The sequence below is a fragment of the Pagrus pagrus genome (genome assembly GCF_965226575.1).
Source record: "Pagrus pagrus genome assembly, chromosome: 9".
Classification (NCBI taxonomy): domain Eukaryota; kingdom Metazoa; phylum Chordata; class Actinopteri; order Spariformes; family Sparidae; genus Pagrus; species Pagrus pagrus.
Window position 1 is genome coordinate 32838705 of NC_140193.1, and position 72089 is coordinate 32910793.

The 72089-nt window shown below is 41.1% G+C and overlaps 2 protein-coding genes and 1 long non-coding RNA gene across 3 annotated transcripts; all 3 read right to left on the reverse strand.

The window, feature by feature from the left end:
* Positions 1–3225: 3225 nt before the first annotated feature.
* Positions 3226–15565, reverse strand: LOC311263171. Its single transcript, XR_014623326.1, has 12 exons — positions 15426–15565; positions 13838–13946; positions 13605–13705; positions 13242–13514; positions 12997–13090; positions 12761–12828; positions 12446–12664; positions 12278–12337; positions 12044–12178; positions 11837–11881; positions 11649–11729; positions 3226–11559 (listed from the first exon to the last, which is right to left on the reverse strand). It is a non-coding gene; the product is annotated as an uncharacterized lncRNA (long non-coding RNA).
* Positions 15566–16807: 1242 nt separating this feature from the next.
* On the reverse strand, positions 16808–18838 carry LOC311262513 (uncharacterized protein; the record flags this gene model as incomplete). Its single annotated transcript, XM_084361947.1, has 4 exons — positions 16808–16876; positions 16986–17024; positions 17108–17333; positions 18752–18838. The coding sequence occupies 4 exons, from the start codon at positions 18836–18838 to the stop codon at positions 16839–16841; spliced, it is 390 nt and encodes a 129-aa protein (XP_084218073.1). The 3' UTR covers positions 16808–16838.
* Positions 18839–23526: 4688 nt separating this feature from the next.
* On the reverse strand, positions 23527–37105 carry LOC311262168 (uncharacterized protein; the record flags this gene model as incomplete). The annotated part of the gene is made up of 16 exons (XM_084361400.1): positions 37037–37105; positions 35462–35570; positions 35223–35323; positions 34857–35129; positions 34612–34705; positions 34376–34443; positions 34063–34281; positions 33895–33954; positions 33661–33795; positions 33453–33497; positions 33264–33344; positions 33067–33175; positions 32639–32910; positions 32327–32488; positions 31925–32200; positions 23527–23664 (listed from the first exon to the last, which is right to left on the reverse strand). The coding sequence occupies exons 2-16, from the start codon at positions 35568–35570 to the stop codon at positions 23527–23529; spliced, it is 2142 nt and encodes a 713-aa protein (XP_084217526.1). The 5' UTR covers positions 37037–37105.
* Between the last annotated feature and the right edge of the window lie 34984 nt (positions 37106–72089).

Sequence of the window (72089 nt, forward strand, 5' to 3'; positions counted from 1 at the left end):
CTAGCTCGCAAAACGTCGCAAACCTACTTTTTCGAACTCCTCCCAGGCAGTTCGACCGATTTGCACGAAACTTTGCACACAGCATCTGTGGACCCTCCTGACAAAAAGTTATTAAAAGAATTTTGATATACCAAAAAATACTCAACTTATTAAATGACAAATTCCTGCAGATTTCGCTCAAAACAGGAAGTTTTGCATATCTCCACATTGGTGTGTCCGAATAACTTCAAACTAAGGATCCTACTTCCCTATGCGCCCCGAAGGCTCTGTGCAAAGTTTTGGCCTATGACCACTAGGTGGCGCTGTTTAAATTCAACTATTTTATATCTCAACATCGGTTGGTCGGATTAACACAAAACTTGGTACACTCATTGCCAATGCCCTCCTGAGGATACCTGACGAATGTGTTACCGATCTGACACTAGGTGGCGCTCTGGTGGCAGGTTCATCTTAGATTTGGCACTGTGCCCACACCATAACACTTATGGATATGAAACTCATTGGGGTGGTATAGACTGGCCCCTGTAACTCACATACCAAAAATGACCAGCAGGTGGCGCTGTTATCAAGAGAAAAGCATTTTTGGTGAATAACTCCCACATAGTATGGTGTACATTGTTGAACCTTATATCTACGTGTTCCTCGAATCGTAGGCCACGCCCACTTTTGCAGTACATTTCAATTAGCACATTCCGGAATGTCGCAAACCTACTTTTTCGAACTCCTCCCACGCTATTTCTCTAATTTGCACCTAACTTTGCACACAGCATCTGTGGACCCTCCTGACAAAAACTTATTAAAAGAATTGTGATAGTTGAAAAAACGGCCAAAATTTAAAACAATTTCCTGAACATTGTCGTCAATACAGACAGTCTTGCATATCATGGCCAAATACAAACAGCTTCATTTTCTTCACTTTTGACTTTACCTTCAGCATGGGGAGCATTGGACATGGTAGACCTCCAAGCCTACATGGCTCAGTTGATTCTGGACGGAGCACACGTGATAGAATCTGGTTGAAGCCAAAAGCAGACACGCGTCTGAAGCAGGATGAAAAGGTTCTTTATTTGAATACAACTGAATTCACAGCTGCTGATGGTTTGAGGTTCATGCTGCTGGAGAGCTGTGTCGGTGTGTTTGTTTGAGCGAAGACATACAACGACGTTCCATTTAACTATTTATTTACAATTGTATCAAGCAAGCATGATCATGGACCTTTCTCTGTTAGACAAATCACAGTCAGTGGATTGCTGTTACTCTGTAACCCATCACCCAGAAAAACATTGACATATTCACTTTACAATAACAGTTAAATTTTTGCTGTTGAGGTGTTTTAACTTCTCATTGGTCAAAAAGGTGAGGAGGCCGTGGTCTAGACTTGGCTTCTCCTGTCGTTGGTGCACAGGCTGGTCCCTGCCTCTTGGCAACACGATTCCTCCAATCCGTGAAGACATCGCTCTGTTGAAAGACCCTCCCTCTTCCTGTTCGCTTCCCGTCTCATCCTGCACTGGTCTGCACTACTTAGAGTTCATCTAAGACACACTTTGCTATCATTTCACAGACGGATACCGTTCACCTTAAGCTCATCATGTGCAGGCAACATTGTTACAGAGACAAAGGCAGCTGTGTTCTCTCTCTTATCCTGGCTTGTTTCTCCAATGTCTTAACCTTTCATAACATGGTGTCAATGCTTGGATCAATCTCATCAATCAACGGGATAAGTACAGCTATATATATAGGGACATCATTAAGTGAACATGTGGAGTAGCATATGACTGGTGCAAAAAAACAACAACTATTGTATCTCAACAGGAGTTGAGGTGCAACGTAGTGGGTAGCCGCTCATAGGAGTGCAGATCAGGTGCTGTGTTGCAGTGGGGCTTAAGAGTTGTGTGGTGTGTAGCTGCTAGAAAGGAGCGTAGCGGAACTGTATTGCTGCAGCCTTGCTGAGGAGATGGCCACTCGGAGGAGCGCAGGGCAGGTTGAGTGCTGCAGAGGTGCTGAGGAATCGGTACGCAGGAGCAGAGTCACATGTTGGTCGGCGCTCAGATGGACACTGTACACAAAGCAAGGTGAAGGTAGTCGTTGTACTGGAAAACACAGGTGCGTGTCGTTCACAAAATCATCTGCCAGCAGCTACAGTGAGGATCAGGGCCTTTAAGCGGCCGCTGATTGTCAACCTACTGCAGGTGCGTGTGATCCCTCCCGAGACAGCAAACTCCACCCAGCCTTCCAGTGCACCTCTGCAAGCAAACACAACACACAAGCACAAAAAACACAACACAGACACTGCAGCCATAGATCGTGACAAGATGATTATTATAATTTTCAGTGTCTATTCTTTGTATTTTCACTAGTTGGAAACACTGTTTACAGTATTAAAAGCTGTTAAATAAAATTTGGTCATGAATATGTTTGAATGATGTTTTTTTGTGGTAATTTAATGTTGATTTTCTGTTATGAACTTTAGTCACACTTGTTATACATTTAATATAGTAAAATATGGCCTTTCATTGTAAATGCAAAAACAATCAGCAGGACACCGCAGGGAATCGAACCCCATCCCAGTAAACCAGGAGTACCATTACCAGTGCCTTTTGCTTTTTGAGGCTACATGAAAGGTAAAGCAAAACCTGCATTAGCAACAGCATATGACATTGATATTATGTGATTAATGCAATGTAAGTGCTATATATGAGCTTAAACGTTTTCAATAAAATGTTTGACTTATAAAACTCCAAATGTGTATCACTGACATTAGTGATTACAATTATTATTACTATTTGTCATAACATGTTGTAGTTTAAAATGCTGTTGTAATGCAGGAAACGAAACCCTTTTTATATCTAAAGTTTTTTTTTGGGGGGGTGTTTTTTTGGTTTTGTTTTGTTTTTTGTTTTTTTTGTTTTTTATATATTGAACACACAATACAGAATAACACAAACCTCCTAAGGAAACATGATGAATGTAATGAAAAACTTTTTTTTGTCTTTTTATATATTAAAACACACAACATAGCACACAAAACTCCTAAAAGGAAAACATCCATATATAAAGAACTACGATATAAACAACAACAATCAACAATTATTTTTTGGTCATCTATCTATCTATCTATCTATCTATCTATCTAGTACGAGGCAACGATATACGAGGCAACAATATATATATATATATATATATATATATATATATATATATATATATATAAAATTATTACTGCTCTTGTCCCTAACAACTCTTCTAGGTCCTAGATGTAAAAGAACACATGATCCCCTCATGGTCACTGAAATAAGTTGGCACCACTAAGGATTCAACAATATAATGTGTTGTTTTCACATACACATGATCAATTAGTGTGCCGTTTTCTGTTGTTGGTTGTTTCACAAATTGAACAAACCCTTTGTTTGTCATGAATTTGGCAATTGACGATGATTTCAAAATGTCGTCATTGAAATCTCCCATGACGGCAACTGTGTCGCTTTGTGGATTCAGCCAATCAAGTAATTTGCTTAAATTTTGTTTAAACAAAGTCATGGGATAAGATGGTGGTCTGTAAATTACTGCTATTAATATGCTGTATGTAGTGCAGTAGTAAACCAAACATTCTAAATTTACATTTGGTACCTGGAGAACATTACATGCCAAATTGTCTGCACTATAAAGGCCAACTCCACCATGTTGTTGACCTTGAATTTCTGTCAATATTGGGTCGCTGCTACTGTAGGACAAATTCCTTGGCTGATTATGAAATACATAACCGTCCATCTTTACAGTTTCAAATGAGGAAACTGCAGGCAGCCATGTTTCTGTAACAGCAATGCAGTTAAGCTGCAAATGCTGTGTACACAATGCCAAATCGGATACATGTTGGGTCAAATTCTGCACATTCATCAAAAACACAGTAAAGGTCTGCGTATTGAATTTGTGCCTTGTAATATTCTCGACCATGAAGGAAGGCATCTGTTCAATTGCATCTTTAATTGCGTCCTTACAATAGATGGCTTTCTCCTTAAAATCCCTGATCACCAACCCTGACAAATCTCTTACCCGACTCAAACCTACATACGCCTGTCCAGCTGCAAAAATCTTTTCAAGGGACACTACCGCTTTATCTACTGTAATGCCTTGTACTTTATGTACTGTACAAGCCCAGGCAAGCTTCAGTGGAAATTGCCTACGCATTCCACCCTTTTTGGTTACCCTATCCTCTTCAGGTCCAATGCCCGTGGAACCCATTTCTACCGCAGAGGCAAATGCACAGCGTTTCCTCTTCTGTACGCCTACCCTATCGTCATCGAATTTGACATACACCGTCTGAGGAAACCTCGTTTCGTCATCCTCCGGATAAACTATGTGTGTGACAGTGCCACACGCCCCATTGACCAGACCGTCCGCTACATCTAAGTTTTTAAACAGCATTACGCGGGCATCTTTCCCTAAAAGCAGCGTCTCATCCAGACATGTGTCGTATGCTCTGGAATGATGTCCGCTTATCAACTCCAGCTTGCCTGTTTTCTTACTGTTCACGTAATCCTGAGCCTGTATCGCAACATAATCCGGACAAGTTATAAACAACCGCTGTAGATTATGTACATTTACTTGCCGATTTGTGGGAAATATGTGCAAAGCTGAGCTGACTTCGCCGGTTTCACAACGTTGTAATATTTCAATGTCGCTATCCAACATCGGGGTACCTTTTGACCGAGTTCTAACTCTATTCAACAACTCTGCGAATACCTGATCTTTCTGACGAACGATTGTTTTCAATTCCGCAATCTTAAACAACCGAGACCACAAATCAACACCTACGTCGTCTAAATACAAAGGTTTCCCTTTCACTGGAGGCAACTGATAAAAATCTCCAACTGCAATTACACTAACATTTCCAAACGGGGAATAGTCACCAGATTGCTTAATTTGTCTTAATCTTCCATGGATGTAAGCCAATAGTTTGTGATCAACCATGGAGATTTCATCTATTATCAAAAGCTGCAAGCTACTATATTTAGCACGTAAAGAATTCAGCTTCTCCTCACCCAACGGAGTGTAAGGTAAGCGTACGTCTTTACCAATGCTAAACGCATTGTGAATAGTAGCTGCATTTAAATTGTGCGCCGCTATCCCCGTAGGAGCTGTTAGTACAACGCAAATGTCGTCCGGATCGCGACACACTCTCGACAACAACCTCATTGCCTCGTACTGTATAGCCCTGATCAAATGGCTCTTACCTGTCCCCGCACCGCCTGTAATAAATACATGTATCGGATTTGGCCTTGCTCCACTTACCCTATCTAAGCACCACTGCCTAATCTGATAAAAAATACACATCTGTGTCTCATTCAGAGACCTAACTAAAGCCAAACCGTCACGTCTGCAGAGGACATTGTTTCTCTTTTGTAAATGTGCAACGTCTTTACCGTTTACCGCTAAATCTGGAATGCCATCTACTGGTTCGTCAACTATCTGCTCCGTCTCTCTACGTTCCTCTATACACTCTAAACGTTCCAACTCCTGCTCTGGGCACAGCTCGCACCAGGCATCTTCTAAAACACCGTCACTATCGATTGAATTTTGGATATCGTCCAACTCATCTGCGTCCCTTTCAAATTTGCATCTATTCTGATCGACAACCGCTTTAACCAAATGTAGCGATTTATCACCCAATCTCACACGACCGTGACTATAAAACTGCTCAAACGTCTCAAACCCCGCCGGTTTGAGCTGCCCATCGTTATGATACGGCAAGAACAACTGCAAAATGCTCTGATGGAACAATTCCGGATTCTTAGTCTCCGAAAAGCGCACGTAACGAACAACGGCGGGCTGCGTACGTGTTCTTTTCACAACAAAACCACAATCGTTGTTTAATTTCACCCTATTGACACACGTTTCATTTTTACTCAAGACGCGATACTCTGATGCAAATGCTGCCAAACACATGTCATTAAATGTACCATCCTTCGGCCTATTCTTGTACCTGTCTACAGTATTCCTCATCCACATATCTTCATCGGTAAGATCATGTGATGATGCCTTTTGTTTTAACACGCTTAAAGGCAAACTCATTCTAACTGTATTCTCCCCTACCGGCACAAACACAACTTTCCTAGAGCACTCCTTAAGATGCATGTTTGTCAACCTATACACTGCCTCCTGAGCACAAACATCCCTATTGTGTAAATACACACTTCCTAAATTTTTCAATGCATCTTTAGCACTACTATTACCCTCTTTAGCCGCTTCCCTCTGCGCATTTCCTAACAACAACCCCATCTCCTTTTCTGCCTTGGAGATGTAAGAAATAATGTACACTACGCAAGCATAGGCATCAACGACATATTGGATGTCAATATTAGCATTCCAGCATTTTAAAAGTGGTTTGCTATACTGATTGATCCAAACCTCGTTCGCCTGCCTCTTCAAAACCACATGCGTCTTCCTGCCAACGCGATTATACGCAGCCTCAAAAACCGTTTGATTTAATCCTAAATGTCTAAACAACTGTTCCACACTATCAAAACTGGCATTCTCATCTGAAAGAGCCGTCTTAATTTTTGTCATAATGGCAACTGCAATCTCTTTTTTCATGATCTCTGGTTTTTTCTGACCCTCATTTTTGCATGCACAGCTGTCCAATTTCTGTGCTTTATCTACCTTACATTTACAAGATTCTTTGCCATCCTCTTCACTGACTGGACGTGAAATAAAAGTTTTTGCGGACGGCGGCTTAGGAAAATTGAAACGACAAACAGTTTTATTCTTTTTACAAGATTTTGAATGTCGTTTTGAATGTTGTTGCACAGATGTTACAATTTCCAATAATGTTTCATCATGTGCTGGTAATTCGCATGTTACATACTGATCAATAAATTGAACTACCTCTTCATCTGTGTTTTTATCAATTATTGGGGCATTCTCTATCCAAAAGAGGCAGTGAACATGTGGTGATCCACGCTGCTGGAATTCCACCCTATAAAAATAATCCTTTATTTTGCCAATAGGATTAGATGGAGACATGAGCACCTCTCTCAAAAAACAATGCCAGCGAAAATCAAACATTGTTGCAGCAGTGACCGGATTGCCACGCAAAAGTTGACACCTATCTGCCCATTCTAACTGTTCGGCTGTCTCTGTTCTGCCTGCCTGCTTCAAAATGCTATTGAGGAGATTTTTCCACCGCATGTCAGCTGAAGAAAACGAACAAAACCACGTGGGAACACCCAGCTGACGAACACAAGCCAACAAATCACGCTGGGCTCCCTGCCAAAAAGATGGGGTACCTCTAATGGGTTTAAGAAAACGAAACCCATCATCAACATGCAACAAGTTTTTCAAGGATTCTTCATCATTCAATAAATGTTTGGTAACTTTTTCAGATCTAGCACCTCCTTTACCCTTTCGCAATGCTATTGATACATTTGACACAACCTGTTCTACCTCAGATAAGTACTGAGCATAAAAGATGTATTCAACATTTTGTGCAAATCTACCATCAGCATGTAAAATCCTGTTATTGAAATAACGCGACAAAGTCAAACGATGCTGTCTATTATCACGATATGTACCAAGTCCCGTAGGAAACAACACTGGGAAGCATTTTGCTTCATTTGTATGATCAGACAACAACCTGACAGGAGAGTTGCCTTCTGCTGGAGCCAAATTCAAGATATCATCAAAAGATTGATCCAGTGTTTCCTGACCAATATCTACAGGCATAAGGCAAGTATCCTGAAACATGCAGTGTTGTTGTCTATCATGCAGAAGCTCATCTTCCCCAACATCTGCAGATGCTTCACCACCACCATTACAATCAGTATCCGGTTCCCTACAAAAGTGGTTTATCCACGCTTCATTAAACTCTACGTCTTTATAATGGACATTTGTCCCTTTTAAATACTGCAAAGCCTGCCTTACGCGCGTACTATCAACAAACTCATACTCATAATGTCCTTTATAAGTTAGCTTCCGCTTCAACTTTACCGGCAACAAAGATCCTTCCATGTCTGTACGTGGCAGCAAATTGCTCGTCTGCACAATATTTGCAGGAACACACGTTACAGGTCCATGTACTCCATTTTGCCCACCTTTAGGCAATGCCAACATCTTCATAAACGGAATATGCATCGCGATCAAATGTCGCTCTAAACTATTCAAACACGCCAATTCTGGTGGAATGGGACAAACCGCCAAATTGTTTAATGCACATTCAGGTGGCACAACACCTTTACTAATCTTAGAGTGACACGTGCTACAAATCCACAGCTCTCCTCTAGCTGTATCCAACCATTGACACGGCAATACGCAGTCTTCATTACATTTATGCAAATACTCTTCACTAATACATTGATCTGCAATTACACTTATTTCTTTACTTTTTGTATAATTATCTCTTTTACACTTTAAAACCTGATTCTTAAACAACATTCTGTGGCATACACAGCACACAAAATCTGGCCCATCTTTAACTTTATCCCAAAACTGTTCTCTAACATAATCAAACTGCTCTGCCTTTTCTTTATTTTGTTCCCTCTTCAATTTGTTTGCAGCTATAACACGCTTCTTATGCTCAAGACTTCCATGATACTTAGTTGCACTCATGGCTTTTACATGCTGCCTGTGCACTTCACTTTCCCTATATTTCATTTTACTCATCTCCTTAAGTTTATGCTTATGCACTTCACTTTCCCTATATTTCATTTTACTCATCTCCTTAAGTTTATGCTTATGCACTTCACTTTCCCTATATTTCATTTTACTCATCTCCTTAAGTTTATGCTTATGCACTTCACTTTCCCTATATTTCATTTTACTCATTTCCTTAAGTTTATGTTTATATACTGCATTTTCCCTATATATCCTTTTAACCGTTTCAATAACTTGATGCTTATGCACTACATTTTGCCTATATTTCATTTTCTTCATTTCAAGAACTTTATGCTTATGTATTACATTTTCCCTATATTTCCTTTTCATCATTTCAATAAGTTTATGTTTATACATTACATTTTCCCTATATCGCCTATTATTGATTTCAATGACTTTCATCCTATGCAAATAATTCTCCTGGTATTTTTTCATTATTTTTAATTTCTTTTTATTTTTCAAATACTTAGAAAAACTAACATTAGTTGGCTTAAATGTAAATGAAGTCTGCTCTTGCCTAGACACAGCACTATCCTTCTGTTCTATAACATTATCTTCAATATGGATGACTTTTTCAGCTACACAACCTGGAGCTACAACTGCACTTGAACTCTCAGCACAAACACTACTCTCTCTACTTTGACATCTAAAATTGTACCCTCTAACACAAGACACGCTCACTTTGCAGTAACCATAACAAGTCTGCATCTGAGGCTTCATAACACAAACAACAGTCTCATAATGGTTACCGTTACAATTCTCTAAATACACTGCCTGATTGGACAACTGCATATTCTTGCAACTGTATTCAAGCCAGCGATCACCATAATACGTGAAAATATTCACTCCTAAACAATCTGCTGCTGCTTGAATCTCTACCTCAGTGGCCCAACTACCCACATAGCGCATTCTCGATCTACCGAGATAATCTGCCATTGAGGAATACTCAGGACGCAAAATATATGCTAGGGGATTTGCCTGTAATTGCTTAAACACAGCTAATCTGATTTTCCTATGATTCTTCTGTGTACCACACACAGCTTGACTAACCGCTCTAAAGAAACAATTACCATCACCAACTATTTGCTCGTTCTTACAAGGAGCCCCTAATGCACCAACCTCTGTCGATACTACATCAAGTTTCTCCGACTCTACGTTCAACTGTTTGCACAAAGCTTGTGCAACGTCACCACGCAGTGGATTAAACTCAAGCCTTTTACTCGTCACATCGCTGACAAATACAACATCTGAATTAACCACATTAACATCCCTGCTTTTCAACTTTTTCGATCCATGACTACCCACTGAAATCTTACGTTTCACGCCTGCCTGACTGCTGCTACTGCCAAGGCTTACCTGTTCAGCCGACACTTTAAGCGGTGGCTGAAGAGGTAAGCTACGACCAAAGTCGACCTCTCTGCTTTCCACAGTTGCACTTTGACTTTTGTGAGTGACACAAACACCTGCAATCTCAAACAGCTTTGGAGTGTTCATTGCGGTGGCAAATTTGCATATGTGATCAAACACACGGTCAACGCAACTAAAATACACAACAACGCTAAACCCATTCACATCTACCATGCCATCTGCACCACGTGCGTGGGAGTCAACTACTGCATACTGCTCATCTCGACCAATGATAGCACACGTGCTGCCACTCACAGTCAGAAAGCATGTGTCATATTTGCTGCACATCTTTCCCAAACCATTCCTGAGAGTGGTGTACACACCTGCATCAACAAGCTGTCCCTCAACCACATCAATGTCACCAGAAACGTAGTCACCGTACTCAAACTCAAATTTCTCTCCATCGATAATGGACTCTTTGGGCAAATCTGGAACGCACAGTAGTTCAGACCGCCCACTGATAGACTTACTTTCCCGCAACGACGTGTAGAGCTCGTCCCCTAACTCTACAACCTTATCCAGATCGCCAGACTGCCACGAAAACACAGTATCAATGCTGTGTTTGGCTATAGCTACCAAACTTACAGCCATACACTGAAGCCCTCCGTGTTGGAACCGAGCGTCCCCTTGGTGAAAAGTTCCCCTGATGGAACTTACATCGGTCTCTGGCCTGACTGAACTACCATCCTCGAGCTTTGCTGCAACTCCGACGTCAACGGTCTCGCCTGCAAACAATGTAGCGCTCTCCCTGTCGTTATCTACTGGATACTCAATGACAGAAATGCCATGCACGGCATACCACTTCGCGCCTAAAGACTCCTGCAAATGACTGATGTGAAGCATCAAGTCATTAAGGCATGTGTTGAACACAGCCACAGATGTGCCAATACCAGATGCCATCCCACATGCATCACGCGTGCCACAATCAACAACCACAAAATACCCGTTATGGAGAATAACGGCACTGACCGCACCCCCGAGGTTCAACAAACACGCGCCGTGGATAAACAACTGCTCTTGCAGCTTCTCGTACATCGCGGTGTCTCCCTCCAGCCAATTAAAATCGCTACGTACTGGAGGAGGAATAGCTACCTGCCACTGCCTGCCAAACACATTGTGCTGTTCAATCAACTTGCACAAGTCCTGTTTATCCTCGCTCTTCTGCCTAGCTTCGATGTAACTGGCCAGTTTGCCACCTTCTACGCCTATGCTATCAACATCGGTCCCTTTCCACGTACACACTGGAGAAATGACATGTTTCATGACTGCTGCAACGCCACATGCCATGGGTGTATTTATATCGTAAGTGACTGGTGCACTTTTGACACGAATGCCAGGAACAACAGACTGCAGGACCTCTTCACACCTGCAAGGAACGGGGTTAGCGTCACACTTACCTTTGTTGGATCTCGGTGCCGGCGAGACACCGAGATCGACGACAGGCTGAAGGTCCCCGCCCGGCGCAGCGACGACAGGGGTGTCGGCGGCGGAGGTGGCGACGGCGACCTAGGAGACAAGAAAAACATTAAATGATTTATAAATAAACTATACTACTATTTTTATAAAAAGGTACTAGACGCACAAACTGTACTAACCTCCCTCCTGGCGTCCGCTTTCAGATGAGCAGTTGCAGGCGGTGGCACGGGTTTCACCACGGGCAAAGCTCTCGCCGGGACCTAGAGAACATTTTTTTCCAATGATTATCCAATTATTGCCATAATACTGCAGACGTGCACAAAAAAAAATCCCAATAAGTCAAATATCGAATAAAATCGAGACAAACCTTCTGGCTTGCAGAAGTCCGACGACGATGTTCCACTTTTGGACGCTAAAGGAAGAAAAAAAAAAAACACTTTCTGAAGCCATATTTGGGCAAATGCCCTTGTGGACAATATTGTGCAGTTTTGCATGTTGTTGTGAGTGTATCAGGAAAAAGGAGATGCTACACAGCCTTCAACAAACCAAGAGATACAACTTGCACGCAGTTTACCTTTGAGCTTCGTGGAACAGCGGCAGAATCAGGGGTAGGAAGATGGGATGGCACAGCAGCATCCATCGCAGCCAACACCGAACTGCTGAACCAAACAGGGTTTGGCTGGATGAGTTGGAGTGCGCTTGCGTCAACCTGTGAAATGCATATAGAGAACGACTCCTCTGTCAAAACGCCATCATCAAATCAACAATCGTATCCAAAACAGGCTAGGTTAAATCAAGTGTAACATACCTGCTGCTGAACCACCCTCTCTGCACCAGAGGACTGCTCACGTTCCTCAGGTGCTCTCCTCTGTAATGACAAAATAAGATACTTTGTATTAAACCACCAGTCGAACATTGCAGAGGTCAGCTGATCAAAAATACATCAACCGCAGCATTACAATGCGTAAACAATTACCTTCCCGCCCTTGCCGACGACTGTCCACTCAAAGGGGTTTGAGGGACGAGGTACGGCGACCTGTCCCCTGACAACCACCTTTGGGACGACGTGCCTACGAGGCGGCGACGCTCTGGGAGCAGGCTGTACCGTTGGTGTCGGAGGCTGCAGTTGTTCAAATGCAGCGTTCCACAGCAGCCCGGCTAGAACGGGCATGCCGTCACTATCGCTGAGGTGAACCTGCAAAAGTAACAAAAATGAAACGGATTACGCGGTGCAATAAACTTGTCATTCGACTACAGACAAAGTGTAGATGACACTATGTATTCTACTTACACCATCTCTGCACCACAGCTCACGGCGGTTCATGGGGAAATGCTCAGCTGTAGGGAAGTACCTGACACCTAAAAAAGAAAAATAACATACATTATTTTAACATCTCTATGGGCTATATTTAAAGTTTTACCTGAATGATTATGGAAATTGTAATATTCGTTCAAACGGTCTGCCAAACAACATATGATGCATTATACGTGGAAATGTACTTAAACTCTAGTCTTTTTAAAGCTTACCCATACGTGCTGCCACGCGGCGGAACTCTTGACGCATGAAGTCTTGCTGAAGGACTTCAACGGTCAAACGAGGTACGAAGTCTGCGACACACACCTGGAGAGCAAAGTGGTTGTTAATGACAAAGTAATTTCTTTCTGAAAATGCAATAACTAATATCATATAAATATACATTATTTTGCAACAGTTCATACAACTAAATTAACTGTGGTAATAAATCAATGAAAACAATAGAAAATAAACCTACGTTAGACCATCGACTGCAAGCGGCTTGCAGGAACTTAGCGAAGTCCGCCCCTGCCTCGTCGATGGTCTTGCTGGTTGTCAGGTTGTTGCTTGGCGCCATGACCAGGACTGCGTCAGGAGTCCGAGGAACAGCAGCGTGCAGCAACTCGGTCCTCAGCTCCCTCGCGCAGGCCCCGGGCGTGGACATGATGCCAAAGGAGAGCGAGCCCTCTGGCATCGGAACAATGCCATCTGCGAAAGCGCGCAGATGGGAAGCGCCTATGAGAAGAACAAACTGGAAAAAAAGATTACATTGTTATAGAATGAAAAGCGCTAATTATTATAAGTCTTGTTATTAATATTATCATTATTGTTATTATTTTACCTTCTCGTCAGGGACTTCCGGCGGAATGACCAGCTTGTGCTGTTTTCCCGTCAGAGACGAGACTGGCCATTGTCGCACAGCGTGGCGCTGACCAGTGCCAACTAATACACAGAAGAAAAAGACACCGAGATACACGCAGTTCATAAAATATTACAAATCACAAATCATGTAAACGCAACACACCTTGCCACTAGCAAAATATACATACACATACAAGGAAAAGATTTACATACGTGCGACAGAGACATTGGCGGGCCGCTGCGGTTCCACGTCAACCGTTCGCCGTTCTGCCATACGCCGTTTGGCTGCCTCCGAACGACGGTAAGACTTGCCCCGTGGCATCTAATAACAAGTAGACAATTGATTAATATTGACATTACAACTCATCTTTAGCCTGCAATAATTGGAAAAATACATCTTATACACACGTTTAAAAAGCAACCAGTGATGGAAGCAGAAGAATTAAAGTTGTTACTTAAATCAAAGTATTCATACAACACTGACAAATACTAGACTAAAATGCTGATAGTTTACTTTAACCCTTGTATTATGTTTGTTTGTCACCTTTACTTTGGTGTTCCCAGTCAAATTTGACCAGTCTGGTTTAACTGCTCTTACATTAACACAAAAAACATCATTTAAACATAATTGGCACCAAGTTCTATTTAAGACCTTTTAATACTGTACATAATGTATCCAAGTACCAGTGAACATCAATAACTGCAGTGAATATGCAAACAATAGACACTGAAAATTATAATAATAATGATGACAACACAGACCAAATTCACAGAACATCAGAAAATCAACATGAATAATCAAAACAACCACATTTTTATGATATTATGATGTTATAAACCAGTCAGATTTTATGCGAACACCACAGGAGGGTTGAAAACACATTTCATTTCCATGTAGCCATGTTACAATGACCTTCTCCCCAATACATAGCTACATTAATGAAAACAATAATTACTGAAAAGCTCTGCACAGGTAGTGGATTGCCGTTTTACAGTTTGATGATATTGCTAAATTAGGAGTATAGTAGAGGGTACAGTCAGTAAGTTGCGTGTTTCTTTTTCACTATACATTTCTCTTTTACTCTGTCTGTCTGCAGTGAAGCGCTACAACGCCCGCGAAGTTCAAAAATGTACTCCAGCCAATCATGGCGCAAAACGCCTCCAAGTTGAAATTGTACTCCCGACAACCACCGCGCGACAACCCCAGCGACATTTCAAATATACTCGCGCCAATCGCAGCGTAATAACGGAGTCGTTTACCAGTGAGCCGATGTGACAGATGAAATGACTTGATATTAAATTAAATGAATATTGTCTAAAGACTGGCATTGCTAGTAGCTTGTAGCTGCTTTAGCAAACACACCAAGGGCACTCATATGCTACCAAACATGTGGTTATAACCTGTGCTAACAGCCAACCACCTCTCCTATGACTACAGGGAAGCTAGTTACAGTAGCTACTGCAGGAGAAGACTCGGTAACTTTTAGCTCGTTTAGAAAAAAACACCCAAAGGTTTCTGCTGCCGAGCGATGCTAATAATGCTTGCTAACTAGCTGTCTCGTGACAGCAGAGTAGCTAACAGAGTTAATAACAGCATTGATAATACTCATTTACAAACCATACACACGCAATGTACCTTACTGAAGATAGCAGTATTTTACATACATTCAGAATTATACATTCAAAATGACGGTTCGACGAGGCAGCTAGCATGGCTGTTAGCTCGTTGTCCGCTACACTGGCAGAGCAGCCTTCTCTGTGCCGCGATGGGAAACAGCGGCTTTAATCAAGATGAACTTACCGTGTTGAGCAAGGTGAAGGTCCTTGAAGAGAATGCTGCTGTCGTAATCCGAGAGTGGTGTAAATATCTGCGAGTATCTGTATATATTTGTGTGTATTTGTTGAAAAATCCGAAGAGCCAAGGTGAAGCAGTCTGCACAGGACGAAGCCAAGTAACAGACAACCGTTCAAACGTTGCAGCGCTGACGTCAACTTTTTTTCTCACGACGTGATTGGTTGATGCGTTCAAGTCCATGACAAAAGCCAAGTAAAATCAATCTCCGCTGCTTTTTCGCAGCGTTTTCCATAATCACCAGATATGATATATTGTTGGCTGCCAGGTGGACATATTAGCACGAAAAAGACACAGATGACCATAAATGCCAAGTAATTCTTCAGTTTGAAATGTTAAACATTTCACACTGTGCCGATCCCTGAACACTTATGTCAACAAAAGTCATCAGTCATATAAACTGGTGACTGTAACTCACACACCAAAAATGACTAGCAGTTGGCTGATGACAGATTTGAGATTACATAATATTGACACACAGCCTCACTGCATGCAGACAAGATAACATGCCAACCCCGTTTTGTTACTGGTAGCAAAACACAAAGTCTTGACAGTAATAAATCACACTGTTTCCTACTGACATTGTATTATTTTGCATGATGTTAGGTTAGATATATTAATACAATGTCAAAATGAAATTATGACTGGAAAACTATTGTAACACCATAAGCACCTTTCTTATCTTGCACTACTTATCATTTCTACCTCTGCCATCCTGTGCAAATACCCAGTACAATACCATTTTCTTTTTCTACATATTTATATTTTCTGTATCTTATTTAAATCTTTTTCCTATATTTGTCAAATCTACTTCTGTTATCACCTGTACATATTGGACATCTGTATACCTACTCTTGTATGTATTGTATGTATGTCTACCTGCAAAACTACATTTCCCCAATGTGAGATAAACAAAACTCTCAAATCTGAAATCTAAAGTGAGATTGTGCTTAAAACAATGACACTTAACAAGTCAACATAAACAGCTTTTAAGGAAAAATATAAACTTAGCTTTATACTTCAAATAATGCTTACTTGTCTCCATCAATAATCTTAACTTTTTGATTACAAAACAAACCGACTCTCACATGCTACAGTCAAACATCACAAAAATTGACTTCCATCTTTTACACACACAAAGATAACTAATAGCTAACAGTAACACATCTGGAAGACTTCAAATACTGTGAAAATATGATTGTTTCCTGTCTCAAAAGTGAAGACAATTTCAAAGACCCTCAACAGCATACAAAATGTGTACAAAAGAAAACAGACACAAATTTAATTATGAACAATAACTTTATTTATAAACCAAAACACAACCATGAACAAAAGAACAAAACTTAAATGTCATCCCCATTTCTACTCCACAACATCTCCACCTTCTGCACCTTCTGCTCCTACAGCAAACAACATAAACAACACAGTTCAATAAGTTATTACACTTCAATTACACACTGATATAAAAGCAGGGACCAAATGTAACTGACTAACACATTTAAAACTTACCATCTTGGCAGGCCTCCATTATCTGAGCATCACTGATCTCTGCAGTGTAATAATAACCACAATCACCATTCTGTTACATTCCATATACATATATTGCTGGCTTACACAATGACTGTACTTACCAGTTGGAAGAGGCGGACCTTGTTGCCTCAGCTGCTGCAGCTCCTTCTGCAGCTGAAGCAGTCTGCAATCCCTCTTAGCCACTTCATTTCTAAGTGCAGCAACTTGTTTATCCACAGCCTGTGCCTTTCGTTTGTGCCGCAGGGCAAGCTCCATGCTATCGTTGGCCAGACCGATAGCCTCTCTGTAACGCTCATCCGGCGGGATGGCGACATCTCGGCAACGATACTAAAACATACAGAAGATACACAAATTTATCTAACATTACTCACAAGTAAAACAACTTGCACAGTAACACACATTACATGCAATGTTGACCAAGTTACTTTAAAAACATAATGCATTATGAATTTATTACTTGTTACTGTCATTTCGAAGTAATTCATTACATTATAATATTACTGTGTTTAAATTGTAACGCATTACACTACTATTGCATTACTTTTAAGTTACTTTCACCAAAAAAAAAACCAGAAATATGGATTTGTCGTTCTAAATATAATATATATAAAACGCCAAATCCATATTATCTTATTGCACTCAATAGAGTAGCGTTCAAATACAGGTCTTTGCTCAATACCAAATATTCATATCAATAAAAGTGTGTGTCATTAAAGAAAACTCCTGACACCATAATTTATGAAGACAATAGTCAAATGTCTTCATCTTGTTTTCATTAGGCCACTTTCCTAGTGTTTTCCAATGCAAAAAAGCCAGATCTTTGTGACCTGAAAATGCTCAAGACAACACTACACACAGCCAATTGAAAACTACAGTAAAAGTAATGCATTTACAGACAAATTAAAGTTACACACAAATTATACTTCTTAAATAGCTATCACTTCAGTAAGCAATACATACATAGAAAAATTACAATGAATTCAATGGTAAATATTGCTAAATAAACCTATTCTTTCCTATAGGTTTACTTGTATTTTGTGCTAAAATTCAAAGTATCTGAGCTTGATTCTCCATCTCAATTTACAGCTCATCAGTCAACGTGAATGTTTACTGTTGCTGTGGCAACAAGAGACCGCTGACGTTTGCATCTGTTAGCCAGCTTAGCTAAATCATCTGAACAATAATAACCCATAATATCACAATTCGGCGTATTTGAAGAATATCTACCGCAACTACCAACAGTCACAGCCCTCCGACTCTGAGCTAATATGTTGTCACATGTTAGATTTTCAAAGTTACAAAAATAACGGCTTCAATCCCTGAGGAGCTACGTTAGCATTAGCAGAAGCTGCATTCATCAGTAGGCCTACGCAGTTAGTTAGCTCACAACACATTCAGTGAGACGGTCCTGCAAGCTAGACCGTGCAATTTTACAACGGTTGACGCGACCGACGAAGGAATGTCGGAAGGACAGATTTTTTCTCCTCTGCTAATCTCGCGGTGTTGGCGAATTTGTATGATTACAACTCAGAAGTTAATGGCGGCGTTAAAATGCATTGTAACGCGCGTTACTGGATTTTTTACCGAGTAAAATATTAACCTGGTTTTTGTAATGCCTTACATTACCGCGTTACAGCAAAAAGTAATGCATTACAGTAATTGCAACACGTTTGTAACGCGTTACTCCCAACACTGATTACATGACACCACTCTCACCAAGTGCAACATTAAATAGGTACACTTACACAAAAGAGAGTGAACCTTGCACGAAGTCCTGCAAACTCCGTGTCCTTACTGTCGGGAAACTTTGTTGGGGAGGGTAAAGCAGCCATTTTCTGTAGAAACATACAATCCATCCACAACTATTACATATCACTCAATCACAGCACTAACGACAACAATATGAATATTACTTCTAAAATGCACGTTTTCATTTGTGTATTCACCCAACGCTAACGTTGCCACTTTGTAACTGACGTTAGTCAGATAGCTAGCTAACCCGAAATTACTTGCAACATCATTACACACTTTCAACACAATGTCTGAATGGTAAAACTGCCTAGCTTGACTATTATCAGTGTTGCTAATATCTATATTCCGTTATTAACGTTTAATATCGTCATATTAGCTGTCGTCTTATACGTGAATGAGACGTGAGGTAGTTACCTTTCATTCCGCGGAGAAAAAGAAAGGTGAAACTTAACTACCGCTGACTTTATAGCCTGCTGATTTATGGGAGGGACAACCTATGAGAAATCTCTAGAAACCATGGAGACAACGTTGATTGACAATCACGTCACACTTGACGTAACAGCAACATCCAGCCTCACGCAGCCGAATTGTTTTCATTTCAAAACGTGTGTCGAAACGGACTACTTCTGACTATGTAGGCTAGCACTTTTCCGATTTGCTGATAGGCAAACTAAAACCACACTTATGTAAAACACGCACGTCATCATCATGACGTGTACCGTGACGCATCATTTGGAGGAGAAGCACGAACTTTATTGCTTAGTTATACCGGAAATGCTTGAGTACTTGTGTAGAAACAACGGTGGAGAGTCGCGTAACACGCAACTGCGGCGAATATATATTATAAATATATATATATATATATATATATATATATATATATTATATATTATTATTATATATATAGTTAGGGCCCGAGCAGGGAACCTGCAAGGACCCTATTGTTTCTGTAGTGATTATTAGGGCCCGAGCAGGGAACCTGCAAGGTCCCTATTGTAATTGTAATGATTATTATTAGGGCCCGAGCAGGGAACCTGCGAGGACCCTATTGTAATTGTAATGATTATTATTTTTTGTTATTTTTCTTCTGCCAAAATGATCGCATTTTTCACTGCCTGAACATACCCCAAAACTCGCCAAACTTGGAATATAGATCAGACCTGGCGAAAAATTTTATAATCTGTTGTCTTTGCCTAATAACTCCCACATACTTTGTCGCACATTCAAAAACCTTACATCCACGCGTTCAGTGAATCCTCCTGAATCTCTGGGTATAGGCCACGCCCATATCCGCCTACCGTTTTTTTTCGCTAGCTCGCAAAATGTCGCAAACCTACTTTTTCGAACTCCTCCCAGGGAATTACACCAATTTGCACAAAACTTTGCACACAGCATCTGTGGACCCTCCTGACAAAAAGTTATTAAAAGAATTTTGATATACCAAAAAGTACTCAAGTTATTAAATTACTAATTCCTGCAGATTTCGCTCAAAACAGGAAGTTTTGCATGTCTCCACATTGGTGTGTCCGAATGACTTCAAACTCAGGATCCTCCTTCCCTATGAGGCCCAAAGGCTCTGTTCAAAATTTGGGATGATGACCACCAGGTGGCGCTCTTTAAATTAAAGTAATTTATATCTCAACATCAGTTTGTCGGATTAACACAAAATCTGGTACACTCATTGCCACTGCCCTCCTGAGGATAGCTGACAAATGTTTTCCAGATCCGACACTAGGTGGCGCTCTGGTGGCCGTCTCATTTTGTATTTGGCACTGTGCCCACACCATAACACTTATGGATATGAAAGTCATTGGGGTGGTATAGACTGGCCCCTGTAACTCACACACCAAAAATGACCAGCAGGTGGCGCTGTTATGAAGACAAAAGCGTTTTTGCCTTGACTGCCTTCACTTTTGATTCCTCAACGGAAGTTGTTGCGTGAACAAGCCACAACGGCAGCATGCCCCGACAGCAGCACGCCCCGACACGCGTGGACTGCGAGGGCCCGTAACATCACTGCTCGCAGTTTTAATTAGGGCCCGAGCAGGGAACCTGCAAGGACCCTATTGTTTTTGTAGTGATTATTATTATTTTTTTTTTTATTATTTTTAGGCCAAAATGATCGCATTTTTCACTGCCTGAACATACCCCAAAACTCACCAAACTTGGAATATACGTCACACCTGGCGAAAAATTTTATAATCTGTTTTCGTTGTGAATTTTCACCACTAGGTGGCGCTATTATCAAGGAAAGTGCGTTTCGCCTTATAACTCCCACATACTTTGTCGCACATTCAAAAACCTTATATCCACACGTTCAGTGAATCCTCCTGAATCTCTGGGTATAGGCCACGCCCATATCCGCCTACCGTTTTTTTTCGCTAGCTCGCAAAATGTCGCAAACCTACTTTTTCGAACTCCTCCCAGGCAGTTCGACCGATTTGCACGAAACTTTGCACACAGCATCTGTGGACCCTCCTGACAAAAAGTTATTAAAAGAATTTTGATATTCCAAAGAATACTCAAGTTATTAAATAACAATTTCCTGCAGATTTCGGTCAAAACAGGAAGTGTTGCATATCTCCACATTGGTGTGTCCGAATGACATGAAACTCAGGATAATACTTCCCCATGAGCCCCTAAGGCTCTGTGCCAAATTTTGGACGACCACCACTAGGTGGCGCTCTTTAAATTGAAGTAATTTATATCTCCACATCCGTTTGTCTGATTGACATGAAACTTGGTACACTTATTGCAAATGCCCTCCTGAGGATGGCTGACCAAGGTCTTACCGCTCCGACACTAGGTGGCGCTCTGGCGGCAGATTCATTTTGTTTTTGGCACTGTGCCCACACCACAATACTTATGGATATGAAATTCATTGGGGTGGTACACACTGGCCCCTGTACCTCACACACCAAAAATTACCACTAGGTGGCGCTGTTATCAAGACAAAACCGTTTTTCCCTTGACTGCCTTCACTTTTCATTACTCAACGGAAGTTGTTGCATGAACAAGCCCCGACGGCAGCATGCCCCGACACGCGTGGACTGCGAGGGCCCGTACATCACTGCTCGCAGTTTTAATTATTTTAGTTATTTTTATTTTTCCCAAATGATCGCATTTTTCACTGCCTGAACATACCCCAAAACTCACCAAACTTGGAATATATGTCACACCTGGCGAAAAATTTTATAATCTGTTGTCATTGTGAAGTTTCACCACTAGGTGGAGCTATTATCAAGGAAAGTGCGTTTTGGCTAATAACTCCCACATACTTTGTCACACATTCAAAAACCTCATATCCACGCGTTCAGTGAATCCTCCTGAATCTCTGGGTATAGGCCACGCCCATATCCGCCTACCGTTTTTTTTCGCTAGCTCGCAAAATGTAGCAAACCTACTTTTTCGAACTCCTCCCAGGCAATTTCACCAATTTGCACGAAACTTTGCACACAGCATCTGTGGACGCTCCTGACAAAAAGTTATTAAAAGAATTTTGATATTCCAAATAATACTCAAGTTATTAAATTACAACTTCCTGCAGATTTCGCTCCAAACAGGAAGTGTTGCATTTCTCCACATTGGTGTGTCCGAATGACTTCAAACTCAGGATACTACTTTCCCATGAGCCCCTAAGGCTCTGTACTAAATTCTATCTCATGACCACTAGGTGGCGCTCTTTAAATTGAAATAATTTATATCTCCACATCCGTTTGTCGGATTAACATGAAACTTGGTACACTCATTGCCAATGTCGTCCTGAGGACAGCTGCCTAAGGTCTTACCGATCTGACACTAGGTGGCGCTCTGGTGGCAGTTTCATTTTAGATTTGGCACTGTGCCCACACCATAACACTTATGGATATGAAACTCATTGGGGTGGTATAGACTGGCCCCTGTAACTCACACACCAAAAATTACCAGCAGGTGGCGCTGTTATCAAGAGAAAAGCATTTTCGGTGAATAACTCCCACATAATATGTCGCACAGTTCAAAGCCTTATATCTTCGTGTTCCCTCAATCCAGCTGAATTGTGTGATATAGGCCAGGCCCACTTTCGCGCTACATTTCCATTCACAAATTCGCCTAATGTCGCAAACCTACGTTTTCAAACTCCTCCCAGGTAATTTCACCGATTTGCACCAAACTTTTCTCCACATTGTTTTCTCTCAATAACATAAAACTCTGGTTAGTACTTCCACATGAGCCCCTAAGACTCTGTGCAAAATTTCCCATAATGACCACTAGGTGGCGCTGTTTAAATTCAACTATTTTATATCTCCACATCGGTTGATGGGATTAACACGAAAGTTGGTACAATTATTGTCAATGCCCTCCTGACGATAGTTGACGAAGGTGTTACCGATCCGACAGTAGGTGGTGCTCTGGTGAACGCTTTATTTTCTTATGTTTGGAACTCTCACGCATCATTTGTTGCACACTTTTCAACCTTATATGTACGTGTTCCCTGAATTCAGTTCAATTATGTGATCTAGGCCATGCCCACTTTCACAACAAATTCACAAACTCCTCCCAGGCAATTTCACCAATTTGCACAAAACTTTGCACACAGCATCTGTGGACCCTCCTGGCATAGTTATCAAAACAATTGTGATAGTCCAAAATATAATACAACAGTTTCAACAACATTGTCATCAAAACACACAGTGTTGCATTACCAAGGATACAAGGACACGGCTGGAGCAGGATGAAAAGGTTCTTTATTTCAACACAAATTAATTCATAGCTGATAATGGTTTGAGGTTCAGGCTGCTGGAGAGGTGCGTGGTGTCTGGCTGCTTGGAGGAGCGCAGATCAGGTTGTCTGTTGCAGTGGGGCTTAAGAGCTGTGTGGTGTTTGCCCTCTCGGAGGAGCGCAGGGCAGGTTGAGTGCTGCAGAGTTGCTGAGGAATCAACAAGCTGGAGCAGAGTCACATGTTTGTCGGCGCTCAGGACGACACTACACAAAGGCAAAGTTAGTCATTGTACTGCAAAATACTGGTGCACTACAGTAAGACTACAAAAGAATGTTGTTCACATAATCATCCGGCAGCAGCTACAGTCAGGATAAAGGCTTTTAAGTGGGCGGTGATTGTCAACCTGCTGCAGGTGCGTTTCAGTCTCATCCTTCACGAGCCCGCAAACTTTGCCAAGCCTCCCAGTGCACCTCTACACGCAAACATAAAACATAAGCACAAAAAAATCTACACAGACACTGCAGCCACAGATCGTGACAAGATAATTATCATCATTTTCAGTGTATTTTCACTACTTTTTTGTGGAAATGTAATTTGGTGTTGATTTTCTCTTATGGAGTCTAGTCACACTTGTTATACATGTAATTGAGTAAAATATGGCCTTTCATGTAAATGCCAACACAATCAGCAAGACACCGCAGGGAATCGAACCCCATCCCAGTAAACCAGGAGTACCATTACCAGTGCCTTTTGCTTTTTGTGGCTACATGAAAGGTAAAGCAAAACCTGCATTAGCAACAGCATAAGACTGGCAGCAATTCATATTATGCGATTACTGCAGTATAGTAAGTGCTATATATGAGCTTAATCGTTTTCAATAAAATGTCTGAGTTATAAAACTCCAAATGTGTGTTATTGGCCTTAGTGATTACAGTTATTACTTTTTGTCATTACATGTTTTAGTTTAAAATGCTGTTGTAATGCAGGAAACGAAACCCTTTTTATATCCAAGTTTTTTTTTTTGTTTTTTTTTTAAACTTTGAACACAAAATATAGAATTACAACATACTCATACGAAAACATGCAAATAACTAAACGTTATGAAAAACTTTTTTTTTTAAATAAATTAAAAACACACAACATAGCACACAAAACTCCTAAAAGGCAACATGCATATATAAATACTACAATATAAACACTATCAACAATTATTTTTTGGTCTTTTTTTTTTTTTTTTTTTTTTTTTTGAACACACAAAACATACATATATAAACAACTCCACAGCAAAAGAAGGTTAATTACAAAACTGCTACTACAATTACTACTGCTATTTGTGCTCTTGTCCCTAACGATTCTTCTATGTCCTAGATGTAAAAGAACACATGATCCCCTCATGGTCACTGAAATAAGTTGGCACCACTAATGATTCAACAATATAATGTGTTGTTTTCACATACACATGATCAATTAGTGTGCCGTTTTCTGTTGTTGGTTGTTTCACTAATTGAACAAACCCTTTGTTTGTCATGAATTTGGCAATTGACGATGATTTCAAAATGTCGTCATTGAAATCTCCCATGACAGCAATTGTGTCACTTTGTGGATTCAGCCAATCAAGTAATTTGCTTAAATTTTGTTTAAACAAAGTCATGGGATAAGATGGTGGTCTGTAAATTACTGCTATCAATATGCTGTATGTAGTGCAGTGGTAAACCAAACATTCTAAATTTACATTTGGTACCTGGAGAACATTACATGCCAAATTGTCTGCACTATAAAGGCCAACTCCACCATGTTGTTGGCCTTGAATTTCTGTCAATATTGGGTCGCTGCTATTGTAGGATAAATTCCTTGGCTGATTATGAAAACCATAACCTTCCATCTTTACAGTTTCAAATGAGGAAACTGCAGGCAGCCATGTTTCTGTAACAGCAATGCAGTTAAGCTGCAAATGCTGTGTACACAATGCCAAATCGGATACATGTTGGGTCAAATTCTGCACATTCATCAAAAACACAGTAAAGGTCTGCGTATTGAATTTGTGCCTTGTAATATTCTCGACCATGAAGGGAGGCATGTTTTCAATTGCATCTTTAATCGCATCCTTACAATAGATGACTTTCTCCTTAAAATCCCTGATCACCAACCCTGACAAATTTCTAACCCGACTCAGAGCTACATACGCCTGTCCAGCTGCAAAAATTCTTTCAAGCGACACTACCGCTTCATCTACTGTAATGCCTTGTACTTTATGTACTGTACAAGCCCAGGCAAGCTTCAGTGGAAATTGCCTACGCATTCCACCCTTTTTAGTTACCCTATCCTCTTCAGGTTCAATGCCCGTGGAACCCATTTCTACCGCAGAGGCAAATGCACAGCGTTTCCTCTTCTGTACGCCTACCCTATCGTCATCAAATTTAACATATACCGTCTGAGGAAACCTCGTTTCGTCATTCTCTGGATAAACTATGTGTGTGACAGTGCCACACGCCCCATTAACTAGACCATCCGCTACATCCAAGTTTTTAAACAGCATTACACGAGCATCTTTCCCTAAAAGCAGCGTCTCATCCAGACATGTGTCGTATGCTCTGGAATGATGTCCGCTTATCAACTCCAGCTTGCCTGTTTTCTTACTGTTCACATAATCCTGAGCCTCTATCTCGACATAATCTGGACAACTTTCAAACAACTGCTTTACATTATGCTCATTTACTTGACGATTTGTGGGAAATATGTGCAAAGCTGAGCTGACTTCGCCGGTTTCACAACGTTGTAATATTTCTATGTCGCTATCCAACATCGGGGTACCTTTTGAACGAGTTCTAACTCTGTTCAACAACTCTGCAAATACCTGATCTTTCTGACGAACGATTATTTTCAATTCTGCAATCTTAAACAACCGAGACCACAAATCAACACCTACGTCATCTAAATACAGAGCTTTCCCTTTCACTGGAGGCAATTGATAAAAATCTCCAACTGCAATTACACTAACATTTCCAAAAGGGGAATAGTCACCAGATTGCTTAATTTGTCTTAATCTTCCATGGATATAAGCCAATAGTTTGTGATCAACCATGGAGATTTCATCTATTATCAAAAGCTGCAAGCTACTATATTTAGCACGTAAAGAATTCAGCTTCTCCTCACCCAGTGGCGTGTAAGGTAAGCGTACATCTTTACCAATGCTAAATGCATTGTGAATAGTAGTCGCATTTAAATTGTGTGCCGCTATCCCCGTAGGAGCTGTTAGTAGAACGCAAATGTTGTCCGGATCGCGACACACTCTCGACAACAACCTCATTGCCTCGTACTGTAAAGCCTTGATCAAATGGCTCTTACCTGTCCCTGCACCGCCTGTAATAAATACATGTATCGGATCTGGCTTTGCTCCATTTACCCTATCTAAGCACCATTGCCTAATCTGATAAAAAATACACATCTGTGTCTCATTCAGAGACCTAACTAAAGCCAAACCGTCACGCCTGCAGAGGACATTGTTCCTCTTTTGTAAATGTGCAACGTCTTTGCCGTTTACCGCTAAATCTGGAATACTATCTACAGGTTCGTCCACTATCTGCTCTGTCTCTCTACGTTCCTCTATACACTCTAAACGCTCCAACTCCTGCTCTGGGCACAGCTCGCACCAGGCATCTTCTACAACACCGTCACTACTGATTGAATTTTGGATATCATCCAACTCGTCTGCGTCTCTTTCAAATTTGCATCTATTCTGATCGACAACCGCTTTAACCGAATGTAGCGATTTATCACATAATCTCACACGACCGTGACTATAAAACTGCTCAAACGTCTCAAACCCTGCCGGTTTCAGCTGCCCGTCTTTACGATACGGCAGGAACAACTGCAAAATGCTCTGATGGAACAATTCCGGATTCTTTGTCTCCGAAAAGCGCACGTAACGAACAACGGCGGGTTGCGTACGTGTTCTTTTCACAACAAAACCACAATCATTGCTTAATTTAACCCTATTGACGCACTTTTCATTTTTACTCAAAACACGATACTCTGACGCAAATGTTGCCATACACATGTCATTAAATGTAATATCTTTCGGCCTATTCTTGTACCTGTCGACAGTATTCTTCATCCACATATCTTCATTGGTAAGATCATGTGATGATGCCTTTTGTTTTAACACACTTAAAGGCAAACTCATTCTAATTGTATTCTCCCCTACCGGCACAAACACAACTTTCCTAGAGCACTCCTTAAGATGCATGTTTGTCAATCGATACACTGCCTCTTGAGCACAAACATCCCTATTGTGTAAATACACACTTCCTAAATTTTTCAATGCATCTTTAGCACTACTATTACCCTCTTTAGCTGCTTCCCTCTGAGCATTTCCTAACAACAACCCCATCTCCTTTTCTGCCTTGGAGATGTAAGAAATAATGTACACTACACAAGCATAGGCATCAACGACATATTGGATGTCAATATTAGCATTCCAGCATTTCAAAAGTGGTTTGCTATACTGATTGATCCAAACCTCGTTCGCCTGCCTCTTCAAAACGACATGTGTCTTCCTGCCAACACGATTGTATGCAGCTTCAAAAACGGTTTGATTTAAACCTAAATGTCTAAACAACTGTTCCACACTATCAAAACTGGCATTCTCATCTGAAAGAGCCGTTTTAATTTTTGTCATAATAGCGACTGCGATCTCTTTTTTCATGATTTCTGTTTTTTTCTGACCCTCATTTTTGCATGCACAGCTGTCCAATTTCTGTGCTTCATCTACCTTACATTTACAAGATTCTTTGCCATCCTCTTCACTGACTGGACGTGAAATAAAAGTTTTGGCGGACGGCGGCTTAGGGAAATTGAAACGACAAACAGTTTTATTCTTTTTACAAGATTTTGAATGTCGTTTTGAATGTTGCTGCACAGTTGTTACAATTTCCAATAATGTTTCATCCTGTGCTGGTAATTCACATGTCACATACTGATCAATAAATTGAACTACCTCTTCATCTGTGTTTTTATCAATTATTGGGGCATTCTCTATCCAAAAGAGGCAGTGAACATGTGGTGATCCACGCTGCTGGAATTCCACCCTATAAAAATAATCCTTTATTTTGCCAATAGGATTAGATGGAGACATGAGCACCTCTCTCAAAAAACAATGCCAGCGAAAATCAAACATTGTGGCTGCAGTGACCGGATTGCCACGCAAAAGTTGACACCTATCTGCCCATTCCAACTGTTCAGCTGTCTCTGTTCTACCTGCCTGCTTCAAAATACTATTGAGGAGATTTTTCCACCGCATGTCAGCCGAAGAAAACGAACAAAACCACGTTGGGACACCCAGCTGACGAACACAAGCCAACAAATCACGCTGGGCTCCCTGCCAAAAACATGGGGTACCTCTAATAGGTTTAAGAAAACGAAACCCATCATCAACATGCAACAACTTTTTTAAGGATTCTTCATCATTCAATGCATTTCTGGTAACTTTTTGAGAAGAAGCACATCCTTTGCCCTTCCGCAATGCTATTGATACATTTGACACAACCTGTTCTACCTCAGATAAGTACTGAGCAAAAAAGATGTATTCAACATTTTGTGCAAATCTACCATCAGCATGTAAAATCCTGTTATTAAAATAACGCGACAAAGTCAAACGATGCTGTCTACTATCGCGATATGTACCAAGTCCGCTAGGAAACAACACTGGGAAGCATTTTGCTTCATTTGTATGATCAGACAACAACCTGACAGGAGAGTTCCCTTCTGCTGGAGCCAAATTCAAGATATCATCAAAATATTGATCAAGTGTTTCCTGACCAATATCTACAGGCATAAGACAAGTGTCCTGGAACATGCAATGTTGTTGTCTATCATGCAGAAGCTCATCTTCCCCAACATCTGCAGATGCTTCAACGCCACCATTACAATCAGTATCCGGTTGCCTACAAAACTGGTTTATCCACGCTTCATTAAACTCTACATCTTTATAATGGACATTTGTCCCTTTCAAATATTGCAAAGCTTGCCTTATGCGCGTACTATCAACAAACTGATACTCATAATGTCCTTTATAAGTTAGCTTCCGCTTCAACTTTACTGGCAACAAAGATCCTTCCATGTCTGTACGTGGCAGCAAATTGCTCGTCTGCACAATATTTGCAGGAACACACGTAACAGGTCCATGTACTCCATTTTGCCCACCTTTAGGCAACGCCAACATTTTCATAAACGGAATATGCAACGCGATCAAATGTTGCTCTAAACTATTCAAACACGCCAATTCTGGTGGAATGGGACAAACCGCCAAATTGTTCAATGCACATTCAGGTGGCACTACACCTTTACTAATCTTAGAATGACACGTGCTACAAATCCACAGCTCTCCTCTAGCTGTATCCAACCACTTACACGGCAATATGCAGTCTTGATTACATTTATGTAAATACTCTTCACTAATACATTTATCTGCAATTAAACCTATTTCTTTCCTTTTACTATAGTCATCTCTTTTACACTTCAAAACCTGATTCTTAAACAACCCTCTGTGGCATACACAGCACACAAAATCTGGCCCATCTTTAACTTTTTCACAAAACTGTTCTCTAACATAATCAAACTGCTCTGCCTTTTCTTTATTTTGTTCCCTCTTCAATTTGTTTCCTTCTATAACACGCTTCTTATGCTCAACACTTCCATGATACTTCCTTAAACTCATGTCTTTTACATGCTGCCTGTGCACTTCACTTTCCCTATATTTCATTTTACTCATCTCCTTAACTTTATGCTGATGTACTACATTTCCCCTATATTTCATTTTACTCATCTCCTTAACTTTATGCTGATGTACTACATTTCCCCTATATTTCATTTTACTCATCTCCTTAACTTTATGCTGATGTACTGCATTTCTCCTATATTTCATTTTAGTCATCTCCTTAACTTTATGCTGATGTACTGCATTTCTCCTATATTTCATTTTACTCATCTCCTTAACTTTATGCTGATGTACTGCATTTCTCCTATATTTCATTTTACTCATCTCCTTAACTTTATGCTTATGTACTACATTTTCCATATATTTCATTTTACTCATCTCCTTCACGTTATGCTTATATACTACATTTTCCCTGTATTTCTTTTTAATCATTTCAATGACTTTAATCCTATGCAACACATTTGACTTATATTTCACTTTACCAATCTCCTTGACTTTCTCCCTATGCAAATCATTTTCCTGGTATTTTTTAATTTTTTTTAACTTGTTTTTATTTTTCAAATACTTAGAAGGACTAACATAAGTTGGGTTAAATGTAAATGTGGTTGCCTCTTGTGTAGACACTGCACTATACTGCTGTTGTCTAACATTGTCAACATCTATGACTTCTTCAGCTACACAACCTGAAGCTACAAATGGACTGGAAGTGTCAGCACAAACACTACTCTCTCTACTTTGCCGTCTCAAATTGTATCCTCTGGAAAAAGACCCGCAGTAACAATAACAAGTCTGCCTCTGAGGCTGCTTTACACAAACAACAGTCTCATAATGGTTGCCGTTGCAATTTTCTAAATACACTGCCTGATTACACAACTGCTTATTCTTGCAACTGTATTCAAGCCAGCGATCACCACAAAACGTGAAAATATTTACTCCTAAACAATCTGCTGCTGCTTGAATCTCGACTTCAGTGGCCCAACTACCAACATAGCGCATTCTTGATCTACTCAGATAATCTGCCATTGAGGAATACTCAGGACGCAACATATATGCTAGAGGATTGGCCTGTAATTGCTTAAACACAGCAAATCTAATTTTTCTATGATTCTTCTGTGTGCCACACACAGCTTGACTAACCGCTCTAAAGAAACAATTACCATCACCTACTATTTGCACGTTCTTACAAGGAGCCCCTAATGCACCGACCTCTGTCGATACCAGATCGAGTTTCTCCGACTCTACGTTCAACTGTTTGCACAAAGCTTGAGCAACTTCACTACGCAGCGGATTAAACTCAAATCTTTTACTTGTCACATCGCTGACAAATACAACATCTGAATTAACCAGATTAACATCACTGCTTTTCAACTTTTTGGATCCACGATTACCCACTGAAATCTTGCGTTTCACACCTGTCTGACTGCTGCCACTGCTGCCAAGGCTTACCTGTTCAGCCGACACTTTAAGCGGTGGCTGAAGAGGTAAGCTACGACCAAAGTCGACCTCTCTGCTTTCCACAGTTGCGCTTTGACTTTTGTGAGTGACACAAACACCTGCAATCTCAAACAGCTTTGGAGCGTTCATTGCGGTGGCAAATTTGCGTATGTGATCAAACACACGGTCAAGGCAACTAAGATACACAACAACACTAAACCCGTTCACATCTACCATGCCATCTGCACCGCGTGCGTGGGAGTCAACAACTGCATACTGCCCATCTTGAGCAATGATAGCACTCGTGCTGCCACTCACAGTCAGAAAGCATGTGTCATATTTGCTACACATCTTTCCCAAACCATTCCTGAGAGTGGTGTACACACCTGCATCAACAAGCTGTCCCTGAACCACATCAACGTCACCAGAAACGTAGTCACCATACTCAAACTGAAATTTCTCTCCATCAATAATGGACTTTTTAGGCAAATCTGGAACGCACAGCAGTTCAGACCTCCCACTGATGGACTTACTTTCCCGCAACGACGTGTAGAGCTCGTCCCCTAACTCTACAACCTTATCCAGATCGCCAGACTGCCACGAAAACACAGTATCAATGCTGTGTTTGGCTATAGCTACCAAACTAACAGCCACACACTGAAGCCCTCCGTGTTGGAACCGAGCGTCCCCTTGGTGAAAAGTTCCCCTGATGGAACTTACATCGGTCTCTGGCCTGACTGAACTACCATCCTCGAGCTTTGCTGCAACACCGACATCAACAGTCTCGCCTGCAAACAATGTAGCACTCTCCTTGTCATTGTCTACTGGACACGCCATGACAGAAATGCCATGCACGGCATACCACTTCGCACCTAAAGACTCCTGCAAATGACCGATGTGAAGCATCAAGTCATTAAGGCATGTGTTGAACACAGCCACAGATGTGCCAATACCAGATGCCATCCCAGATGCGTCACGCGTGCCACAATCAACAACAACAAAGTACCCGTTATGGAGAATAACGGCACTGACCGCACCACCGAGGTTCAACAGACACGCGCCGTGGATAAACAACTGCTCTTGCAGCTTCTCGTACATCGCGGTGTCTCCCTCCAGCCAATTAAAATCGCTACGTGCTGGAGGAGGAATAGCTACCTGCCACTGCCTGCCAAACACATTGTGCTGTTCGAGCAACTTGCACAAGTCCTGTCTATCCTCGCTCTTCTGACTAGCTTCGATGTAACTGGCCAGTTTGCCACCTTCTACGCCTATGCTATCGACATCTGTCCCTTTCCACGTACACACTGGAGAAATGACATGTTTCATGACTGCTGCAACGCCACATGCCATGGGTGTATTTATGTCGTAAGTGACTGGTGCACTTTTGACACGAATACCAGGAACAACAGACTGCAAGACCTCTTCACACCTGCAGGGAACGGGGTTAGCGTCACACTTACCTTTGTTGGATCTCGGTGTCGGCGAGACACCGAGATCGACGACAGGCCGAAGGCAGCCACCCGGCGCAGCGACGACAGGAGTGTCACCGGCGGAGGTGGCGACGGCGACCTAGAAGACAAGAAAAACATTAAATGATCTATAAATAAACTAGACTACTATTTTTATAAAAGGTACTAGACGCAAAAACTGTACTAACCTCCTCCCTGGCGTCTGCTTTCAGATGAGCAGTTGCAGGCGGTGGCACGGGTTTCACCACGGGCAAAGCTCTCGCCGGGACCTAGAGAACATTTTTTCCCAATGATTATCCAATTATTGCCGTAATACTGCAGACGTGCACACAAAAAAAAGCCCAATAAGTCAAATATCGAATAAAATCGAGACAAACCTTCTGGCTTGCAGAAGTCCGACGACGATGTTCCACTTTTGGACGCTAAAGGAAGAAAAAAAAAAAAACACTTTCTGAAGCCATATTTGGGCAAATGCCCTTGTGGACAATATTGTGCAGTTTTGCATATTGTTGTGAGTGTATCAGGAAAAAGGAGATGCTAAACAGGCTTCAACAAACCAAGAGATACAACTTGCACGCAGTTTACCTTTGAGCTTCGTGGAACAGCGGCAGAATCAGGGGTAGGAAGATGGGATGGCACAGCAGCATCCATCGCAGCCAACACCGAACTGCTGAACCAAACAGGGTTTGGCTGGATGAGTTGGAGTGCGCTTGCGTCAACCTGTGAAATGCATATAGAGAACGACTCCTCTGTCAAAACGCCATCATCAAATCAACAATCGTATCCAAAACAGGCTAGGTTAAATCAAGTGTAACATACCTGCTGCTGAACCACCCTCTCTGCACCAGAGGACTGCTCACGTTCCTCAGGTGCTCTCCTCTGTAATGACAAAATAAGATACTTTGTATTAAACCACCAGTCGAACATTGCAGAGGTCAGCTGATCAAAAATACATCAACCGCAGCATTACAATGCGTAAACAATTACCTTCCTGCCCTTGCCGACGACTGTCCACTCAAAGGGGTTTGAGGGACGAGGTACGGCGACCTGTCCCCTGACAACCACCTTTGGGACGACGTGCCTACGAGGCAACGACGCTCTGGGAGCAGGCTGTACCGTTGGTGTCGGAGGCTGCAGTTGTTCAAATGCAGCGTTCCACAGCAGCCCGGCTAGAACGGGCATGCCGTCACTATCGCTGAGGTGAACCTGCAAAAATAACAAAAATGAAACGGATTACGCGGTGCAATAAACTTGCCATTCGACTACAGACAGTGTCGATGACGCTATGTATTCTACTTACACCATCTCTGCACCACAGCTCACGGCGGTTCATGGGGAAATGCTCAGCTGTAGGGAAGTACCTGACACCTAAAAAAGAAAAATAACATACATTATTTTAACATCTCTATGGGCTATATTTAAAGTTTTACCTGAATGATTATGGAAATTGTAATATTCGTTCAAACGGTCTGCCAAACAACATATGATGCATTATACGTGGAAATGTACTTAAACTATAGTCTTTTTAAAACTTACCCATACGTGCTGCCACGCGGCGGAACTCTTGACGCATGAAGTCTTGCTGAAGGACTTCAACGGTCAAACGAGGTACGAAGTCTGCGACACACACCTGGAGAGCAAAGTGGTTGTTAATGACAAAGTAATTTCTTTCTGAAAATGCAATAACTAATATCATATAAATATACATTATTTTGCAACAGTTCATACAAGTAAATTAACTGTGGTAATATATCAATGAAAACAATAGAAAATAAACCTACGTTAGACCATCGACTGCAAGCGGCTTGCAGGAACTTAGCGAAGTCTGCCCCTGCCTCGTCGATGGTCTTGCTGGTTGTCAGGTTGTTACTGGGTGCCATGACCAGGACTGCGTCAGGAGTCCGAGGAACAGCAGCGTGCAGCAACTCGGTCCTCAGCTCCCTCGCACAGGCCCCGGGCGTGGACATGATGCCAAAGGAGAGCGAGCCCTCTGGCATCGGAACAATGCCATCTGCGAAAGCGCGCAGATGGGAAGCGCCTATGAGAAGAACAAACTGGAAAAAAAGATTACAATGTTGTAGAATGAAAATCACTAATTATTATAAGTCTTATTATTAATATCATTATTATTACTATTATTATTTTACCTTCTCATCAGGCACTTGCGACGGAATGACCAACTTGTGTTGTTTTCCCGTCAGCGACGAGATTGGCCATTGTCGCACAGCGTGGCGCTGACCGGTGCCAACTAATACACAGAAGAAAAAGACACCGAGATACACATAGTTCATAAAACATTACAAATCATCATCACAAATCATGTAAACGCAACACACCTTGCCACTAGCAAAATATACATACACATACAAGGAAAAGATTTACATACGTGCGACAGAGACATTGGCGGGCCGCTGCGGTTCCACGTCAACCGTTCGCCGTTCTGCCATACGCCGTTTGGCTGCCTCCGAACGGCGATAAGACTTGCCCCGTGGCATCTAATAACAAGTAGACAATTGATTAATATCGACATTACAACTCATATTTAGCCTGCAATAATTGGAAAAATACATCTTATACACATGTTTAACAAGCAACTAGTGATGGAAGCAGAAAAATTAAAGTTGTTACTTAAATCAAAGTATTCATACAACACTGACAAATACTAGACTAAAATGCTGATAGTTTACTTTAACCCTTGTATTATGTTTGTTTGTCCCCCTTTACTTTGGTGTTCCCAGTCAAATTTGACCAGTGTGGTTTAACTGCTCTCACATTAACACAAAAAACATCATTTCAACATAATCGGCACCAAATTCTATTTAAGACCTTTTAATACTGTACATAGTGTATCCAACTACCAGTGAACATCAATAACTGCAGTAAATATCCAAACAATAGACACTGAAAATTATAATAATAATAATAATCAAAACACAGACCAAATTCACAGAACATCATAAAATCAACATGAATAGTCATCTCTGTGTGTGTGTGTGTGTGTGTGTGTGTGTGTGACAGAGTGCAGTGAAGCGCTACAACGCCCGCGACATTTCAAATATACTCGCGCCAATCGCAGCGCAATAACGGAGTCGTTTACCAGTGAGCCGATGTGACAGTTGAAATGACTTTTGATATTAAATTAAATGACTATTGTCTAAAGACTGGCGTTGCTAGTAGCTTGTCGCTGATTTAGCAAACAAACCAAAGGCATATGCTGCCAAACATGTCGTTATAACCTGTGCTAACAGCCAACCGCCTCTCCTACGACTACCGCGAAGTTCAAAAATGTACTCCAGCCAATCATGACGCTAAACGCCCCGAAGTTGGAAATGTGCTCCCGACAACCACAGCGCGAACACCCCGGCGAAATTTCAAATATACTCGCGCCAATCGCAGCGCAATAACGGAGTCGTTTACCAGTGCGGCGATGTGACAGTTGAAATGACTTGATATTAAATTAAATGAATATTGTCTAAAGACTGGCGTTGCTAGTAGCTTGTAGCTGCTTTAGCAAACACACCAAAGGCACTCATATGCTACCAAACATGTGGTAATAACCTGTGCTAACAGCCAACCACCTCTCCTATGACTACAGGGAAGCTAGTTACAGTAGCTACTGCAGGAGAAGGCTCGGTAACTTTTAGCCCGTTTAGAAAAAAACACCCAAAGGTTTCTGCTGCCGAGCGATGCTAATAATGCTTGCTAACTAGCTGTCTCGTGACAGCAGAGTAGCCAACAGTGTTAATAACAGCATTTATAATACTCATTTACAAACCATACACACGCAATGTACCTTACTGAAGTTAGCAGTATTTTAGATACATTCAGAATTATACATTCAAAATTACGGTTCGATGAGGCAGCTAGCATGGATGTTAGCTCGTTGTCCGCTAGCTCGTTGTCCGAGCAGCCTTCTCTGTGCCGCGATGGGAAACAGCGGATTTAATCAAAATTAACTCACCGTGTTGAGCAAGTTGAAAGTCCTTGAAGAGAATGCTGCTGTCTTAATCCGAAAGTTTTGGAAATGTCTGCGAATATCTGTATATATTTGTGTGTATTTGTTGAAAAATCAGTAGAGCCAAGGTGAAGCAGTCTGCACAGGACGAGAGTCAAGTAACAGACAACCGTTCAAACGTTGCAGCTCTGACGTCAAGTTTTTTCTCACGACGTGATTGGTTGATGCGTTCAAATCCATTACAAAAGCTAAGTTAAATCAATCTCCGCTGCTTTTTCGCAGCATTTTCCATAATCAACAGATAAGATATATTGTTGGCTACCAGGTGGGCATATTACCGCGAGAAATACATACATTACCATAAATGCCACCTAATTCTTCAGTCTGAATTATAAAAACATTTGTCACTTTCCAGTAGGCATGGTGGGTGAGGATATCAGTCACACCACATTATAACAGCATCCATGTCATGACAAACACTCAACCAGTACGTGTTTAAATTAACAGGAGGACACCGGGGAAACACCTTGAAAAAAACACACACGTCATCATCATGACGTGTACCGTCACGCCTCTTTTGTCACACACACTTTCTCTCAAACATAACACAGGTATAAATTTAAGTAACTCCTACAGATTGCAGGTGAAAACTGTCACTATTGTGTTTGGGGTAACATGTATCATATTTAGGTAGGCACCTTTCCAAGGCACCACCAACTAAAAATAGGAAGTTAGCCTCATATCCATCAATCAGACTTTATTGATATAGCACATTTTATACAAATAACATATAGCTGAAAAACTATTATGTTCACATTCAAGCAGAAACATCACCGTTAATGAGGAGGCAACACAATTGACAACTTACTGATAAACATGGCTAAAACTTATTTACAGGTTTTTGTGATAACAAAAATAATCGTTTGGAATTTTTTTTAATTATGTGTATTCTTTAATCTGCCATTATATACAACAGAAAACACTGGAAATATTTACATTTCTATGATGACACAATAAATGTATTCTCTTATAACTGATACATTTTACAATCACAATCATTAAAAAACTAAAGACAATCCCAGCCAAGATTAACACTGACTAAAATGGATTCCTCCCAGTTTTAAATCCAAACCCATTATATCCCGTTTCAAGCGGAGAGACAAATGTCAAAGCCTTTTCAGAGGAGATTTAAATGCAACAGTAATGCAGAGGAGGCAGAAGTGTTTCCAATACAAACTGCTCTCCTCTGCTAAATCTTTTCCACCTTTATTGACATGCATAAGTAAAATAACAGCATTACATCACATTAAATTGCTGTAGAGTAGTTACAGTATAGTAACATAATCAGCCAGTAGGCTACAGTTATTGGATGTATTTGTGGTACATTAATAAAAGCTTGAAGTGTATCCGATGGCTGTCTTTTCTGTTGGATGACAGAGCGAGTTTGTGTTTCACAAACGCTCTGATTTTGGTTATACTGTGGAAATAAAGCAGAAAAAAAACTTCAATAACTGTTGGAAATTAGACAAGTTGTTGTGGATTAGAGGATTCTGACAATACTACTTTTAAGACTCTTTAAGCTTTGTTCAAACATTTTGCCAAACATCTATTCACAGCTCAAATGATATTTGTCTTAAATTTTCTAAAGGAAGGATGTGCGTGCCCGACAGCAGCATGCTGCAACACCAGCATGTCCTGACAGCAGCATGCCCTGACAGCAGCATGCCCTGACTGCAGCGCGCCCCAACGCACGTGGACTGCGAGGGCCCGTACATCACTGCTCGCAGTTTTAATTAGGGCCCGAGCAGGAAACCTGCGAGGTCCCTATTGTAATTGTAATGTTTCTTATTATTATTATTTTTATTTATCCCAAATGATCGCATTTTTCACTGCCTGAACATACCCCAAAACTCACCAAACTTGGAATATACGTCACACCTGGCGAAAAATTTTATAATCTGTCGTAGTTGTGAATTTTCACCACTAGGTGGCGCTGTTATCAAGGAAAGTGCGTTTTGCCTAATAACTCCCACATACTTTGTCGCACATTCTAAATCCTTATATCCACGCGTTCAGTGAATCCTCCTGAATCTCTCGGTATAGGCCACGCCCATATCCGCCTACCGTTTTTTTCCGCTAGCTCGCAAAATGTCGCAAACCTACTTTTTCGAACTCCTCCCAGGCAATTTCACCAATTTGCACAAAACTTTGCACACAGCATCTGTGGACCCTCCTGACAAAAAGTTATTAAAAGAATTTTGATACACCAAAAAATTCTCAAGTTATTAAATTACAAATTCCTGCAGATTTCGCTCAAAACAGGAAGTTTTGCATATCTCCACATTGGTGTGTCCGAATGACATCAAACTCAGGATACTACTTCCCCATGAGCCTCTAAGGCTCTGTGCAAAATTTGGGATGATGACCACCAGGTGGCGCTGTTTAATTTCAACTATTTTATATCTCAACATCAGTTTGTCGGATTAACACAAAACTTGGTACACTCATTCCCAATGCCCTCCTGAGGATAGCTGACAAATGTGTTCCAAATCCGACACTAGGTGGCGTTCTGGTGGCCGTCTCATTTTATATTTGGCACTGTGCCCACACCATAACACTTATGGATATGAAATTCATTGGGGTGCTATAGACTGGCCCCTGTAACTCACACACCAAAAATGACCAGCAGGTGGCGCTGTTATCAAGCCAAAGACGTTTTTGGTTAAAAACTCCCACATTATATGTCGCACAGTTTAAAACCTTATATCTACGTGTTACCTGAATCCAGATGAATTGATTGATGTAGGCCACGCCCACTTTTGCCCCAAATTTCCATTCGCAAAATCACGAAAACTGATAAACGTACTTTTTCGAACTCCTCCCAGGCAATTTCACCAATTTGCACCAAACTTTGCACACAGCATCTGTGGATGCTCACGACAAAAACTTATTAAAAGAATTTTGATAGTCCAATAAACACCCAAAATATAGAATTACTATTTCCTGCACATTGTGGTCAAACAGACAATCTTGCGTATCTTGACGAAATACAGTCCGATTAACACAAGACTTTAACTTATTGTGTTCCATGGCCCACTGACGGTTTTTGCAAAATTTGGTGAAAATCGGCTAATAGATGGCGCTTTTATTGCTAAATGATGAAAGAACTGCTTGACTGCCTTCACTTTTGATTACTCAATGGAAGTTGTTGCATGAACAAGCCTGAACAGCAGCATGCACCGACAGCAACATGCCCCAACAGCAGCATGCCTCGACAGCAGCATGCCCCGACGGGAGCATACCCTGCGAGGGCCCGTTCATCACTGCTTGCAGTTTTAATTAGGGCCCGAGCAGGAAACCTGCGAGGTCCCTATTGTTTTTGTAATGATTATTATTTTTTGTTATTTTTCTTCTGCCAAAATGATCGCATTTTTCACTGCCTGAACATACCCCAAAACTCGCCAAACTTGGAATATAGATCACACCTGGCGAAAAATTTTATAATCTGTTGTCATTGTCAAATTTCGCCACTAGGTGGCGCTATTATGAAGGAAAGTGCGTTTTGGCTAATAACTCACACATACTTTGTCACACATTCTAAATCCTTATATGCACGCGTTCAGTGAATCCTCCTGAATCTCTGGGTATAGGCCACGCCCATATCCGCCTACCGTTTTTTTTCGCTAGCTCGCAAAATGTCGCAAACCTACTTTTTCGAACTCCTCCCAGGCAATTTCACCAATTTGCACCAAACTTTGCACACAGCATCTGTGGACCCTCCTGACAAAAAGTTATTAAAAGAATTTTAATATTCCAAAGAATACTCAAGTTATTAAATTACAACTTCCTGCAGATTTCGTTCCAAACAGGAAGTGTTGCATATCTCCACATTGGTGTGTCCGAATGACATCAAACTCAGGATATTACTTCCCCATGAGCCCCTAAGGCTCTGTGCAAAATTTCGGGACATCACCACTAGGTGGCGCTCTTTAAATTTAAGTAATTTATATCTCCACATCCGTTTGTTGGATTAACATGAAACTTGGTACACTCATTGCCAGTGCCCTCCAGAGGATACCTGACGAATGTGTTACCGATCCGACACTAGGTGGCGCTCTGGTGGCAGTTTCATCTTCGATTTGGCACTGTGCCAACACCATAACACTTATGGATATGAAACTCATTGGGGTGGTATAGACTGGCCCCTGTAACTCACACACCAAAAATGACAAGCAGGTGGCGCTGTTATCAAGAGAAAAGCGTTTTCCGTGAATAACTCCCACATAATATGTCGCACAGTTCAAAGCCTTATATCTACGTGTTCCCTGAATCCAGATGAAGTGATTGATGTAGGCCACGCCCACGTTCACCCCAAATTTCCATTCGCAAAATCGCGCGAACTGAAAAACCTACTTTTTCGAACTCCTCCCAGGCAATTTCACCGATTTGCACCAAACTTTGCACACAGCATCTGTACATGCTCACGACAAAAACTTATTAAAACAATTTTGAGACTCCAATAAACACCCAAAATATAGAATTACAATTTCCTGCAAATTCTGTTCAAACAGACAGTCTTCCATATCTTGACCAAATGCAGTCCCAGTAACACACGGACAGTTAAGACATACATACACAATAATCGGGCAATGCGGCCGGGTAACTGGCAGGCCCCGACCGCAGCACACCCCGACACGCGTGGACTGCGAGGGCCCGTTCATCACTGCTTGCAGTTTTAATTATTTGTTATTTTTCTTCTGACAAAATTATCGCATTTTTCACTGCCTGAACATACCCCAAAACTCGCCAAACTTGGAATATATGTCACACCTGGCGAAAAATTTTATAATCTGTTGTCATTGTGAATTTTCGCCACTAGGTGGCGCTATTATCAAGGAAAGTGCGTTTTGCCTAATAACTCCCACATACTTTGTCGCACATTCAAAAACCTTATATCCACGCGTTCAGTGAATCCTCCTGAATCTCTGTGTATAGGCCACGCCCATATCCGCCTACCGTTTTTTTTCGCTAGCTCGCGAAACGTCGCAAACCTACTTTTTCGAACTCCTCCCAGGCAGTTCGACCGATTTGCACGAAACTTTGCACACAGCATCTGTGGACCCTCCTGACAAAAAGTTATTAAAAGAATTTTGATATTCCAAAGAATACTCAAGTTATTAAATAACAATTTCCTGCAGATTTCGGTCAAAACAGGAAGTGTTGCATATCTCCACATTGGTGTGTCCGAATGACATGAAACTCAGGATCCTACTTCCCCATGAGCCCCTAAGGCTCTGTGCCAAATTTTGGCCGACCACCACTAGGTGGCGCTCTTTAAATTAAACTATTTTATATCTCCACATCGGTTGGTCCGATTAATGCCAAACTTGGTACACTCATTGCCAGTGCCCTCCTGAGGATAGCTGATGAAGGTCTTACCGATCCGACACTAGGTGGCGCTCTGGTGGCAGTTTCATTTTACATTTGGCACTGTGCCCACACCATAACACTTATGGATATGAAACTCATTGGGGTGGTATAGACTGGCCCCTGTAACTCACACACCAAAAATGACCAGCAGGTGGCGCTGTTATCAAGACAAAAGCGTTTTCGGTGAATAACTCCCACATAATATGTCGCACAGTTCAAAGCCTTATATCTACGTGTTCCCTGAATCCAGATGAAGTGATTGATGTAGGCCACGCCCACGTTCACCCCAAATTTCCATTCGCAAAATCGCGCAAACTGAAATACCTACTTTTTCGAACTCCTCCCAGGCAATTTCATCGATTTTCACCAAACTTTGCAAACAGCATCTGTACATGCTCACGACAAAAAGTTATTAAAACAATTTTGATACTCCAATAAACACCCAAAATATAGAATTACAATTTCCTGCAAATTCTGTTCAAACAGACAGTCTTCCATATCTTCACCAAATGCAGTCCCATTAACACACGGACAGTTAAGACATACATACACAATAATCGGGCAATGCGGCCGGGTAACTGGCAGGCCCCGACTGCAGCACACCCCGACACGCGTGGACTGCGAGGGCCCGTTCATCACTGCTTGCAGTTTTAATTAGGGCCCGAGCAGGGAACCTGCGAGGTCCCTATTGTAATTGTAATGATTATTATTATTATTTTAGTTTTTCTTCCCAAATGATCGCATTTTTCACTGCCTGAACATACCCCAAAACTCACCAAACTTGGAATATATGTCACACCTGGCGAAAAATTTTATAATCTGTTGTCATTGTCAATTTTCACCACTAGGTGGCGCTATTATAAGAAAATTACGTTTTCCCTAATAACTCCCACATACTTTGTCGCACATTCAAAAACCTTATATCCCCGCCTTCAGTGAATTGTGCTGAATCTCCTGATATAGGCCACGCCCATATCCGCCTACCGTTTTTTTTCGCTAGCTCGCAAAATGTCGCAAACCTACTTTTTCCAACTCCTCCCAGGCTATTTCACCAATTTGCACAAAACTTTGCACACAGCATCTGTGGACCCTCCTGACAAAAAGTTATTAAAAGAATTTTGATATTCCAAAGAATACTCAAGTTATTAAATTACAACTTCCTGCAGATTTCGCTCCAAACAGGAAGTGTTGCATATCTCCACATTGGTTTGTCCGAAGGACATGAAACTCAAGATACTACTTCCCCATGAGCCCCTACGGCTCTGTACTAAATTTTGTCTCATGACCACTAGGTGGCGCTCTTTAAATTGAAGTAATTTATATCTCCACATCCGTTTGTCGGATTAACATGAAACTTGCTACGCTCATTGCCAATGCCCTCCTGAGGATATCTGACGAAGGTCATACCGATCCCACACTAGGTGGCGCTCTGGTGGCAGTTTCATTTTTTATTTGGCACTGTGCCCACACCATAATACTTATGGATATGAAATTCATAGGGGTGGTATAGACTGGTGCCTGTAACTCACACACCAAAAATGACCGGCAGGTGGCGCTATTTTCAACACAAAACCGTTTTTGGCTAATAACTCCCACATAGCATGGTGCACATTGTTAAACCTTATGTCTACGTGTTCCCTGCATTCATCTGAATTTTGTGATGTAGGCCAACCCCACTTTCACGACAGAATTCCATTTGCAAATTCCGGAATGTCTCAAACCTACTTTTTCCAACTCCTCCCACCCAATTTCTCCGATTTGCACCAAACTTTGCACACAGCATCTGTGGACCCTCCTGACAAAAAGTTATTAAAATAATAGTGATAGTCCAAACAACGGCCAAAATATGCAACAACAATTTCCTGCACATTGTGGTCAAACCGACAGTCTTCCATATCTTGATGAAATACACTCCCATTAACACTAAAGTTTTTTTTATTGTGTTCCATGGCCCGATGATGGTTTGTGAAAAATTTGGTGCAAATCGCCCAATAGGGGGCGCTTTTATTGCTAAATGACGAAAGAACAGCTTGCCTGCCTTCACTTTTCATTCCTCAGCGGAAGTTGTTGCATGAACAAGCCGCGACAGCAGCATGCCCCGACAGCAGCATGTAGCGACAGCAGCACGCCGCAACATCAGCATGCTCCGACACGCGTGGACTGCGAGGGCCCGTTCATCGCTGCTTGCAGCTTTAATTAGGGCCCGAGCAGGGAACCTGCAAGGTCCCTATTGTAATTGTAATGATTATTATTAGGGCCCGAGCAGGGAACCTGCAAGGACCCTATTGTAATTGTAATGATTATTATTATTATTATTATTATTATTTTTCTTTTTCCCAAATGATCGCATTTTTCACTGTCTGAACATGGACGAAAACGCGATTTTATTTGGTAAATACATCAGGCCTCGCGAAAAATTTTATAATCTGTTGTCATTGTGAATTTTCGCCACTAGGTGGCGCTGTTATCAAGGAAAGTGCGTTTTGGCTAATAACTCCCACGTACTTTGTCGCATATTCAAAAAACTTATATCCACGCGTTCAGTGAATTCTGCTGAATCTCCTGATATAGGCCACGCCCATATCCGCCTACCGTTTTTTTTCGCTAGCTCGCAAAATGTCGCAAACCTACTTTTTCGAACTCCTCCCAGGCAATTTCACCAATTTGCACAAAACTTTGCACACACCATCTGTGGACCCTCCTGACAAAAAGTTATTAAAAGATTTTTGATATACCAAAAAATACTCAAGTTATTAAATTACAAATTCCTGCAGATTTCGCTCAACACAGGAAGTTTTGCATATCTCCACATTGGTGTGTCCGAATGACATGAAACTCAGGATAATACTTCCCCATGAGCCCCTAAGGCTCTGTGCCAAATTTTGGCCGACCACCACTAGGTGGCGCTCTTTAAATTGAAGTAATTTATATCTCCACATCCGTTTGTCTGATTGACATGAAACTTGGTACACTTATTGCAAATGCCCTCCTGAGGATGGCTGACGAAGGTCTTACCGCTCCGACACTAGGTGGCGCTCTGGCGGCAGTTTCATTTTGTTTTTGGCACTGTGCCCACACCATAATACTTATGGATATGAAATTCATTGGGGTGGTACACACTGGCCCCTGTAACTCACACACCAAAAATTACCACTAGGTGGCGCTGTTATCAAGACAAAACCGTTTTTCCCTTGACTGCCTTCACTTTTCATTACTCAACGGAAGTTGTTGCATGAACAAGCCCCGACGGCAGCATGCCCCGACACGCATGGACTGCGAGGGCCCGTACATCACTGCTCGCAGTTTTAATTAGGGCCCGAGCAGGGAACCTGCAAGGACCCTATTGTAATTGTAATGATTATTATTATTCTTATTTTAGTTTTTTTTCTTCCCAAATGATCGCATTTTTCACTGCCTGAACATACCCCAAAACTCACCAAACTTGGAATATAGTTCAGACCTGGCGAAAAATTTTATAATCTGTTGTCATTGTGAATTTTCGCCACTAGGTGGCGCTATTATCAAGGAAAGTGCGTTTTGCCTAATAACTCCCACATACTTTGTCGCACACTCAAAAACCTTACATCCACGCGTTCAGTGAATTGTGCTGAATCTCCTGATATAGGCCACGCCCATATCCGCCTACCGTTTTTTTTCGCTAGCTCGCGAAACGTCGCAAACCTACTTTTTCGAACTCCTCCCAGGCAGTTTGACCGATTTGCACCAAACTTTGCACACAGCATCTGTGGACCGTCCTGACAAAAAGTTATTAAAAGAATTTTGATACTCCAAACAATAACCAAGTTATTAAATGACAACTTCCTGCAGATTTACCTCAAAACAGGAAGAGTTGCATATCTCCACATTAGTGTGTCCGAATGACATGAAACTCAGGATACTACTTCCCCATGAGCCCCTAAGGCTCTGTGCAAAGTTTTGGCCAATGACCACTAGGTGGCGCTCTTTAAATTGAAGTAATTTATATCTCCACATCCGTTTGTCGGATTAACATGAAACTTGGTACACTCATTGCCGATGCCCTCCTGAGAATAGCTGACGAAGGTCATACCGATCCGACACTAGGTGGCGCTCTGGTGGCACTTTCATTTTTTATTTGCCACTGTGCCCACACCATAATACTTATGGATCTGAAATTCATCGGGGTGATATAGACTGGTGCCTGTAACTCACACACCAAAAATTACCAGCAGGTGGTGCTATCTAAATAACAAAATAACAGCTTTACTGCCTTCACTTCTCTTTCCTCATCGGAAGTTGTTACATGAGCAAGCCCCGACAGCAGCATGCCCTGACAGCAGCACGCCCCGACACGCGTGGACTGCGAGGGCCCGTTCATCGCTGCTTGCAGCTTTAATTAGGGCCCGAGCAGGGAACCTGCGAGGACCCTATTGTAATTGTAATGATTATTATTAGGGCCCGAGCAGGGAACCTGCGAGGTCCCTATTGTAATTGTAATGATTATTATTATTTTAGTTTTTTTTCTTCCGAAATGATCGCATTTTTCACTGCCTGAACATACCCCAAAACTCACCAAACTTGGAATATACGTCACACCTGGCGAAAAATTTTATAATCTGTTGTCGTTGTGAATTTTCGCCACTAGGTGGCGCTATTATCAAGAAAAGTGCGTTTTGCCTAATAACTCCCACATACTTTGTCGCACATTCAAAAACCTTATATCCACGCGTTCAGTGAATCCTCCTGAATCTCTGGGTATAGGCCACGCCCATATCCGCCTACCGTTTTTTTTCGCTAGCTCGCAAAATGTCGCAAACCTACTTTTTCGAACTCCTCCCAGGGAATTTCACCAATTTACACGAAACTTTGCATACAGCATCTGTGGACCCTCCTGACTAAAAGTTATTAAAAGAATTTTGATATTCCAAAGAATGCTCAACTTATTAAATGACAACTTCCTGCACATTTCGCTCCAAACAGGAACTGTTGCATATCTCCACATTAGTGTGTCCGAATGACATGAAACTCAGGATACTACTTCGACATGAGCCCCTAAGGCTCTGTGCAAAATTTTGGCCAATGACCACTAGGTGGCGCTCTTTAAATTGGACTAATTTATATCTCAACATCAGTTGGTCGGATTAACACAAAATCTGGTACACTCATTGCCACTGCCCTCCTGAGGATAGCTGACAAATGTGTTCCTGATCCGACACTAGGTGGCGCTCTGGTGGCCGTCTCATTTTGTATTTGGCACTGTGCCCACACCATAACACTTATGGATATGAAACTCATTGGGGTGGTATAGACTGGCCCCTGTAACTCACACACCAAAAATGACCAGCAGGTGGCGCTGTTATCAAGAGAAAAGCGTTTTCGGTGAATAACGCCCACATAATATGTCGCACAGTTCAAAGCCTTATATCTACGTGTTCCTTGAATCCAGATGAAGTGATTGATGTAGGCCACGCCCACTTTTGCAGTACATTTCTATTAGCACATTCCGGCATGTCACAAACCTACTTTTTCGAACTCCTCCCATGCTATTTCTCCAATTTGCACCAAACTTTGCACACAGCATCTGTGGACCCTCCTGACAAAAAGTTATTAAAAGAATTGTGATAGTCCAAAGAACGGCCAACATATGCAACAACAATTTCCTGCACATTGTGGTCGGACAGACAATCTTCCATATCTTCATGAAATACTGTCCCATTCACACTAAAGTTTTTTTAATTGTGTTCCATTGCCCGATGGCGGTTTGTGAAAAATTTGGTGCAAATCGCCCAATAGGGGGCGCTTTTATTGCTAAATGACGAAACAACAGCTTGACTGCCTTCACTTTTGATTCCTCAACGGAAGTTGTTGCATTCGCAGGCACCAACAGCAGCATGCCCTGACAGCAGCACGCCGCGACACCAGCATGCCCCGACCCGCGTGGACTGCGAGGGCCCGTTCATCGCTGCTTGCAGCTTTAATTATTATTATTTTCCTTTGTCCCAAATGATCGCATTTTTCACTGCCTGAACATGGATGAAATCGCGATTTTATTTGGTAAATACATCAGGCCTCGCGAAAAATTTTATAATCTGTTGTCATTGTAAATTTTCACCACTAGGTGGCGCTATTATCAAGGAAAGTGCGTTTTGCCTAATAACTCCCACATACTTTGTCGCACATTCAAAAACCTTATATCCACGCGTTCAGTGAATCCTCCTGAATCTCTGGGTATAGGCCACGCCCATATCCGCCTACCGTTTTTTTTCGCTAGCTCGCAAAATGTCGCAAACCTACTTTTTCAAACTCCTCCCAGGCAATTTCACCAATTTGCACCAAACTTTGCACACAGCATCTGTGGACCCTCCTGACAAAAACTTATTAAAATAATTTTGATATTCCAAATAATACTCAAGTTATTAAATTACAACTTCCTGCAGATTTCGCTCAAAACAGGAAGTGTTGCATTTCTCCACATTGGTGTGTCCGAATGACTTCAAACTCAGGATAGTACTTCCCCATGAGCCCCTAAGGCTCTGTGCAAAATTTGGGACGATGACCACCAGGTGGCGCTGTTTAAATTGAACTATTTTATATCTCAACATCGGTTGGTCGGATTATCACAAAACTTGGTACAGTTATTCCCAATGCCCTCCTGAGGATAGCTGACAAATGTGTTCCAGATCCGACACTAGGTGGCGCTCTGGTGGCCGTCTCATTTTATATTTCGCACTGTGCCCACACCATAACACTTATGGATATGAAATTCATAGGGGTGCTATAGACTGGCCCCTGTAACTCACACACCAAAAATGACCAGCAGGTGGCGCTATTTTCAACACAAAACCGTTTTTGGCTAATAACTCCCACATAATATGGAGCACATTGTTAAACCTTATATCTATGTGTTCCCTGCATTCAGCTGAATTGTGTGATGTCGGCCACGCCCACTTTCGACGTACATTTCCATTTGCACATTCCGGAATGTCTCAAACCTACTTTTTCCAACTCCTCCCAGGCAACTTCACCGATGTGCACCAAATTTTGCACACACCATCTGTGGATGCTGACCACAAAAAGTTATTAAAACAATTTTGATAGTCCAATAAACACCCAAAATATAGAATTACAATTTCCTGCACATTGTGGTCAAACAGTCAATCTTGCGTATATTGACGAAATACAGTCCGATTAACACAAGACTTTAACTTATTGTGTTCCATGGCCAACTGACGGCTTGTGCTAAATTTGGTGCAAATCGGCCAATAGATGGCGCTTTTATTGCTAAATGATGAAAGAACAGCTTGACTGCCTTCACTTTTCATTCCTCAACAGAAGTTGTTGCATGAAGAAGCCCCGACAGCTGCATGCCCCGACAGCAGCATGCCTCGACAGCAGCATGCCCCGACGGGAGCATACCCTGCGAGGGCCCGATCATCACTGCTTGCAGTTTTAATTTTTTGTTATTTTTCTTCTGCCAAAATGATCGCATTTTTCACTGCCTGAACATACCCCAAAACTCGCCAAACTTGGAATATAGATCACACCTGGCGAAAAATTTTATAATCTGTTGTCATTGTCAAATTTCGCCACTAGGTGGCGCTATTATGAAGGAAAGTGCGTTTTGGCTAATAACTCACACATACTTTGTCACACATTCTAAATCCTTATATGCACGCGTTCAGTGAATCCTCCTGAATCTCTGGGTATAGGCCACGCCCATATCCGCCTACCGTTTTTTTTCGCTAGCTCGCAAAATGTCGCAAACCTACTTTTTCGAACTCCTCCCAGGCAATTTCACCAATTTGCACCAAACTTTGCACACAGCATCTGTGGACCCTCCTGACAAAAAGTTATTAAAAGAATTTTAATATTCCAAAGAATACTCAAGTTATTAAATTACAACTTCCTGCAGATTTCGTTCCAAACAGGAAGTGTTGCATATCTCCACATTGGTGTGTCCGAACGACATCAAACTCAGGATATTACTTCCCCATGAGCCCCTAAGGCTCTGTGCAAAATTTCGGGACATCACCACTAGGTGGCGCTCTTTAAATTTAAGTAATTTATATCTCCACATCCGTTTGTTGGATTAACATGAAACTTGGTACACTCATTGCCAGTGCCCTCCAGAGGATACCTGACGAATGTGTTACCGATCCGACACTAGGTGGCGCTCTGGTGGCAGTTTCATCTTAGATTTGGCACTGTGCCAACACCATAACACTTATGGATATGAAACTCATTGGGGTGGTAAAGACTGGCCCCTGTAACTCACACACCAAAAATGACAAGCAGGTGGCGCTGTTATCAAGAGAAAAGCGTTTTCCGTGAATAACTCCCACATAATATGTCGCACAGTTCAAAGCCTTATATCTACGTGTTCCCTGAATCCAGATGAAGTGATTGATGTAGGCCACGCCCACGTTCACCCCAAATTTCCATTCGCAAAATCGCGCGAACTGAAAAACCTACTTTTTCGAACTCCTCCCAGGCAATTTCACCGATTTGCACCAAACTTTGCACACAGCATCTGTACATGCTCACGACAAAAACTTATTAAAACAATTTTGAGACTCCAATAAACACCCAAAATATAGAATTACAATTTCCTGCAAATTCTGTTCAAACAGACAGTCTTCCATATCTTGACCAAATGCAGTCCCAGTAACACACGGACAGTTAAGACATACATACACAATAATCGGGCAATGCGGCCGGGTAACTGGCAGGCCCCGACCGCAGCACACCCCGACACGCGTGGACTGCGAGGGCCCGTTCATCACTGCTTGCAGTTTTAATTAGGGCCCGAGCAGGGAACCTGCGAGGTCCCTATTGTTTTTGTAATGATTATTATTGTTATTTTTTTTTTTAGGCCAAAATGATCGCATTTTTCACTGCCTGAACATACCCCAAAACTCGCCAAACTTGGAATATATGTCACACCTGGCGAAAAATTTTATAGTCTGTTGTCATTGTGAATTTTCGTCACTAGGTGGCGCTATTATCAAGGAAAGTGCGTTTTGCCTAATAACTCCCATATACTTTGTCGCACATCCAAAAACCTTATATCCACGCGTTCAGTGAATTGTGCTGAATCTGCTGATATAGGCCACGCCCATATCCGCCTACCGTTTTTTTTCGCTAGCTCGCGAAACGTCCCAAACCTACTTTTTCGAACTCCTCCCAGGCAATTTCACCAATTTGCACAAAACTTTGCACACAGCATCTGTGGACCCTCCTGACTAAAAGTTATTAAAAGAATTTTGATATACCAAAAAATACTCAAGTTATTAAATTACAAATTCCTGCACATTTCGCTCCAAACAGGAAGTTTTGCATATCTGCACATTGGTGTGTCCGAATGACTTCAAACTCAGGATCCTACTTCCCTATGAGGCCCTAAGGCTCTGTTCAAAATTTTGGCCTATGACCACTAGGTGGCGCTCTTAAAATTGAAGTAATTTATATCTCCACATTGGTTTGTCGGATTAACATGAAACTTGGTACACTCATTGCCAATGCCCTCCTGAGGATAGCTGAAAAAGGGGTAACAGATCTGCCACTAGGTGGTGCTCTGATGGCAGTTTCATCTTAGATTTGGCACTGTGCCCACACCATAACACTTATGGATATGAAATTCATTGGGGTGTTAGAGACTGGCCCCTGTAACTCACACACCAAAAATGACGAGCAGGTGGCGCTAAATGGCTCCATAGCGCCCCCCGGAATATTTCAAAATTGAAGCCCTGCCCCCTACATGCACGTACATGAACAAAATTCGGTAGGCTTATGTATCATCACCAGCCGCACAAAAAACCCTCTTGGACACATACCCTCAGTCCAACAGGAAGTCCGCCATTTTCCTTCAAATTCAATCCTTCGCCATCAAGCAGGAAGTCCTGATAACTTCAACATACAATTTCCCATCGGCATCAAATTCCTCACACATGTAGAGGGGCTCGCCCTGAACACGTCTCTGCATCAATGCTGTGTCATATCTATAGCGCCACCCTCTGGACACAGGAAGTCACTGAAGATGTCACTGTTGTGTTTTCTGTGCCACGAATCCCATTTACATTAGGTAGGACATTTCCACAGCCAACAGGCAAGCACACAACTGGGCGCACAGGCCTCCGACGGCGCCACAGCCCAACGTACGTGGACTGCGAGGGCCCGTTCATCACTGCTTGCAGTTTTAATTAGGGCCCGAGCAGGGAACCTGCGAGGACCCTATTGTAATTGTAATGATTATTTTTTGTTATTTGTTATTTTTCTTCTGCCAAAATGATCGCATTTTTCACTGCCTGAACATACCCCAAAACTCACCAAACTTGGAATATAGATCAGACCTGCCGAAAAATTTTATAATCTGTTGTCGTTGTGAATTTTCACCACTAGGTGGCGCTATTATCAACGAAAGTGCGTTTTGCCTAATAACTCCCACATACTTTGTCGCACATTCAAAAACCTTATATCCACGCGTTCAGTGAATCCTCCTGAATCTCTGGGTATAGGCCACGCCCATATCCGCCTACCGTTTTTTTTCGCTAGCTCGCAAAATGTCGCAAACCTACTTTTTCGAACTCCTCCCAGGCAATTTCACCAATTTGCACAAAACTTTGCACACAGCATCTGTGGACCCTCCTGACAAAAAGTTATTAAAAGATTTTTGATATTCCAAAGAATACTCAAGTTATTAAATTACAAATTCCTGCAGATTTCGCTCAAAACAGGAAGTTTTGCATATCTCCACACTGGTGTGTCCGAATGACTTCAAACTCAGGATCCTACTTCCCCATGAGCCCCTAAGGCTCTGTGCCAAATTTTGGCCGACCACCACTAGGTGGCGCTCTTTAAATTGAAGTAATTTATATCTCCACATCCGTTTGTCGGATTGACATGAAACTTGGTACACTCATTGCCAGTGCCCTCCTGAGGACAGCTCATGAAGGACTTACCGATCCGACACTAGGTGGCGCTCTGGTGGCAGTTTCATTTTAGATTTGGCACTGTGCCCACACCATAACACTTATGGATATGAAACTCATTGGGGTGGTATAGACTGGCCCCTGTAACTCACACACAAAAAGTGACCAGCAGGTGGCGCTGTTATCAAGAGAAAAGCGTTTTCGGTGAATAACTCCCACATAATATGTCGCACAGTTCAAAGCCTTATATCTTCGTGTTCCCTGAATCCAGATGAATTGATTGATGTAGGCCACGCCCACTTTCGAGGTACATTTCCATTTGCACATTCCCGAATGTCTCAAACCTACTTTTTCGAACTCCTCCCAGGCAATTTCACCGATGTGCACCAAATTTTGCACACACCATCTGTGGATGCTGACCACAAAAAGTTATTAAAAGAATTTTGATAGTCCAATAAACACCCAAAATATAGAATTACAATTTCCTGCACATTGTGGTCAAACAGTCGATCTTGCGTATATTGACGAAATACAGTCCGATTAACACAAGACTTTAACTTATTGTGTTCCATGGCCAACTGACGGTTTGTGCAAAATTTGGTGCAAATCGGCCAATAGATGGCGCTTTTATTGCTAAATGATGAAAGAAGAGCTTGACTGCCTTCAGTTTTCATTCCTCAACGGAAGTTGTTGCATGAACAAGCCCCAACAGCTGCATGACCCGACAGCAGCATGCCTCGACAGCAGCATGCCTCGACGGGAGCATACCCTGCGAGGGCCCGATCATCACTGCTTGCAGTTTTAATTATTTTTTGTTATTTTTCTTCTGCCAAAATGATCGCATTTTTCACTGCCTGAACATACCCCAAAACTCGCCAAACTTGGAATATAGATCACACCTGGCGAAAAATTTTATAATCTGTTGTCATTGTCAAATTTCGCCACTAGGTGGCGCTATTATGAAGGAAAGTGCGTTTTGGCTAATAACTCACACATACTTTGTCACACATTCTAAATCCTTATATGCACGCGTTCAGTGAATCCTCCTGAATCTCTGGGTATAGGCCACGCCCATATCCGCCTACCGTTTTTTTTCGCTAGCTCGCAAAATGTCGCAAACCTACTTTTTCGAACTCCTCCCAGGCAATTTCACCAATTTGCACCAAACTTTGCACACAGCATCTGTGGACCCTCCTGACAAAAAGTTATTAAAAGAATTTTAATATTCCAAAGAATACTCAAGTTATTAAATTACAACTTCCTGCAGATTTCGTTCCAAACAGGAAGTGTTGCATATCTCCACATTGGTGTGTCCGAACGACATCAAACTCAGGATATTACTTCCCCATGAGCCCCTAAGGCTCTGTGCAAAATTTCGGGACATCACCACTAGGTGGCGCTCTTTAAATTTAAGTAATTTATATCTCCACATCCGTTTGTTGGATTAACATGAAACTTGGTACACTCATTGCCAGTGCCCTCCAGAGGATACCTGACGAATGTGTTACCGATCCGACACTAGGTGGCGCTCTGGTGGCAGTTTCATCTTAGATTTGGCACTGTGCCAACACCATAACACTTATGGATATGAAACTCATTGGGGTGGTAAAGACTGGCCCCTGTAACTCACACACCAAAAATGACAAGCAGGTGGCGCTGTTATCAAGACAAAAGCGTTTTCCGTGAATAACTCCCACATAATATGTCGCACAGTTCAAAGCCTTATATCTACGTGTTCCCTGAATCCAGATGAAGTGATTGATGTAGGCCACGCCCACGTTCACCCCAAATTTCCATTCGCAAAATCGCGCGAACTGAAAAACCTACTTTTTCGAACTCCTCCCAGGCAATTTCACCGATTTGCACCAAACTTTGCACACAGCATCTGTACATGCTCACGACAAAAACTTATTAAAACAATTTTGAGACTCCAATAAACACCCAAAATATAGAATTACCACAATTTCCTGCAAATTCTGTTCAAACAGACAGTCTTCCATATCTTGACCAAATGCAGTCCCAGTAACACACGGACAGTTAAGACATACATACACAATAATCGGGCAATGCGGCCGGGTAACTGGCAGGCCCCGACCGCAGCACACCCCGACACGCGTGGACTGCGAGGGCCCGTTCATCACTGCTTGCAGTTTTAATTATTTTAGTTATTTTTATTTTTCCCAAATGATCGCATTTTTCACTGCCTGAACATACCCCAAAACTCACCAAACTTGGAATATAGATCAGACCTGGTGAAAAATTTTATAATCTGTTGTCGTTGTGAATTTTCACCAGTAGGTGGCGCTGTAATTAAGGAAAGTGCGTTTTGCCTAATAACTCACACATACTTTGTCGCACATTCAAAAGCCTTACATCCACGCCTTCAGTGAATCCTCTTGAATCTCTGGGTATAGGCCACGCCCATATCCGCCTACCGTTTTTTTTCGCTAGCTCGCAAAATGTCGCAAACCTACTTTTTCGAACTCCTCCCAGGCAATTTCACCAATTTGCACAAAACTTTGCACACAGCATCTGTGGACCCTCCTGACAAAAAGTTATTAAAAGAATTTTGATATACCAAAAAATACTCAAGTTATTAAATTACAAATTCCTGCAGATTTCGCGCAAAACAGGAAGTTTTGCATATCTCCACATTGGTGTGTCCAAATGACTTCAAACTCAGGATAGTACTTCCCCATGAGCCCCTAAGGCTCTGTGCAAAATTTTGGCTGATGACCACTAGGTGGCGCTCTTTAAATTGAAGTAATTTATATCTCCACATCCGTTTGTCGGATTGACATGAAACTTGGTACACTCATTGCCAGTGCCCTCCTGAGGACAGCTCATGAAGGACTTACCGATCCGACACTAGGTGGCGCTCTGGTGGCAGTTTCATTTTAGATTTGGCACTGTGCCCACACCATAACACTTATGGATATGAAACTCATTGGGGTGGTATAGACTGGCCCCTGTAACTCACACACAAAAAATGACCAGCAGGTGGCGCTGTTATCAAGAGAAAAGCGTTTTCGGTGAATAACTCCCACATAATATGTCGCACAGTTCAAAGCCTTATATCTTCGTGTTCCCTGAATCCAAATGAATTGATTGATGTAGGCCACGCCCACTTTCGAGGTACATTCCATTTGCACATACCCGAATGTCTCAAACCTACTTTTTCGAACTCCTCCCAGGCAATTTCACCGATATGCACCAAATTTTGCACACACCATCTGTGGATGCTGACCACAAAAAGTTATTAAAAGAATTTTGATAGTCCAATAAACACCCAAAATATAGAATTACAATTTCCTGCACATTGTGGTCAAACAGTCAATCTTGCGTATATTGATGAAATACAGTCCGATTAACACAACACTTTAACTTATTGTGTTCCATGGCCAACTGACGGTTTGTGCTAAATTTGGTGCAAATCGCCCAATAGATGGCGCTGTTATTGCTAAATGATGAAAGAACAGCTTGACTGCCTTCACTTTTCATTCCTCAATGGAAGTTGTTGCATGAAGAAGCCCCGACAGCTGCATGCCCCGACAGCAGCATGCCTCGACAGCAGCATGCCCCGACGGGAGCATACCCTGCGAGGGCCCGATCATCACTGCTTGCAGTTTTAATTAGGGCCCGAGCAGGGAACCTGCGAGGACCCTATTGTAATTGTAATGATTATTATTTTTTGTTATTTTTCTTCTGCCAAAATGATCGCATTTTTCACTGCCTGAACATACCCCAAAACTCGCCAAACTTGGAATATAGATCAGACCTGGCGAAAAATTTTATAATCTGTTGTCATTGTGAATTTTCGCCACTAGGTGGCGCTATTATCAAGGAAAGTGCGTTTTGCCTAATAACTCCCACATACTTTGTCGCACATTCAAAAACCTTATATCCACGCGTTCAGTGAATCCTCCTGAATCTCTGGGTATAGGCCACGCCCATATCCGCCTACCGTTTTTTTTCCCTAGCTCGCAAAATTTCGCAAACCTACTTTTTCGAACTCCTCCCAGGGAATTTCACCAATTTGCACAAAACTTTGCACACAGCATCTGTGGACCCTCCTGACAAAAAGTTATTAAAAGAATTTTGATATACCAAAAAATACTCAAGTTATTAAATTACAAATTCCTGCAGATTTCGCTCAAAACAGGAAGTGTTGCATATCTCCACATTGGTATGTCCGAATGACTTCAAACTCAGGATCCTACTTCCCTATGCGCCCCTAAGGCTCTGTGCAAAGTTTTGCCCAATGACCACTAGGTGGCGCTCTTTAAATTGAACTAATTTATATCTCCACATCCGTTTGTCTGATTGACATGAAACTTGGTACACTTATTGCAAATGCCCTCCTGAGGATGGCTGACGAAGGTTTTACCGCTCCGACACTAGGTGGCGCTCTGGCGGCAGTTTCATTTTGTTTTTGGCACTGTGCCCACACCATAATACTTATGGATATGAAATTCATTGGGGTGGTACACACTGGCCCCTGTAACTCACACACCAAAAATTGCCACTAGGTGGCGCTGTTATCAAGACAAAACCGTTTTTCCCTTGACTGCCTTCACTTTTCATTACTCAACGGAAGTTGTTGCATGAAAAAGCCCCGACGGCAGCATGCCCCGACACGCGTGGACTGCGAGGGCCCGTACATCACTGCTCGCAGTTTTAATTATTATTATTATTTTTATTTATCCCAAATGATCGCATTTTTCACTGCCTGAACATACCCCAAAACTCGCCAAACTTGGAATATACGTCACACCTGGCGAAAAATTTTATAATCTGTCGTCGTTGTGAATTTTCGCCACTAGGTGGCGCTGTTATCAAGGAAAGTGCGTTTTGCCTTATAACTCCCACATACTTTGTCGCACATTCAAAAAACTCATATCCACGCGTTCAGTGAATTCTGCTGAATCTCCTGATATAGGCCACGCCCATATCCGCCTACCGTTTTTTTTCGCTAGCTCGCAAAATGTCGCAAACCTACTTTTTCGAACTCCTCCCAGGCAATTTCACCGATTTGTACCAAACTTTGCACACACCATCTGTGGACCCTCCTGACAAAAAGTTATTAAAAGAATTTTGATATTCCAAATAATACTCAAGTTATTAAATTACAACTTCCTGCAGATTTCGCTCAAAACAGGAAGTGTTGCATTTCTCCACATTGGTGTGTCCGAATGACTTCAAACTCAGGATACTACTTCCCCATGAGCCCCTAAGGCTCTGTGCAAAATTTGGGACGATGACCACCAGGTGGCGCTGTTTAAATTGAACTATTTTATATCTCAACATCGGTTGGTCGGATTATCACAAAACTTGGTACAGTTATTCCCAATGCCCTCCTGAGGATAGCTGACAAACGTGTTCCAGATCCGACACTAGGTGGCGCTCTGGTGGCCGTCTAATTTTATATTTCGCACTGTGCCCACACCATAACACTTATGGATATGAAATTCATAGGGGTGCTATAGACTGGCCCCTGTAACTCATACACCAAAAATGACAAGCAGGTGGCGCTATTTTCAAGACAAAACCGTTTTTGGCTAATAACTCCCACATTATATGGAGCACATTGTTAAACCTTATATCTATGTGTTCCCTGCATTCAGCTGAATTGTGTGATGTCGGCCACGCCCACTTTCGACGTACATTTCCATTCGCAAAATCGCGAAAACTGATAAACGTACTTTTTCGAACTCCTCCCAGGCAATTTCACCAATTTGCACCAAATTTTGCACACAGCATCTGTGGATGCTCACGACAAAAAGTTATTAAAAGAATTGTGATAGTCCAAACAATGGCCAAAATATGAAACAACAATTTCCTGCACATTGTGGTCAGGCAGACAATCTTCCATATCTTGATGAAATACACTCCCATTAACACTAAAGTTTTTTAATTGTGTTCCATGGCACGATGACGGTTTGTGAAAAATTTGGTGAAAATCGCCCAATTGGGGGGCGCTTTTATTGCGAAATGACCAAAGAACAGCTTGCCTGCCTTCACTTTTGATTCCTCAGCGGAAGTTCTTGCATGAACAAGCCACGACAGCAGCATGCCCCGACAGCAGCATGTAGCGACAGCAGCACGCCGCGACATCAGCATGCCCCGACATCAGCATGCCCCGACACGCATGGACTGCGAGGGCCCGTTCATCGCTGCTTGCAGCTTTAATTATGTTTGTTATCACAAGAAGCTGTAAATAAGTTTTAGACCTGTTTATCAATAAGTTGTCATCTGCATTGCCTCCTCCTTAACGGTGATGTTTCTGCTTGAATGTGAACATATAGTTTTGCAGCTACATGTTATTTGTATGAAATGTGCTATATAAATATAGTCTGATTGATGGATATGAGACTGACTTCCTATTTTCAACACAACTATTGTTGTATATATAGTATATATATAGTGACAGTTTTCATCTGCAATGTGTAGGAGGAGGTATTGATACGTATGCCTGTGTTATGTGTGAGAGAAAGCCCCTAACCCTGACACTACACTAGCACTTTTGTGTAGGACTACAATTGTGTAGCACTACACTACACAATACACTAAAGACAGTATACTACACACTAACCTTTATTACATGGAGAGTCATCAACAGCGATGCATCATCGCCACAGCTGCGTTTCGCCAATTCTCCGCCATTGTTTCTCCACACCAAGCACCTCGTAAAATACGAACCAGAGTATAATTCACACAGCAAGCCGGCGCTTCTCCAGAAGAGGCGTCACAGTACACGTCATAATGATGATGTGTGTGGGTTTTTTTCAAGGTGTTTCCCCGGTGTCGTCGTGGTAATGTAAACATTTACCAGCTGACTGATCATATGGATGCTGTTATAATGTGTTGGGATTGACATCATCGCCCACCAAACATCCAGTAAAGCGACAAAGTGACGATTTGCGCTCTAAATTACATAATAAATAAATCACCATCAGTAAACATGACGCTGTCTGACCCATTTACTCGCGGGTAGGGAGGATGTTTTCTGGGGGAAACCTCACTGAAGGCAGGGATAATCCTCGCGGTGATTGCGACAAAGACTCGAGTTAGAGTTTTATGGCGGGGATTGACGCTGTTTTTCGGCCAGAAATGTCACTAAGAGTCTGTCGAACCGACAGGCTGAAAGACACTTCTCGACGTATAACTGCAGTATTTTTTTGCTCACATAAATTGCCTAAGACAGTAGGTTACCAATTACTACATCACTGTTGTTTTGTCCTGTAACGTTGCTTTGTGGGACATTTGTCTGTATTTTGTTGAGTGCACGAAATGTTTAGTTATCAGTGTCACATCGACGACGCCTCTGATAACACCTCCGGAGGCGCATCAGAGTCGGATGCGGAGAATCAGCTCAGCATCCCCGCATGTAATCGGCTGTGTATGGGGTAAGTATACAGTCCTAACACGCTAAATGTCACAAATGTCAGAAATCACTAAGGTTGTTATCGCCAGCTGGCCGCTTTCTTTCGCTGACGTCACTCCGACAACTTTCTCCTGTTGCTTAGCAACCAAATGCCGCGCGCTTACATATCATTTGTTGATTGATTAATGTGCTGTATTTCTTCATCAATTACAACAGGGTGTAGTGGTGTTCATATCCTTGCAATCGATTTCGCTTCCTTCCTTCAGCAAACGCACACCAAACGTGAGAAGAATATATTGTAATTGTAAATTATTTTTCCGAAGTGTGGTTTTACTTTACCTATCAGCAAATGGAAAAACTCGTATATAGTCAGACGCTGCTACGTGAACTTAAACGTCTCATGTGATTGTCAATCAACGTTGTCTGCATGGATACCAGAGATACGTGATTGGTTGTTCCGAAAAAATATCATTCACCTGTAAGACAACAGCTAATATGATCATATTAAACGTTAACAACAAAACATAGCTATTAGCAACACTGATAACTGTCAAGCTAGGTTGTGTTAGCCTTCAGACATTGTGTTGAACGTGTCTTCTGACGTCGCAAGTTATTGCTGGTTAGCTAGCTAGCTAGCTACAACATTGCAACGTTAGCGTTGGGTGAATGCACAAATGAAAAGGTGCATGTTACAAGTAATTTAACTATTGGAGTTGTTAGTGCTGTGTTTGAGTGATATGTAGTAATTGTGAATGGATTGTGTGTTTCTATAGAAAATGGCTACCTCTCCACTTAAGTTTGCCGAAGTGCAAGACCCTGAGCTGAAGCAGTTCAGGCAGGATTTTCAAATTCTGTGTGTAAGTATTTAATGTAGCATTTGGTGAGAGTGGTCTCATGTAATGTGTGTGAGTTGTGGTAGTTGTGAGTATTGTTAGGTAAATGTATGTATGTTGTGTATGTTGCAGTATTCCTCTGTAGATCCTGACGTCTCCCCACAAGACCGGTATGCCAAGTGCGTGAGCATGGGGCACCGCACCATTGCCATGACCTCCAAATATCTTAAGATCAGCCAGGCGGCCAACAAGCAGCTCACTACCCTTCGCAATGTTGTCGAGCAGCAAGAGGCAACAATTAAGCAGCTGCGGGCAGAATTGCAGCTGTTGAAGGTGAAGCCTCTGCTTCTGCCAGCTGGTAAGTATAGCTGTTGTGTCAGTCAGCAGTATAAGTATATGGAAAGTAAGTGTGGGAATAATTGAAAGAGTTTGAGTAACAGAATGGTGATTGTGACTATTTGCAGATATAACTGATGCCGAGCTAGTAGAGGCCTGTGTGGATGGTAAGTTTAAAATGTGGTAGTTTGTGATATTTAATCCCTGCCTTTATATCTGAGTGTAATTGAAGTGTAATAACTTATTTGACTGTGTTGTTTATGTTGTTTGTTGTAGGAGCAGAAGGTGTAGGAGCAGAGGTGTAGGAGCAGAAGGTGGCAGTCCTCCAAGTCCTCCTGGCGACATTTAAATATTGTTCATCTTGTTGTTTGTTCGTGGTCGTCTTTGTGTTTTAAGTTCTTAATAAAGTCATTGTTCAGAATTTAGATGTGTGTTTGTTTCCTTTTGTATACATTTTGTATGCTGTTGAGGGTCTTTGAAATTGTCTTAAGTTTTCACACAGGAAACAATCATAATCTCACAGTATTTGAAGTCTTACAGATGTGTTACTGTTAGCTATTAGTTATCTTTGTGTGTGTAAAAGATGGAACTCAATTTTTGTGATGTTTGACTGTAGCATGTGAGAGTCGGTTTGTTTTGTAATCAAAAACTTAAGATTATTGATGGAGGCAAGTAAGCATTATTTGAAGTATAAAGTTAAGTTTATATTTCTCCTTAAAAGCTGTTTATGTTGACTTGTTTGGTGTCATTGTTTTAAGCACAATTTCACTTTTGATTTTAGACGAGACTTTTATTCATCCCACATTGGGGAAATTTACTTTGCAGGTAGACATACATACAATAAATACAAGAGCAGGTAAACAGACATCCAATATGTACAGGGGACAACAGAAGTAGACTTGACAAATACAGAAAAAAGATTTAAATAAGATACAGAAAATATAAATATGTAGAAAAAGAAAATGGTATTATTGTGCTGGGTAGTTGCACAGGATGGCAGAGGTAGAAATGGTAAGTAGCGCAAGATAAGAAAGGTGCTTATGGTGTTACATTACTTTTCCAGTAATATTTTCATTTTGACATTGTATTAATATATCTAACTTAAAATCATACAAAAAAATACAATGTCAGTAGGAAAAAGTGTGATTCATTGCTGTCAACACATTGTGTTTTTCTACCAGTAACAAAACGGGGTTGGCATGTTATCTTGACTGCATGCAGTGAGGCTGTGTCAATACTACGTCATGTCAAATCTGTCATCTGCCACCTGCTCGTCATTTTTGGTGTGTGAGTTACAGTCACCAGTTTCTATGACTGATGAATTTTGTTGACATAAGTATTCTGGGATTGGCACAGTGTGAAATGTTTAATATTTCAGACTGAAGAATTATCTGGCATTTATGGTCATCTGTGTCTTTCTCGCGGTAATATGATCATCTGGCAGACATAGTCTTCTAACAATGTATCATATCTGTTGATTGTGGAAAACGCTGTGAAAAAGTTTCATTTCACTTAGCTTTTTAAGTGGATTTGAACGCATCAACCAATCACGTCGTGAGAAAAAACTTGACGTCAGCGCTGCAACGTTTGAACGGTTGTCTGTTACCTGACTCTTGTCCTGTGCAGACTGCTTTACCTTGGCTCTACGGATTTTTCAACGAATACACACAAATATATACAGATACTCGCAGACATTTCCAACACTTTCGGATTAAGACAGCAGCATTCTTTTCAAGGACCTTCAGCTTGCTCAACACGGTGAGTAAATTTAGATTAAATCCGCTGTTTCCCATCGCGGCACAGAGAAGGCTGCTCTGTCAGTGCAGCGGACTACGAGCTAATATCCATGCTAGCTGCCTCATCGAACCGTAATTGGTTGTGAATGCAGGAGGCATTCACAACATATGTTCTTCTACGCACGGAATTCTTTATTTTTATTAGTGTGAATGCTTCAAAGCATTCACACTATTGTTCTTCTGGAATTTATTAGTGTGAATGCTTCAAAGCATTCACACTATTGTTCTTCTGGAATTTATTAGTGTGAATGCTTCAAAGCATTCACACTATTGTTCTTCTGGAATTTATTATTATTATTATTATTATTCCTGCTTCCGTACGTTTTTCAGCTCTCTTCAGCTCCTTCAAATTTTGAGCTACAGAAACCATCCAACTATCAAAATGTGCAGCTCATTAAGGACATTCTTGCTTGTATTTTTGGTATTTCTATCTTTTATACTTTTGGAAATATTCAGCTTTTTCTGCAAAATTTTCCCCATTCATCCTTATGGGGAATTTCTCAAATTTCGCCCTGCTACTACTTCAGCATACGTTCAGCTATAGAAACCGTTCAACTATCAAAATGTTCAGCTTTTTATGCTCTTTCAGCCTTATACTTTTCAGCTTTTTAGCTTTTCAACTTTTTCAAATATTCAGCTTTTTCAAAACTAAAACCAATTTTTTTTCCCATTCATCCTTATGGGGATTTTTTCAAATTTCATTCTGCTACTACTTCAGCATACATTCAGCTATAGAAACCGTTCAACTATCAAAATGTTCAGCTTTTTAAGCTCTTTCAGCCTTATACTTTTCAGCTTTTTAGCTTTTCAACTTTTTCAAATATTCAGCTTTTTCAAAAAAAAATTTAACATGGAAACAAATGGGAAAATCTTCAAATCCTCCTCAAAACTCATGGACTTTCAACCTCTTCTGCTCCCTCATACTTTGAGCTAGATACACCGTTCCAACTTTAAAATAGTCACAAGACCTTGAACTATTAGGCATGTGTTTAGTTTTTGAAAATCTTTTACGGTTTTGAAATTATCACAGTTTTAGTTTGAAGGATTTTTAGCTCCTCTTCTGGGTTTATAATGGGTGTGTATTGCGTGAGCTAGAGTGGGTGACATCATCGCTAGAGTGGAGAGCAGCTGCAAAAACTTTAGAAAAAACTCTCTTCAGCTTGATTTGGGTCCCACATCTTTTACTTCACATAGACAATATATACATAGAAATGTAGGACATCTTGTTGGCTTTCATATGATGTTCTTATTTCAGATGTGCGACTTAAACTTTTGGCTGTGGAAGCCCTAGAGTGACAAGCACTCCAGCAACTCCCCCATAAGCCGCAGTGTTAACTTTGAGCCTAAATCTCTGGAGTGGAGCAGACGGTACCGGTTTTGTCTCTCGCTCTTGTGCCCTCATTTTTCACTCTACAGAAATAAAAAACACATCACATGGTTCAGCAATGTCTCCTGTTACTCACTGTATACATATTTTGGCCATAACCATTACACTTTTTTCTAAACCTGCAGGTGTTTGGGAGGTGTTTTCCCATTCATTCTTATGGGGACATTTTCAACTTTGGTTCTGCTACTGCTCCAGCATCTGTGCAGCTACAGAAACTGTTTGGCTGTCAAACTGTTCAGCTTTTTAAGCTCTTTCAGCCTATTACTTTCAGCTTTTCAACTTTTTCAGCTTTTTCAAATATTCAGCTTTATGTTCAGCTATAGAAGCCATTCAACTATCAAAATCTTAAGCTTTTTAAGCTCTTTCAACCTTGTACTTTTCAGCTTTTCAACTTTTTAAGCTCTCAAATATTCAGCTTCATGTTCAGCTATAGAAACCGTTCAACTATCAAAATGTTCAGCTTTTTAAGCTTTTTCAACCTTGTACTTTTCAGCCTTTCTGCCTTTTCAGCTTCTGAAAAAAATCAGCTTTTCCTGCAAATTCTTGACTATTCATTCTCATAGTTTTATGCATGTTTTGTGGATTAGGCAAGTGTTTTCCAGCACATTCAGCAGATTTTGCGAAATCACTTCAGCAATCAGCATTCACACTGTATTTTCGCAGGAAATACAATTTTTCTAGTTATTATTATTATTATTCCTGCTTCCGTACGTTTTTCAGCTCTCTTCAGCTCCTTCAAATTTTGAGCTACAGAAACCATTCAACTATCAAAATGTGCAGCTCATTAAGGACATTCTTGCTTGTATTTTTGGTATTTCTATCTTTTATACTTTTGGAAATATTCAGCTTTTTCTGCAAAATTTTCCCCATTCATCCTTATGGGGAATTTCTCAAATTTCGCCCTGCTACTACTTCAGCATACGTTCAGCTATAGAAACCGTTCAACTATCAAAATGTTCAGCTTTTTATGCTCTTTCAGCCTTATACTTTTCAGCTTTTTAGCTTTTCAACTTTTTCAAATATTCAGCTTTTTCAAAACTAAAACCAAATTTTTTTCCCATTCATCCTTATGGGGATTTTTTCAAATTTCATTCTGCTACTACTTCAGCATACATTCAGCTATAGAAACCGTTCAACTATCAAAATGTTCAGCTTTTTAAGCTCTTTCAGCCTTATACTTTTCAGCTTTTTAGCTTTTCAACTTTTTCAAATATTCAGCTTTTTCAAAAAAAAATTTAACATGGAAACAAATGGGAAAATCTTCAAATCCTCCTCAAAACTCATGGACTTTCAACCTCTTCTGCTCCCTCATACTTTGAGCTAGATACACCGTTCCAACTTTAAAATATTCACAAGACCTTGAACTATTAGGCATGTGTTTAGTTTTTGAAAATCTTTTACGGTTTTGAAATAATCACAGTTTTAGTGTGAAGGATTTTTAGCTCCTCTTCTGGGTTTATAATGGGTGTGTATTGCGTGAGCTAGAGTGCGGAACATCACCGCTAGAGTGGAGAGCAGCTGGAAAAACTTGTTAAAAAATTGTCTTCAGCTTGATTTGGGTCCCACAGCTTTTACTTCACATAGACAATATATACATAGAAATGTAGGAAATCTTGTTGGCTTTCAGATGATGTTCTTATTTCAGATGTAGGACTTAAACTTTTGGCTGTAGAAGCCCTCGAGCGACAAGCACTCCAGCAACTCCCCCATAAGCCGCAATGTTAATTTTGAGCCTAAATTTCTGGAGTGGAGCAGACGGTACCGGTTTTGTCTCTCGCTCTTGTGCCCTCATTTTTCACTCTACAGAAATAAAAAACACATCACATGGTTCAGCAATGTCTCCTGTTACTCACTGTATACATATTTTGGCCATAACCATTACACTTTTTTCTAAACCTGCAGGAGTTTGGGAGGTGTTTTCCCATTCATTCTTATGGGGACATTTTCAACTTTGGTTCTGCTACTGCTCCAGCATATGTGCAGCTACAGAAACTGTTTGGCTGTCAAACTGTTCAGCTTTTTAAGCTCTTTCAGCTTTTTCAAATATTCAGCTTTATTTTCAGCCATAGAAACCTTTCAACTATCAAAATCTTAAGCTTTTTAAGCTCTTTCAACCTTGTACTTTTCAGCTTTTCAACTTTTTCAGCTCTCAAATATTCAGCTTTCTGCCTTTTCAGATTTTTCAAGTATTCAGCTTCATGTTCAGCTAGAGAAACTGTTCAGCTATCAAAATGTTCAGCTTTTTAAGCTTTTTCAACCTATTACTTTTCAGCCTTTCTGGCTTTTCAGCTTTTTCAAGTATTCCGCTTTTTAAAATATTCAGCTTTCTGTATTTCAGCTTTTTCAAGTATTCAGCTTCACATTCAGCTATAGAAACCGTTCAACTATCAAACTGTTCAGCTTTTTAAGCTCTTTCAGCCTATTACTTTTCAGCTTTTTCAAATATTCAGCTTTATGTTCTGCTATAGAAACCGTTCAACTATCAACATGTTCAGCTTTTTAAGCTCTTTCAACCTTGTACTTTTCAGCTTTTTCAAATATTCAGCTTCATGTACAGCTAGAGAAACTGTTCAACTATCAAAATATTCAGCTTCATGTACAGTTAGAGAAACTGTTCAGCTATTAAAATATTCAGCTTTTCCTGCAAATTCTTGACCATTCATTCTTATAGTTTTATGCATTTCCAGCAGCACATTCAGCTGATTTTGCAAAATCACTTCAGCCGTCAGCATTCACACTGTATTTTCGCAGGAAATACAATTTTTCTAGTTATTATTCCTGCTTCCGTACGTTTTTCAGCACCTATCTCCTCCTACAAATTTTGAGCTACAGAAACCATCCAACTATCAAAATGTGCAGCTCATTAAGGACATTCTTGCTTGTATTTTTGGTATTTCTATCTTTTATACTTTTGGAAATATTCAGCTTTTTCTGCAAAATTTTCCCCATTCATCCTTATGGGGAATTTCTCAAATTTCACCCTGCTACTACTTCAGCATACGTTCAGCTATAGAAACCGTTCAACTATCAAAATGTTCAGCTTTTTATGCTCTTTCAGCCTTATACTTTTCAGCTTTTTAGCTTTTCAACTTTTTCAAATATTCAGCTTTTTCAAAACTAAAACCAAATTTTTTTCCCATTCATCCTTATGGGGATTTTTTCAAATTTCATTCTGCTACTACTTCAGCATACATTCAGCTATAGAAACCGTTCAACTATCAAAATGTTCAGCTTTTTAAGCTCTTTCAGCCTTATACTTTTCAGCTTTTTAGCTTTTCAACTTTTTCAAATATTCAGCTTTTTCAAAAAAAAATTTAACATGGAAACAAATGGGAAAATCTTCAAATCCTCCTCAAAACTCATGGACTTTCAACCTCTTCTGCTCCCTCATACTTTGAGCTAGATACACCGTTCCAACTTTAAAATATTCACAAGACCTTGAACTATTAGGCATGTGTTTAGTTTTTGAAAATCTTTTACGGTTTTGAAATAATCACAGTTTTAGTGTGAAGGATTTTTAGCTCCTCTTCTGGGTTTATAATGGGTGTGTATTGCGTGAGCTAGAGTGCGGAACATCACCGCTAGAGTGGAGAGCAGCTGGAAAAACTTGTTAAAAAATTGTCTTCAGCTTGATTTGGGTCCCACAGCTTTTACTTCACATAGACAATATATACATAGAAATGTAGGAAATCTTGTTGGCTTTCAGATGTTGGTCTTATTTCAGATGTAGGACTTAAACTTTTGGCTGTGGAAGCCCTTGAGCGGCAAGCACTCCAGCAACTCCCCCATAAGGCGCAGTGTTAACTTTGAGCCTAAATCTCTGGAGTGGAGCAGACGGTACCGGTTTTGTCTCTCGCTCTTGTGCCCTCATTTTTCACTCTACAGAAATAAAAAACACATCACATGGTTCAGCAATGTCTCCTGTTACTCACTGTATACATATTTTGGCCATAACCATTACACTTTTTTCTAAACCTGCAGCTGTTTGGGAGGTGTTTTCCCATTCATTCTTATGGGGACATTTTCAACTTTGGTTCTGCTACTGCTCCAGCATATGTGCAGCTACAGAAACTGTTTGGCTGTCAAACTGTCCAGCTTTTTAAGCTCTTTCAGCCTATTACTTTTTAGCTTTTCAACCTTTTCAGCTTTTCAACCTTTTCAGCCTTTTCAACCTTTTCATCCTTTTCAAATATTCAGCTTCATGTTCAGCTAGAGAAACTGTTCAGCTATCAAAATGTTCAGCTTTTCTGCCTTTTCAGCTTTTGAAAAAATCAGCTTTTCCTGCAAATTCTTGACTATTCATTCTCATAGTTTTATGCATGTTTTGTGGATTAGGCAACTGTTTTCCAGCACATTCAGCAGATTTTGCAAAATCACTTCAGCAATCAGCATTCACACTGTATTTTCGCAGGAAATACAATTTTTCTAGTTGGTTGTGAATGCAGGAGGCATTCACAACATATGTTCTTCTACGCACGGAATTCTTTATTTTTATTTTTTTTATTTTTATTATTATATCTTCCGGGTCAGAAAGTTTGGCCCTTAACTCCTTCAACATTTTTCAACGTATTCACTCCATTCAAAAACCAAAATATTCATCTCAATTGGGAATCGACCGCGTCTATTTTTCTCATTCATATCATTCATAGTTTCCGAGATATTCAGCGTTTTCCGGCCATTTTTTCCCATTCAAGCAGATTACGGAATGTTCAAAAAATCCCACATTTCACACTTTTTCAAGCATTTTCAAAACTCATCTAGTCATTCACACTTCAAGATAGAAACTCCATTCAAACTCTGAAATATTCCACTATTTGTCTACATTCAAGCCTGTATTCATCTTTCTCACAGCATTCATACTTTTTGCACAGTCGCAGTTCAAACATCGGTAACGTTTCAGATTTTTGCATTGGTGTGTATTGGGTGGATCACACTTTTTCAAGCATTTTCAAAGCTCAGCTAATCATTCACACTTCCAGATAGAAACTCCATTCAAACTTTGAAATATTCAACTATTTGTCTACATTCAAGCCTGTATTCATCTTTCTCACAGCATTCATACTTTTTGCACAGTCGCAGTTCAAACATCGGTAACTTTTCAGGCACTTTCAGATTTTTGCATTGGTGTGTATGGGGTGGAATGTTGAGAGCCAGAGTGGAGGAGCCAACTGACAGAGTGGGGAGCACCTCAAAAAAATTCAGAAAATCTCGTCTTCAACTCGCGCTTGCATCCACAATTTTCACTCCAGCAGAAAAATAACCACATCAGCTTGTAGGAAAATTCGTGCCGGTCGCTAGAGTGGTTCTCTGGAGCCAATCGGACAAAAACTCTTGGCTCAGTGGGCGTTTAACTGAAAGCAACACCGACCAACTGCCGCATCAAGTCCCATGTAATTGATAGGAAAAAAATCTGGAGGCAGGCAAACACATCCACTTTTCTGAACTGCTCCAGAAGACACATTTTTGACCACACACACACAAAAATTTCACAAAATGTTGACAAGACTCTCATAGTTTCGACCATATCATTATTTGAGTGATAGCAGTTACTGTTTTGGAGGGAGAAGCATGTTAATGTGAGGTGAACCTCAGCAGAAATCACTATTAAATCAACTCCCACAGTCCGTTGCCGCGACCACCCTGGTTACCGTCACTGTGGCAACCGAGATAGAGAGACAGATTTATCAATGAGTCAGTTTACTACACCCAGTGTATTACAGACTATATTTCCCAACATTTCAACTATATTTAACTATTATCTTTTCATTCATTCAAGCCAGAATCTCCATCTAAATATTGAAATGTTCCCAATCACTGACACATTGACATTTATTTAACGTTTCAGTCCCATTCAGAGTATTTGATCCATTCTCACTGTAACATCTCTTCATACTCCTGTTTGGCTCACAGCTTATATTCTATTTTTAATCCTTCATTCTCACCCAACTATTAGGAAGCTTCATTGTCTTCAGACGAGACTTCAAATAAATTCAAGCCACCAATTCAGTTTGGCCTTAGCTTTTCAACAAACCCTAAATTATTTCACAGTTTTTAGATATTCTGGACATTATTCAAAGTTTTCAAAGCCAGCAGTCCGCATTTGGCGTCAGCTCTTCAAAAACCTTAAAATATTCAACATATTTCATATATTCTGGACATTATTCAAAGTTTTCAACACCAGCAATCCGCATTTGGCGTCAGCTTGTCAACAGGGTGCATTCACAACCGCAAGTTCTTCAGGACTTGCCTTCTCTAGTTTTTTTTATTTTTATTATTATATCTTCCGGGTCAGAAAGTTTGGCCCTTAACTCCTTCAACATTTTTCAACGTATTCACTCCATTCAAAAACCAAAATATTCATCTCAATTGGGAATCGACCGCGTCTATTTTTCTCATTCATATCATTCATAATTTCCGAGATATTCAGCGTTTTCCGGCCATTTTTTCCCATTCAAGCAGATTACGGAATGTTCAAAAAATCTCAAATTTCACACTTTTTCAAGCATTTTCAAAACTCATCTCGTCATTCACACTTCAAGATAGAAACTCCATTCAAACTCTGAAATATTCCACTATTTGTCTACATTCAAGCCTGTATTCATCTTTCTCACAGCATTCATACTTTTTGCACAGTCGCAGTTCAAACATCGGTAACGTTTCAGATTTTTGCATTGGTGTGTATTGGGTGGATCACACTTTTTCAAGCATTTTCAAAGCTCAGCTAATCATTCACACTTCCAGATAGAAACTCCATTCAAACTTTGAAATATTCAACTATGTGTCTACATTCAAGCCTGTATTCATCTTTCTCACAGCATTCATACTTTTTGCACAGTCGCAGTTCAAACATCGGTAACTTTTCAGGCAGTTTCAGATTTTTGCATTGGTGTGTATGGGGTGGAATGTTGAGAGCCAGAGTGGAGGAGCCAACTGACAGAGTGGGAAGCACCTCAAAAAAATTCAGAAAATCTCGTCTTCAACTCGCA